This window comes from Phalacrocorax carbo, chromosome 2, assembly GCF_963921805.1.
Source record: "Phalacrocorax carbo chromosome 2, bPhaCar2.1, whole genome shotgun sequence".
In the NCBI taxonomy this organism is placed as follows: Eukaryota; Metazoa; Chordata; class Aves; order Suliformes; family Phalacrocoracidae; genus Phalacrocorax; species Phalacrocorax carbo.
Window position 1 is genome coordinate 50,745,213 of NC_087514.1, and position 72,089 is coordinate 50,817,301.

The 72,089-nt window shown below is 40.1% G+C and overlaps 1 protein-coding gene across 3 annotated transcripts; it reads left to right on the plus strand.

Annotated features, from left to right (window-relative positions):
• The first annotated feature begins 7,582 nt into the window (after nucleotides 1-7,582).
• SS18 (SS18 subunit of BAF chromatin remodeling complex) lies at nucleotides 7,583-53,164 on the plus strand. Of its 3 annotated transcripts, XM_064442832.1 has the most exons (11): nucleotides 7,583-7,947; nucleotides 11,085-11,161; nucleotides 12,474-12,558; nucleotides 25,681-25,834; nucleotides 31,218-31,439; nucleotides 41,231-41,398; nucleotides 42,115-42,219; nucleotides 44,385-44,477; nucleotides 45,190-45,312; nucleotides 49,177-49,310; nucleotides 51,470-53,164. In XM_064442832.1, the coding sequence occupies exons 1-11, from the start codon at nucleotides 7,879-7,881 to the stop codon at nucleotides 51,494-51,496; spliced, it is 1,257 nt and encodes a 418-aa protein (XP_064298902.1). In that variant the 5' UTR covers nucleotides 7,583-7,878; the 3' UTR covers nucleotides 51,497-53,164. The 3 variants fall into 3 exon arrangements, with proteins under 3 accessions (XP_064298902.1, XP_064298904.1, XP_064298903.1); XM_064442833.1 differs by lacking the exon at nucleotides 44,385-44,477 and having other exon boundaries at nucleotides 7,590-7,947; XM_064442834.1 differs by lacking the exons at nucleotides 42,115-42,219; nucleotides 44,385-44,477 and having other exon boundaries at nucleotides 7,588-7,947.
• Nucleotides 53,165-72,089: the final 18,925 nt, after the last annotated feature.

Genomic DNA, 72,089 nt, shown 5'->3' on the forward strand with positions numbered 1-72,089 from the left:
TGGATTGCCTACAGCTCACCCTGCTGCTCTTCCAGCAGATGTTGGGGTGGTTGAAGTCCCCCAGTAGGACGAGAGCCTGCAAGCACAAAGCCTCCTGAAGTTGGAGGAAGAAGGCTTCGTCAGCAAGCTCCCCTTGATCAGGCAGCTTGTAGTAGATTCCAACCACAAGGTTCCCTTTGTTGTCTCTGTCTCTGATTCTTACCCATAAGCTTTTGACCTGCTCATGGTTATTCTTCACGGACAGCTCTTCACACTGTATCGATTTCTTGATGCAGAGAGTAATGCCTCTGCCACTCCTTCCTCACCTGTCCCTTCTGAACAGCCTGTAGCCATCGATAGCCACATTCCTGTCATGGAATTTGTGCCACCAAGTTTCAGTAATGGCAACTAGGTCATAGCTTTCTAGCAGCATGGTAGTTTCCAGCTCCTCCTGTTTGTTGCCCATGCTGTGTGTGTTAGTGTAGAGGCATTTCATCCGGGCTGTGGGCCGTGTCTCCTTAGCAGAACATCCCTTGATTCCCTTGAGGTGTTTCACAGGAGTTTCCGTGTTGGCTCCTACTACCTCAGGAGCCCCCAGCTCATCTCTGCAAGACTTTGACTGTGCTGCAGTGTGCCCAGCATGCCTCTGGGCAACAGGCTGAGGGCTCATACCAGCAGCCCATCTCTCTAACCACTGTGTATCATCCCACAGCTTGTCACAGGCAAGCCTGATATGTTTCCCCTCCCCCTTCACCTCTAGTTTAAAGCCCTGTCAATGAGCCCTGCAAGCTCCTGAGCAAAGTCCCTCTTTCCCCTTTGAGAAAGGTGGCTGCCATTAGATGCCAGCAATCCCAGTGCCGTGTAGGCCACCCCATTGTCAAAAAACCCAAAGTTGTGTCAGGGACACCAGCCGTGGAGCGAGCCATGTGTTGATAGATTGGGTTCACCTGTTCCTTTCAGCATCACTACCCACAATGAGAATGAGGGAGGAAAAAATAACCTGTGTCCCAGATTCCCTCCCTAACTGTCCCAAGGCCCTGAAGTCTCTTTTAATCACCTTTGGGCTACATACTGCAACTTCATCACCACCCATGTGGAAGAGCAGTAACGGGTAGTAGTCCAAGGGCTGTACCAGGCTAGGAAGTTCCCTAGTGATATCCCTATCCTGGGCTCCTGGGAGGCAGCAGACTCCCCTGTGAGGAGGGTCAGCCCGGCATATTGGACCCTCTGTTCCCCTCAGAAGGGAGTGTCCTACGATTATGACCCATCTTTTTTTTCCTTGTGGAGGTGGTGGTAGTATGGGGGGTAGGTTTTTCTAATCTTGGCAACTTTGTTATTCCTCTATGATGTAAAAAGCAATATATAGAGTCTATCAACAAAGAAAGCAGGTAGAAGAGAAAAAAGAACCCAAATGTAATTTATGTGAGACAGTGGCAGGAATGGAGCATGGAGCTCTGCCTTGGGATGGATGAGGAGGAGCTGCTGGAACAGCAACTGGGAGCTGCTGGGGCAGAACAACATGGGCGAAGTTGTTCTGGGTGTCTGCTACAGACCCCCAATCAGGAAGAAGTAGAAGAGGCCTTCTTTAGACTGTTAGAAGAAACTTCATGTTTGCAGGCCCTGATCCTCACAAGGGACTTTAACCATCCTGGTATCTGCTGGAAGGGCAGCAGAGCAGGGCACAGGCAATGCAAAAGGTTTGGGGAGTGCATTGATTGACAAACCCCTAACAAGTGCAACTGAAGAGCCAACAAGAAGGGGTGCTCTGCTGGACCTCATGCTTACAAAAAGGAAGGACAGGATGGGGATGTGAAAGTCTGGGACAGCCTTGGCTGCAGGGACTATGAGAAGGTGGAGTTCAGGATCTCAAGAGGAAGGAACAAAGCAAAAAGCAGGACCACAGCCCTAGATTTCAGGGGACCAGAATGTGGCCCATTCAGGGAGCTGCTGGAAAGAGTCCCACGGGATGTGGCTCTGGAAAGAAAAGGGATCCAAGAGCAATGGTCGATTTTCAAAGATCAGCTCCTCCAAACTCAAGAATGGTCCATCCCAACCTGAAGAAAATTGAGCAAGGAGGCCTGCAGGGTTGAACAAGGAGCTCCTGATGAAAGCCAAAATAATAAGGAAGCATCCCAGAGGTGGAAGCAGGGACGGGTGACCTGGAGCAATACAGAGACACTGTCTGAGCATGCAGGGAGGGGACAGCAGTGGATTTTTTTCATCTCATCCTTACCAAGGTTTTATACAGTTATCTCCCATAACATTCTCATAGGCAAACTGAAGCACAGATTAAATAAGTGTATGGTGAGGTGAACTGAAAACTAGCTGAACTGCCAGGCTCACAGGGTTGTGGTCAGTGGCACGGAGTCCAGCCAGGGACCAGTCAGTACTGATATATATCAGGGATCAATATAGGGGCCAATACTGTTTCAGATTTCGATTCAGATCATCAAGATCGTTGTTACCTTTTCTTCAGTGCTGCTTGGCAGTGCCTTCTCAACGTTTATCTTTTCTGCTTTGCTTTTGACATTCAAAAAATGAGGAAGTTAGTGAACTACAGTGCTTTCCTTCTGTGTCCTAAAATAAAATATTAACCTCTAAGAATTCTTGAAGAATTTTCAGCTCTAAGGAGGCTTAGATTAGATGTTCTGCCATTCTTTATTTATAGCATATGTTCCTAGTAGCTGGAGATTCCCTTTTGAAGAATAAAATCAGGACACAGCAAGATTTTCTCACCACAGCCGTTGCACTTACTCCCATTAGTGCAAACTGCTGAACTTGCTGTGAGTTTCTTTAGTCCAAATATTTATATTTGCAGATGAAAATGGCAGATACTAGAATAAAAACTTAGCATCCCAATGGTTTTTTCCTGAGTTTGTTATTGCCCCTCTGGAACATGGCAGAGCCACCAATGTCCTTGTAGCGTGCAGTGCTGTTTGGGTACTTCACTTTGTATCAGAACATATAAGTTTGCAATTCAGGTGCTACTTCTCATTAATATTCTCTACAATAGCCGCTGCAGAATATAAATGACAGAATTGAAAAAAACAGGCAAGAAGCAGGCAGAATAAATTGAGGACAAATTTATCCTGTTACTGTGATCTCTTCTAGGAAGCAAAAAGCACCATTTAGCTTACCAACAGTGTGATATTGTTGTGTATTTTGACAACAAATTACTGTTTATTAAATAAACAGAATCTGAACATTTTCAAGACCCAACCATTTACACAGGCAGACCTTTGGTGCACGCTCCATTTTGCAACAAGATGAATTAATGTGGAGACATGGCATGTAGGAAATCCCACCAAAGTTACAAGATCCCACCAAGTTCAGCTGGTGGAGAAATACTAAACTGAAACCAGCATTTCTTCCTTTTGCCGTCTTCCTTTTTCATCTACCGAAAGACACCTCTTCCTTGGGATCTGCTCTGTTACCCGATTGTATTGCTGATTTTACAAAACACATGCATAAACTCCCCCGTGTTTTTTTTTAATTGCAATATGAAAAAGTAGTCTACCCTGAAAAAGAGGGTCAAATTCACCCTGTCATCCTATTAGGAGTAGATCCTGAGCTATCATACTTACTGTAGTAAATAAAGTGAGTTTTTTTGACAATTTGAAGTGAATGCACAAAATGAGGTGCTGTCACCAACACGTTAAATGCTTTATCTGAGAAACACATAGCCTAACTCTCAGGAATCATTCTTAACTTTGATACCGAGACCTTCAGTCAAGCATGTTTAAGCAGAAGGTGCTACCATAAAATTCTTTGCTGTCCTCTTTCCTGTATATGCCAAGTTTGAAATTATCATTTTAAAGGTAAATTTTAAAATGGTGATGAATCAGCACTCTGTATTTTCCAACTCATGGATGGGAATGTCTGCAGGTTCCTTCTCTTACATATCTCTCCTATTCCAGAGAATTTATGGAATCTTAGATAATAAAAATGGCAGAAAATACAGACAGAAACTGAAGATAGCTTATCAGTTTTTCTCAGAATTGTTGGAAGACTGGATCACTGCAAATATTGTAGGTTTCTACAAATCTAAATGAATTCCTCTACAATGAGGAATTTTGACACAGTCCTGAGAAGACTAAAATCAGTCTACTGTTACCAATCCATTTCAAACAGGTAGCTTTCTCTAGGAACTAAATGTTAATGCTTTCCAAACCCTGGTCTCAGGAACCAGGGGAGTTTTAGATTGGATATTAGGGAAAATTTCTTTACTGAAGGAGTGGTCAGGCATTGGAACAGGCTGCCCAGAGAGGTGGTGGAGTCACCATCCCTGGAGGTGTTCAAAAAACATGTAGACGTGGCACTTCAGGGCATGGATTAGGAGGCCTGGGGGTGCTGGGTTGACGGTTGGACTTGATGATCTTAGAGGTCTTTTCCAACCTTAATGATTCTATGATTTTACAAACTATATCTTTACCTATTACTTGTTACTGAGAAATATGAATTGGAAACATGGGGGGAAAAAAACTCAGAAAAGAGCCCATCCTTCTCTATCTGCATTCTTTTATCATCTCCAAAAAATATGACATACTGAAATGCACATCAACAAAAAAAGCACTACACTGACAAAAGTTGGAAGAGAGGTGGAAGATCTGACTGGAACATATTTGCATTTGAAACTCTTGGTGATGATCTAGATTTATGCATCTAAATTACAATTAAATAATGTTAAGGTTGTGAGTAACTCACAAGAGCAAAGAAATGTACAATTAAAGAGAAAATATACCATATGTCCTTTGATATGTAGGCATATTGCAGTGCATTAAGAAAGTCATAAAAGAGACACCCTGTTGTGGTTATGTGTTCTGAGACATGTGGCATATTTCCATTGTAGCTATCTATTTCCCTGCTTGTATGCATCTGTGCCATTACTTAAAAGTTGATTTTGAGTGTGAATTTCCCTTTCCATGGTAAAAAAAATGGAGCTGCAGACTCTTTGTTCATTGTTTCTGTAGTTCTGTTGCTATTTATGAACGTGGAAGTCCAAAATCTTAAACATATGAATGAAAAATCATCACAGAGGGGAGTAAATTTATTTAATCATCAGACAACATTATGCAAAATAGATGGTTTTAATTATTATGAATGAATGAGCTTATGCCTGTATCTTCTTCTAAAAACACCCGAATTCCAAACATTTTTCTCCCATATTTTGCACGAAAATAGGAACAGGCATAGGTACTGAAAAGTTTCTCATATATAATTTGGACCACTTTTGGGAAATACAGCGGGCAATTACTCCTTTCATTTTAAGACTCCTCACCTGTGGCATCCCACAAGCTTATTTTTCTCCTCTACTCAAAACCAACCTGAAAATGTGGGAGTATATGATGGAATATTCAGATCTTAAAAGCGGTATTTATGTGGCTGACATCTAACCCACACTGTCTCAAACACTGTGATCACCAAGACACCCCAATGCAAAATATTTTATAAACGTTGGTTGGGTAACCAGAGGATGAGAGCAAGGTAAGTTATACTTGTGGGAAGAGAAAAACATTTTATGGAATACAGAGTGTTCGGAGTATTTCCTGAGAGCATGTTTTGCCCTCCAGTTGCTGAAGATGCCTGCTTTCAGCTACCTCACCAGTCCTCCAGAGCCAAGCATGTACTTCTGCTAAAGAACTTAAGTCCTTGTGATTCTATCTGCAACTGGCTAGGAGATGGTACCTTCTGATTACGTGTTGATTTGGCCAAGGCTGTTTTGCATTCTTCATTCCTAGGATTCTTTGTTGTCATTTGTAATAACTAGAAATAGGATCAATCTGATAGAGACAGAGCTATTACAACAGCTACCCTGAGCTCACTCCAAGAACATACACTAATGAATCACCATGAAGCGTAGCAACTTCAGAAAAAAGTTTTCAACACTTTTTTTCACTTTTGGTTTCCTACAAGTATGACTGATGATGATGACACAGAAGAAAAAACCCCTACTAGTACAAAAAACGAACCCAGGTACCATGGTAGTGAGTGAAATAAATAGAAACACAAAGAGCCTGATGGATATGCTGGCATCACTCGTCCTCCTTTGCATGACCTACAGTGCGAGAACTGGGCCAGAGACATTTTCTGGAGAGGACAGCAAGCCAGATTAGCATTGCATCAACTCAGGGTCCTGTATAATCTGAAGAGACAGGGCAGGAGCAGCACCATTCTGGTAACAGAGAGCATCAGGCCCAGGTGGCAGGCCCTTGGAGAGGGGGATGCTGTAGGAATGCAAGAACAGCTCAGAGCTGGCAGCCTAGGAACCGGTTGTCAAGAGAAAAAAGCAGGGGGTGATGGGCAGTCACAGTCAAACCTAGGACAGCAGAGCCAGGAAGAGCAATCTCCATGGGGCTGGGGAAAGGAGCCAGCCTAGAAACAGTCTGAGGAGCAAGCATGCCAGTTGGGAAGCAGCTGTACATCCACAGGGTGGCCATGGATGCCACTGACAAATGTGTGCAGTAACCAAAGGGGTTAGGGCCTGAGGGAAGAGCCGGGGACTCAGCCAGTAACAGCTGAGAAACAGAGGAAGCAACATACTGAGTAAGGAACGAGATTCACGTTTTGTGGTGTGGCGTCATGTCACCGGGTAGCGTCCTGTCAGCCTCAGCAGTGTGTGCTTCCAACAACTGCAAGAGCATAAACCAGTTTTCAAAAGGCCACGGCTTGGGAAGCAGGCCGTTCTCACAGCCTGCAGCGCGGCACTGAAAAAGGCTGAGCAGGGGACGTACCCAGGGAAACACAGATTTCAAATGCTTTATTTGCGTATTTTCGACTTTACTGTACCATTACCCTTTGAAACTCTCACCCTTGTAAAGAACCATCTTAAGACTTTGCAAACTTGTACACGAGCATCCGTGGCGAAACCGAGATTCCCTCCAGTGGCCGCAGTGAAAAAAAAAACCAAGCCTAATTTTAGCACTTTCAGTCTCTATAATGCATCTGAAGTCACAGCGATGAGTGCTTCTCCTTGCTCCGTTTCCTTCTCATGACAGGGAGGCTGCGGCCGGCGGGGAAAGCTGCCCCACACCGAGGAGCTGGGGGCCGCACAGCTGCTCCCCTCCAACTTTATCTTCATGGTTTGTTTTCCCCTCCCCTCACACACACACACACACGCGCGCACACACACACACACACACACACACACCTGTCAGCGTTGGCGGCGGCGCCCCAAACTGCAAAAACGTCGCGGCGGCGGCGGCAGCAGCTCCCCCGGCGGCTAGCGCCGGGCCCACACCCTCCAACTCCCCTCACGGGCGGGCACGACGGAGCCTGGCAGGAGCCGCTCCCACCGCCTCCTCGTGGGAGCGCAGCACCGGCCCCCGCCGCCTCACGGCGCTTCCCGCCCTGCCCCGCCCCGCGCGGCCGCGAGCGCGAGCTGCCCGGGTGCAACCATTTGTCGTGGCATGTAGAGGGGGGAGGAGAGCGCGCCGCTCGGCACAGCCGGAGCACGTCCCTCGTAACGTGCGCACCGCTTGCTCCCATCCCCCCCCCTCCGCCGGCCGTACCACTGCGCTGCCCGTCCGGCGCTGAGGCGCGTTGGGCAGGAACGTACCAACGCCGCGGAGGAAAAGGGGTGGCCGAGAAGGTCGCGTGACAAGAGGGTGGTAATGTTCAAAGCGCGCAGCGCCGACTCTCGGTACCGGTGTTTTGGCTGAGCGGTGCGAGGGTCCGCGGCTCATCGGCACTGCCGCTCATAGCGGGAAAGGAGGAGGAGCGGAGCCGGTTTTCGTTAACCCTTCCCCGGCGGGCCGGGGATGGGCCGTCCCTCTGGGCAGCCGCCCCCGCCCCCCGCGCGCCGCGTTCTTCCCGGATCGCTGCCGCCTCCCGCCGTTGCGGGTTCCGCGGGGTGCCGGAGCGGGAGGGCGGACAGGCGGCCCCTCCTGCTAACGGCACGACATGTCGGTGGCGTTCGCTGCCCCGAGGCAGCGAGGGAAAGGCGAGATCACCCCGGCCGCCATCCAGAAGGTGAGGGGGAGGGAGAGGAGGGGCCGCCCCGGCCCCGGTCTGGGGGCTGCCGCCGCTTCCTGCGAAGGGAGGGGGTTGGCGGCGCCCCGCAACGCCGAGGCCCCGGCCCTGGTGGGGGGAGCAGCCGGGCCGCGGTCTGGGCACGGCCCCGGCGGGGTCGGTGGGTGAGGCCTTGCCTCGCTGCGCTACGGCACTTGGAGGGTCCCGGGTCCGGGGGAGGCGGCGGGGCGCGGCGCGGAGGCCCTGCGGGGGTGGCCGGTGGCCTTGGGTCCCCCTGGCTGGTCCCGGAGCCGCGGGCGGGCATTTTCTCCCCTAAGGGCTCGGCCTGTCGCGGTGGGAAAGCGGAGGAGTCGAGTAGCTCCTTCGTGTGAGGGGTGGGTGTCTGTAAGCCGGGCTTACTGTCGGGGGGGTGTTCCTAAAGCCTGCCTAACTTTGGGCTCTGCCTCCGTGGGGTGAGCGGCGGCTGCAGCTCCCGGACTCGGTCGGCCTCGCGGTAAGGCTCTCCCCCCCCCCCCCCCCCCCCCCCCCTAAACTTCAAGTGCTATTAAAGAACAACATTACGGTCGGAGCCAATGACAGCGACTCCGGACGACTCCATTTAAGCTTTTGTGGGAGGGAGCAAGTTAACTCGTTAAAGCGATGAAGGAAAAGCTTATATGGGGTTTGTAATAACTGACGATGTTTTGTATCGGCAGAAGCGAATGAGTGTGTTCGAGTTTGCTGGTAGCTTGGTGGTACTTAGAAACTTTACTGAAGACTCGCTGTGTTATCAGCATAAATAGCCACGAATCAAACAGATTTCAGATTACTACAAGCTCCTTGAGTAGGAGCCTTTTGGATAGATACAGCTAACCCGTGATTTAGTAAAGAATGAGGGCGTCAACAAGGCAGGTGTTGCAGGGATCAGGATGTCCAAGAAGATCCCAGAGTTACAGTGGAGACGTCCAGGGTATGGCAGCAGAAGTCAGTGCTTGAGAAAGCATAGATGAAAAATACATACCCACTGGGTGGAAAGCTGTCTAAGGGTAGTCAGCAGATACTTCAGGTCACTGGGGCGTATGTGGAGAATGCAGACAACTAAGGTTTTCTTGTGCTGTAGTCAAACCATTAATTTGATGGTGGGGTGCTGGCAAAACCCTAGTATAGTTAAAGCTGAAGAATCTTCGTGATGTACATAAGCTGTCAGAAGCCCTGGAGGTGTCTTCATACAGCTGGAAACTAAATGGGTTTTTTTGATGATAGGTGTTTATAACTTTCAGAGAACTATTTCAGTTTTCTATCAGCAACTGCTCGATCAAACTTGTATAAAACAGTGCCTGCAGCCCCTTCTAGGATACAGTTATATTCCTTCTTGGTTGCTTTACTCTTGGCCTTAGCATTCCTGTCTTCCTCCCCACCCCCAGACATCCAGCTTTCATGGCGATAGTGAAGAATGCAATGATCTAACTGGCAGTCTCAAGGTCTACTTATCTGCTAAGCCTTAATTATCTGCTGTCTTCCTCTGGAAGGTGGGAGATGCTCTGAGGAGAGCCTGGATTCAAGGCTTCCTTTGCAAGTGCTTTGTTAGACTTTGGTATCAAAGGTATTAGCTCATTTTTCCTTGGTTTTTTTCCAGTGAAAATGGCCACTGTGTTTCTTATAAAACTTGATGTTAGTACACATGAAATGTGTCTGTGCAGCAGTGTGTTTGTGATCCTCTTCAGAGTGTGCCGCTGTAGTTTCTGAGGCTCAGACGGTAACTCGAAATACTGCAGTTCTGGCTGTGTTTAATGCTTAATGACAGTGTTTCCAGATCCAGCAGTTTCAGGCAAAATAATTGCTTGGCGGTTATTCTAATCAGTTCTGGTGAATTCCTGGTTTAAGTTTAGGAAGACTCAGCTAGTTGGCTCACTCTTGCATGGATACAAGTCCTGAGTGGACTGCATGAGGTTTCTGACTCCATACCCTTTTCATATTAGAGAGGGATTAGTCAGAAGAAGAAAAGTGTCAGTACTTACTTCTACTTTTTAATTTTTTCTGTAGAGAAAATTATAATTTTCTATAGAGGAAATTGTATTTCTATAGAATTTGTTTAAGTTGGATTCCTAGAGAAATAAAGGTGATGTAATAACACTGTGTGTGCTTTCCTTGTAGAAGTATGAGCTAGTCTCAACCATGTCTGGAAGAAGGAAAGAATCTTGCAGATGGTTAAGATACTATTAGTTTTGTGAAATTCAGCAGCTGGGTAGAGTGAAGGGATCTAAACTAGCTGTCCACTGAGAGGAAGCAAAGGGAGAAATCAATGCAAAATTTTCCATTTAGTTTACTTGAATTGGGTAACTTGGCTGGTAGCTCAGATTATCCATAGTTCTGCTGACTCTTTTCTGATCAGAGTGTGGGAGAGGGGTTAAAAAGACATGCGTGTGGGGATGTGCAGCTCTAGGAAACCAGGCTTTCTTTTCCTGTTCATGGAGCTTAGAACACCGTGAGTTCATGAGCTTTTTGTAGAAAGCCATGAAAGCTGCAATTTCGCATGGACTACTTCTCTTTTTTCTTTTTTTCAGAAAATTAATTCACATATGTTCATATTCCTGGACACTTCTGAAGTATAATAGATCTATTGTGCCCATTATACACAATACTTACAAAATGCAGTTTAATTAGAGATTCTTAATGTAAATATGGCCTAGCTTTCCAGTGTGTTTCCTTGAAATAAACCTCTCTGGTAAGCTCGCTTTCTATCAATAACAATTTCAATGCTTTTTTTATTAACAAATTTATCAGCAGTTGCAGGCTTTAGAATGAGGAGGGAAACTTGGGGCACAAATTTTTAAGTAAATTTCTTGGTTGAGATCAAACAAAGAAATGGAAAACTTTGAAGAACTTGGTGCAGAACAAGCATGGGTATTTGAATGGGAAGCTTTACAAAGGTAGCTATAGTAGCGGTATGAAACCTGTAAACTGAAAGCTGTAAAACTAGTTGGAGGGGGGATAAATGGGAGTAAAGAGTGTTCTACAAATAATTGGTGGAAGTAGAACTTTCTGAAATACTACTTTTTTTGTTACTGTTTTTAAAAACTCAAAGACTCAAACTTATCTTCAGTTTCTTTCCACAAAGAACGTGAAACTTACTCCAGACTTCTTCTTTATCGTTACAGATGTTGGATGAAAATAACCATCTTATTCAGTGTATAATGGACTATCAGAACAAAGGAAAGACGTCTGAATGCTCTCAGTAAGACATTAATCCAAATCTACTGTGGATTGGGTGAATTTCCATCTAGATAACTGTTCTTGATTTGTTTAGCTCACCTTGTAGGAGAACTGTGCTGTGAAGAACAGAAATGTATTGCTATAGATATTACACTTAGAATTTATGAGGCTTTTTATTTGCCATATGACTATCACTTCTCTCACTAAAATGTTGCAACTTGCCTCCTGCAAGTTGATATCGTGATGATGTTGCTCATAAAAATGAGGACTGTATAACCAACATCTTTTTCCTCTGCATCATAATTACGCTTTGGGAAAGAGGTAGTTTTCTTCTCAAACTTCTCAAAATTATGTAGGAACGGACCTTTCTTCATCCTGATGTCATGTTTGAAAGCTTACTGCTTACTACCTGCCCAAGAACAAACAGGCTTGTCTTAAAAGTTTGGCTTGCCAGAATATCGCATGTGGACTTGCTGTCTAGTGGGATGTCCAGAGTGATCTGAGAGAACTGTGGAAGAAGTGAATTATTAAGGAGTAGTATTTCCCCATTACTCTTTTCTGGCATGGGACGATCATGGCACCCTTGTAATGGGACAAACATGGAGTCATGTGATAGACAGCACATCATAGTATGGCTTGAGTCCCTTATGAAGACAACCGGTAGTTTGGGAGTAGAAGGGGGGTCATAAATAGTAGATACTTTTGCTTTAAAGAAATTCTTTTATTGTAGCACAGTTACTGATTAAGCTGTTTGCAAGCCTGTATTATGTGTTCATAACCTGTTCCTGCTTTCAAGGTTGTTTTTGTGACTGTGGGCTAGATGTTGAGACTCTGGTTCTGTAGCAGAAAAATTATTCCACAGCAAACTTCCAAAGCTCAGGGTCATGATGAAATGTTTGCACTGTTCTTGGTCACAATTCACATCAATCTCTGATATCTTGTATCTGGAGACGTAATAGAAGGAACTCTCTTTCCCTAGTGTTTTTGACAGATATTACACCAAAGAGCCACACAGACACTGCGTCTGTCTCCTGGTGACTTAGTTTGGGGCAGGAAGTGAAATAGGTGAGAACAGTGTCACCCAGCTTTAGATTTTTTCATAGCAAGACAGAAGTTGTAGGGTAGATACAGGCACAGATTTGGAGATATTGAGAAAGAAGGGTAATAGGTAAGTGTGAGTGCAAAGGCTTAGGATTCCTAATAATGGTGCTCTTGTAAGTCTCCTGAATCTTGTTTTACATGGGAACTTTCTTTACATGTGTAGAATTAAAATAAATTCTGATGTTATTGTATTTGTGACTTAAGATCTGTTTTGTCTTTGCTTATTTTGATAGATACCAGCAGATGCTGCATACAAACTTGGTTTACCTAGCCACTATAGCTGACTCCAACCAGAACATGCAGTCTCTACTACCAGCAGTAAGTACAAAATAGTGTAAAAGTAGGGAATAGATTTCATTTGGGTTCCTGGAGGGGAAAAAGCCAAAACCAAACAGAAGTGTTTGAGGTAATGACCAATAGCCTTTGATTTACTGTACAGTGAATACATGATGCAGTGTTTCTTCATACTGTATTTGGAGTAATCTTACTGCTTAGGTCTTGCTCAAAATTTGACTTGTTTAACTGCAGGCTGTTAATCTGTGTACTGCGTGTTTAATTCAGAATATCTGGCCTGCCTCAGATAGTCTTAAAGGTTTTGGTTTGGTGTCGGTCGTCCTGTCACCCCCCCACCAAGTACTCTAGTGGTGTGGCTCTGTCAGCTCCTCTCGCAGTACTCTGTTTTTCCTCTTCTGTTATCTAACAGTGGTGGTGGGATTTTTTAATTATTTTTTGCTGGAATATCATCCATTCTTTTGCCTCAGTGGAACGAGGTTGGGTAAATCTTTGTCTGTTTTAATGTACTCTGGGTAAGTCTATTAAATTCTTTGCCTCTCTCCTGTATCAGAAAGCAGCGTTTTTTAAGGTGGATAATGATAATATATAAGAAATAAGGTTGCACAGGCTTAACTTGAAACACTGCATCACTTTACAAATGAAGCGTTTCTTAGCTAATACTTGCAATCTTTTTTTTTTAATCTGGAGTTTTCTCAATCTATTCCTGAACTCCTTATTTTGTAAGATCCCTTGAATTTTTACCCATTTCCATTGTTAATGGAGAAGTAAGGAAAGATACAACAAACATTAAAATAGATTGCTATCTGTTTGCTTTTTGTGTTAATCGGAAAGCTTGGGGAGTTCATTTTGAGTAACACAAGGAAGCTCTTTGGGTTTTGGTAATAAGACTTCTCTTGAATTAATACAGTCTTGATTCATTTCTGTAATATGAAGTAAAAAGAATGTCTATAAAACAGCCTTTCCTAGATACTAGTTTTCACCAACTGAAATTGAATTACTTTTTCTTTGGTCTCAGGAGAGGTGTTCTCCAATCATTGCTACTAGCGAAGCATCCTTTCAAGTTGGTACCTAGAGGACTATAGAAACAGTGCTTCATTATGTCCAACCTGTTGTGCCTGTAAAGGCTTCTCTTTTTATAAATCCATGCTTGTAGCTGAGGGGGAGGGAAGGAAACCTTTAAGAGGGCTGTGTGTATTACTCAACTAATATGTTTTTGGAGGCTTAATTCATATCCTGGTTCTGATGACAACTGGAAATGAATTTGACCTTATCCTAGTCTCTGCTGAACAGCCCAATTCTTAAAGTTGTATGTGATGACATTCTCTTCTTAAAAGAAAAAGAAGATAGGGCCGGGAAAGACTTTTGCAGATCAGGACTGAAGTGCACTGCTGATCTTGAATGTAAGGAATATTCCACAGTAGTGAAATTCACGGGGGGGGTGGGGTGGTGGGGAAGGGAGTCCCCTTTGGATGACTGAGGGAGGAATAAAAAGGTAGTTTCTTGGTTTTCATTTTGTTTTAGTTTGAAAGACAATTTACATGTTTAGTCTTCCCTAAGTGTAGATGCTCTGACCTACCAAGTCAAATCTTTGAAGATCTGCCTGAAATGTGGTAACATAATCAGATAAAATTACTTTTTGTTGGGGTTCCTAGAAAAATATTCTGTCTTCCCAACAAATTTTAGCCAGAAGAATTTGGGAAAATGTGACTGGCTGCTTTTTTTTTTTTTTCAGTGTGAGAGAAACTGCTTCAGACTTGTTTCCTTTATTGGCTTTCCATTTAAGAACTGGTGAGGCTCAAGTTGACTTGGAAGTATTATGTTTCTGTTCACCATACTTCTGTGTCAGCTGTTGAGCAGTCTCACTAAATTCAGGTGTTATGGGTGGCAACAGTTAAATATGGAGCACGATACTGTCTGTGTAAACATCTACTATTTTTAACAGTAAAACACATCAGCTTTATGATGCTACCATTGCAGTAGTTTCCCACATAACTTAGAGAGCTTGAGTCTGGATATCTTCTGAAGTGGGATTGTAGCTGATCTATTAATATCTGGAACACTGGTCCCCTAGTAAACTGTACTTTCTTTTTTGTTTAAATTTAAATCTTGTTTTTGTTTCAATCTGGTAAATACACTCTGAGTAAATTTCACAACTATTACTTTTTATGCCTTATGTGATAAAATGAAGTTGAAAAGAGAATACTGCTGTTAAGATAGCATTCACACTGAATAAAATAGCTAAATGATCAGGTTTATTGAAGTTTTTAATATAAGCTAAAATGACTTGAACCTGATGATAACTTTGTTGTATCCTCTCACAATACTCCTTAGACTTAATATTTCATATTGTTGGGAAAGATGCTTGTAGTCAGCTGCTGTGCCTCTGTCCACATATTTTAGAATGGGCTATTCTAATGAAATGACTATATATCCTTTCTGAAAGTGTGGTATTGCCTGTAGAGGACAAGATAAATCTTATACTAAATGGAAGTATCACAAATCGACTATGCAGTGCAGAGAAAAGCTTCTATAAAGGGGGCCTGGAAGTGAGGAAAAGGTGAAACAGGTGAAGCAAGCATTGCAGGGTGTGGGTGAAGGGAACTAGAAAGACTTTGAAGTGCAAGTGTTATAACAAAGCTGCTGCTGTCTTTATGCATGATGAGATTGAGAGTTTCAAATTATGATTTCTGGGGTAAGAGACCTTCCTTTGCATCAGAAGACAAAAGAAGTGCAAGGTTAATATCCTTTACTCAACCAGTCTTGCCTCAGCCAAGTGAACAGCAGGATTACTAAGGACAGGGCTGTTTCAAGTATCTTCCCAGCTGGATGAGAATGGTGTCTAAGTCCATGTGTGAGGCTGATGCAGCTTTTTGCTGCCTCCCTCCAAGTTATGGCAGGTATTCTCTCCTGGGCAGCAGTTGAAAGTCTGTTTACCACCACTGTATGTGATAACCTGGCTTCCCAAAAAGGGCTTGTATGTTGAGGAATACAATGCTGCTGCATTCTTTTGATTTTCATTCATGCTATTTTTGAGGGAGGCAACAGCAAAGTATTGGTCTCCTTGAACTAAAGATGCAATTAAATTTTGTTACTGGAACTTCCAAGAGAATCTCCAAAAAAAAAAGTTGTGAAATATTGTGTGCATAAGTTTCCAAACGCATTAAATCTCAAACTGCAGAACGGGCATCTTATCCTCCCTGACTTCTCTTTTTTGTTTTCTTGAGAGACAGTGTTTTAGTGCCATTAAAAAGTCATTGCCAACTATTGAATGGAACAAAAAGCTTTTCCATTTGGACATTTTCCCTCCTTTATATGTCTTCATTTTGCAAAATATTTATAAGAAAACAACACATGACCATCACTTTACTGGGAAAAGTAGAGGGCAACTTTTGTCCTGCACTCCAGCCTTTTAATTTTGGCATCAGTTTTATAACAGGCAAATACTGAAGTCTGCAGGAATTATTTGATTGGGAACATTCGTTTTGGTTTTTAAAACACATTAAAAGTGGGGTTTCTTTCAGAGTTTTTATTACATAATGCAACTTTCCTTCTGTCACCATGCAGAACACTTTATTTCAGTGTGTATTTCAAGAAGGTGATGAAAATAAATGCTTATGATTTATTATTCACTACTAAATCATACCAGTTTTCTTTTATATTGAAGTGCCAGTTTCTTCCAGTAGCAAGCTAAACTCTGTATGTGAAGTGACTTCCAAGAAAACTCGTTGTGTCTGAGTTGTAGAAAAATGTGCACATCACATTAAGTTGTTTTTCTTAATTAAAAAAAATAAAGTTTATTAATAAGTTTATTAATAAAATTTTTTTCTTGCTTGAGATACTTGTCTCAAAACTAATGCTTTTTGTAGTACTTCTGAAATCCCTTAATATATATATGCTGTTCCCAAACTTTTCCCACAGATTAGCGCAGAGTCCATGCCATTTTAGTTACAAAACACTCTGTATAAAATGGTGATTGCTTTTTATAAACACTCAACATCAACAAATACTGAAATGCTGGTTACTTCCAAAGAAACTGCTTCAAGAGGTAGAACCATTAAACAGCATTACTAGCACCTGACTAAAACTTTTCTTTGAGTTCCCTTATAGGAAGATGGGTGGTTTTTTGTTTTCTAGGTTTGTTTGGGTTTTTTTGTTTGGTTGTTTGTTTTCTTCTTTTTCTACAGCTGTGGAGTTCGGGTGGCTAAATAGGAGTCTTCAGTGAAAGAACAGTTTTACTCAGTGGAAAGTCTCATATGATCTTATATACACTGTAGTATTTTTTCAAAGGTGTAGTGTTCAATCTGTGCTTTTAATGTATTTGTATGATTAGTTTGTAGAAACAATTCTGGGTCTTAGGAACAGAAAAGTGCACTCTGCTTTTTTTAGTAGCCTCCATTTTGAACATATAAGTTGTCTAAAACATATGTTAATTGAATTATCGTGATACTGTTTTTCCTGAAAAAAAACCAAGATGGCATCCAGAAAAGAAAAATATGGCTCAGTTTTAATAGCTTAAAATAAAGTTTGTAAATAAAACTCCTGTTACTGAAGATGAGAGGAATCCTAACTTAATAAAACTCCAGTTATGTACCAAATGCCTGGGAAAGTCTGATTGATATCTGTGGTAGGATAGCGGAAAGTCTGTTCATGGTATCCGCTTTCCTGCTGGTGACAGTGGGCATCAGCCTTTAAACCTCTGGCTTAATTCTGTGTACGTTGAATTAAATGAGTTTTAGTGCAGATACACAAAGCTGTATGGTGTGTTACTCTGCTTTAGCCTTTTAGAACACAAGTCCATGCCAAATGGAAGGAAAGATGTTGCATTCATACCTACCATATTATGTGAGTACACTCCAAGGAACTTTCCTGCTGCTCCTCAAACAAGAGGCAAGTAGGGCCACTGTGGTTGGGATGTGTAAAAGAAATGAAGCCTTACATTCCTGTACTGTTATTAGAAACTATCAAGCCAGTGCAAATTTGTAATTGATAAGAGCTAATCTATTTGTGCTTACATCCTCCCTGAAGAACACAATTTCTTAAAATATTCCTTCCTCTAACTCTTTGTGCTCTACTTTTGCATTTGCTATGTTGATTCTGCATAGCAAAAATACTTCCTGTGTTTTGTGAGCAAGCAAACATGGGGTAACTCCTCTTTGGTAGTAGTCTCTAGCTGCCAGTTAGCTAAGTTTTGTCACTAAAGAATATGAAATATGGGACATTCAGGTTCATGTTGTAGTACCACATTACTCTCAGAATTGAGTGTTACCACCGTGTTAGTGATCTCAGAGATTCAGCACTTTAAACAAAATGGTAAATAAGACTTTTCCTGAAGTTGTATGGTATTAGGGGTCTGTTAGAGGTGCGATTTAATTCTTTATTGCCACCAGTAGCCTACGTCTTGGGTATGACTGCAATAACCAGTGATAACAACAATGCATTATGATCTAGCTGCATAACTGCTTACAGAGTAAGCATCTAGCTTGTATCTAAGCAAGTATCTATGTAAGTAGATGTAAGTATCTAGCATGTCTGTATCACTTCATTGTCCTTGCTCGAAGGCTAGCACATGACTGTCTGTATGCGTTTTATTTCTTTGAGGCTTTGCATGTTTTTCCACATTTCACAGCTTTGCGTGCTGGTTGACTTCTGACCTCCTGGTGAATGCTCTGATTGCCTACGTCTTCGTTGTATGTAAAAATATGGTTATGGGATATTAACCAAAAGAGAACTAGTTTTCCAAATAGCTACTCAGAATTTCTTTTTTTTTTTTGGGTGGGGAATGAAAGAACGCATCCATTGCTTATACTGGGAAACTGAAAAACTACTCAATATGGGAAGGAAATCTTGAAAAATTATCAGTAGTTCAAGCCTTTTAGAAGACTCAAAGGTAAAACAACCAAATTTGCTATGATTTAAGTTTTCTGGGTTGTTTCTCCCTAAGGCTACTTGTTGAATCTCTGTAACACCACTAGGCCTTGTGTTGAGACACATCTTTTGGGGTTAATAGTGTCATCCTGTGTTAGCAAAATCGAGTTGGGTATCCTGCAGTTTAAAAAGAATTTTCAGAAGGCAAGTCCTCAGTTTATCGATGTATGCCATGGTTTTATAATAAAAATTGCTTTTCCAGGTTGTTTGTTTTGCTCCAGAGAGGCTTTTAAATGTTGGAAAGAAGTTTGGCTGCTGTTTGACAAGATTTCCTTTGAATAGCAATGTTTATGCTGACATAACCAGAGCTGGACTCTCATCAGCTGCGGTTCTGCTCTGTGATGTTTTGAAGTTGTTGTATGATGAACCAATCTGGAGAATCAGTCCAGATTAATTAGGTGGAAAGGGGGATGTTTTTATTCTGAATCAGTTCAGATGAACCACAGAGCTGTGTAAACGGTTCTGCTGGCACAACTGAAATGGTAGCATTGGTAAATGGAGAGCAGCTGGAGGGAGCTTCTTAAGCCAGCAATTCCACTAAAAAAAAATAATCAGAATATGGGTATTTAAGGTGTTAGTGTGTTAGGAGTGAATTCATGGACCACTCGTGTACTCCACTTCAAATAAGAGGATCACTCTAACTTCTGTAAACAACTTTGCATGTGTTGCTAATCAGGTGTCTCCACATGGGGAGCTAGAGCACTGTACACAAAAAGCTACTTATATTGCCTGCTAACTTCTGTGGCTGATTTAGAAATTGGGAAAAATAGCAGCAAGTTTGAATTAATATACTCTAAAGTGTAATTCTTTTTGTACTTGAAGATGTGATTTGCCTCCCTGTAGTACAGTGTCTACACAATAAATACCCATGTCAACCCTAGGTAGTTTGCCAAGAGCTGTACCAGGCAGTCTGGTAACATAGATGCCGAGTCCTTTAGACTGTATGGTTTTGCTGTTTCCCCAGTGAAATGCTCTGAGGGTTCTAAAGGATTCTTTCTGCTTTAATTGGGTTTACATAAGGCCTTCTAGCTGGAATAGAGGTGGAATTTTTCTCTTAGGTTACTAAATGCAAGCAAAACTTGTAAATATTGGACCAGACATTAAACCATCTTAAAAGCCAAAGAGACAGGAGGTAAAACAGCTGTGGAACAGAAAGCTCCTGCTTTTGAGGATGGATATTGGGGGAATTACAGACTACCTCTGAAGATGTCTAGCTTCAGTGTTCCCTAAGTTAATGTCCACAGTTGACTTATTTCTAGCCACTTAAAACCATCTGAATTCGTACCAGATTATTTAACTTTTGATTTAAATCATTTGTAGTTATATCAAGAGTTAAGAATTTGGTGTGATTATTTTTTAAGTATCAGAGCATCTATTGCTCTGTGGACATTAAGTGTTTTAGGGTTAAATTTTCTGGTTGTTAAATTGATGCTAAAGAATATTTGTACAGTGAAATGTTTTTATACATTGATAGATGCAATTTGAAACAACCAAAGATTCCAATTTCTTCTTTAAACAAAGTGTTTAAGTATTACACTATGCACCACTTTAACATTTTGTTCTAGTATTAAGTCAGAGTTTCTTTGATTTTTTAAAGGTACTGATGTAAATTGAAATTTAGAAACTGTCATTCTAAATTTAGAATTTCTTACTGCTAGTGTCACAACTGGTACGCCAACAGTGAGAGCACAAATGATATTTGTAGTTAACTTCACTATTTAGACATGATTGTAAATGCTTTTCCCATAGAAATCCTCCCTGCCCCCAAATATTGCACTTGCTGAGAATTGATATAGGTTCTTTATTTTTTTCATTTAAGACACCCTCAGTACTAGAATACCCCGTATGTTGTAGGAGAGTTGTAACACAATTAAAGAAATGTTGCCTCTTTCAAATCTCAGAAATGTACTCCTTTATGATCTTATTTCCCAGTCTGACACCTTAGTAAGTACTCTGCAGGTGCCATCACCACCTATCAACAGAGCACCGTTCTCTGAGACTGGGACAGGTGCCGTGATATTAGCGATGTGATATTAGCAAGGCAGGGTACCTCCTGGGGTGGGGTATTTTGCTTTGCAGAAAATGGTGTTTAAGAACTGAAAACAAAAACGATTGATTAAATCCTGAGTTAGAGCTTCTCTTAGAAAGATCAGAAGGCTTTTAGGTTTGTGTTCTGTGTAGCTTTTAACTCTTACTCTGAATTCCAAGAAAATTGTTTGGTAGTGTACTTTAAATATCTGTTGCTGTTTGTATTGATTATGTCTTTTACATTGTATTGATGACTGAGTTGGTATTCCATCTCAGTTTTTATAACAATAAATGTTCCATAAACAAATCTTTCAACCTACTATTGATGGTAAGAAAAATCTGATAAGTAGGACAGAGGAGATGATAGATGAAAGTTCCAGGTGTGCAATTCCACCGTGGCAGCTTTTATTGTTTGCCGTCTTGCATTTGATCCAATTCATTATTTAAAAGAAAATCCTCTAAAAAAACACAGTTTGGCTATTCTAAGTGTCTGGTTTCCAATAACTTTTGGGTTTAGTAGGATTTTGTTTGCTGGAAATTGTTGGTTAAAATCTCATGGGGTTTTTTTTCATGTCTCTTAGTTTGGTGACAACTGCAGGTCAGTTTCAGTCTTTTTTCAGTTCAGATTTCCAGAGTTGGACAAAATAGCTTATAATTTTTTTTTCATGCTCTGATAATTTTTAAATGCTCATAGTGGCTACAAATTGTAATCTGTGTGCTTAGGGAAGTGAGCCAAAATGTAGTGTTTAGCAAATAAAGCTATGTCTGACATCTTACTTCTAATTCTTGAATTTACTTTTTACAGATAGAAAAATATTTAACATTTTCTACTTTGTAATTGGATTAAAATCAGCAGTGATTTTAATTTCCATTCCTTTCTGTCACTCATCCAGCAGAAAGAGGGAAGTAGCCTTTCCTTTGGTCTGTTAATCTAAATATAGTTGAATGTCATTTCACCCTTCGTATCTAGACTGAATGGGTAGGGTTCATGTTGGGTAACTTCCTTTTCACAAGGGGTTGGGGGGTTTCTTTTTCTTACTTCTTTTATTAATATTTGGCTTTTGAATACTGTGTGGTCATTTTGTATTTTAAAAGGTCTTTATCATGTGTAGAGCATATTAATGGGGATAGTCGATTTCCTTAACTTCTGTAAAGAACAAAAAAGGTTAAATGACCCAGGTTTTTCAGGTTTTTGGGTGTGGGTTATATTTTTTTTGTTTGGGTTTTTTTTTGTGGCGTGGTTTATATGGTTTTTTTTTTTCTTTAATGAAAGATGAATTAAGATTTTTTGACTTTCAAAAGCCTGGATCAACTCTGATAAAAATAGGAAAGTTGCCATTTTAAAACAATTTTTTCTTGTTTTCTTCTGGATGTGGCCAGCAGAAAAATACTCTGGAGGAATGTCACTGGGGAATAATTATATCTGCAGGAGACATTTCTTTTTAATTACTATCAGGTAGTGATTGGTTTGCAACACTGATGTAAAGGCTTATAGTGCACTTTTAAAATATCCTATATAATATAGCTGTTTGATTGCATATATATATGTGTCATTATCTCTGAACCTTATTTAAACTTTGTTCTAGTGTCTCATGTTGATGAATTCCTCAGGTTTATGTGATTTATGTGGTCTCTTGTATGTTTAATGTTATTCCTCAATTTATTGACCATTTTCCTGGGGTTTTCTTTGTTGTTAAAGCATAAATGGGATGATCTGCTTTTTGTATGTATCATACATTAAATTGTATTTTTGTCATATCCTCTTATGTTAATTTCCTTTCAATGTAAGAAAAAAAATCAAAATGTCCTTTTTGACTTGTTTTAGGTGAAAGACATTCAAAGTCTTTAATCACTGATTGCTTGTCTTTGGAATCCTTCTGATTTTACAATATCTTTTTGTGATTGCTTTCCTCAAATTGAACATGTATCATGATCACAAATACCATGACATTTTTTTCTTGCGTATTGTACCTCACTTTTGATAGATCAAGTACTGCAGGTAATCAGAAAGTGAACACAGGTATATTGAATAGTTTTTATGGATTATTTTTAACACACACCCCCCCAAACTGTCTGGGTAGTGGTCAGGTGGGTTTTATTCTGAATTAGTTGGAATACAAGTTTCCTCTTTCTGAAGAGTGGTTCAAAATTCAGTGGAATTGCCATTTACTTACCCATGTTGAATTTCAGCTGGCACTGTTCTGCTTATTCTTTCTTTCACAGTTTTCAGTAATTAATGTTGTAATATCTTCAGATATTGATATTTACTAACAAATATTTTCAGAGGACCACTATATGTTCCTTTATTCCTTGAACTTCATGTAAGGTTATTGCTTATATCTTGCCTTTGGGCAGTTTCTGATCAGTGAAAGTATGTACCCCTGAACACCACGTTTTTCCAAACGGGTTTGTCAAAAAACTTGTGTTAAGAAGTTTTTGTTATATATGCAGCTAAGTAGTTTAATTTACATATTTGAAAATTCATAATAGATTAGAAAGATATGACTTCCCTATATTGACACTTTACTAACACATCTTTGTTTTTATCATCCTTGGAGTTTTATAACACTCTAATTATTTTCATCAGCTTACTTGTAGCTGGGGAACCAAGGCTCATAGACATGCTTCCTGGAATTGGTCCCACTACTTTTTAATGAAAAGACAGTCAGTGTTTGCCTACCTTCTAGTCATCTTATGGGGTAGTTTATTTTAATGAAAGATTGAATTTTTTAGCAGCTTAGACCTTTTTCTTGCATTATTTTCAAGAATCTGAAATGGGTTCACACAGGTCTTTGGGCTGTTTCCATATCCAGAAGCTCCTTTTGCTAAATTATTTTCTGGTAGTGACTTTTTGGGTGTTTTTAATTACTCCCTCAGTTCTCTCAGTTCCCTGTAGTTTGTGAAATCTCTTGCAGGTTTTTGTATCTAATGGGATTTTTAAAAAATCCTTAATACCTTTTCCCCCCGTCCTTTAATGTTTGCAGCCTCAACACTGTGTTTTTTGATCACTGCAGTGTTTGTCTTAATGTTAAACAATAGGTGTTTTGAAAAATTCCAGAATAAATTTCAGAGTTGGAAAAGATATTGTTTTGTCTCAACCTTTGGTGTTTTTTTTGTCCATCTATCCACACATAAGGGCATGCCCGCGTTTGTGGAGTAACACCTGCAGGATATCTAAAATCTAGGTATGATCTAATAATTTTTAGTACTTTATGGTATTTTTTGTTATAAGCATATTGTGTGAACACTGGATTTACTAATGATTTATACTTGGAATCTAAGAAGTTCACTTAAATTCTGAAAATATTTCAACTTGGGTGTTTTTTGGCTTTGTTCTCTTCTCTGAAATGGGCTGTTGTTACACTCTCAGCCCTAGCTGCTCATGTGGAGGTATAAGTGTGTTGGTTTTGCTGGTGTTCCAAAAAATACTTTCTAAATAAAAATTAAAAATATTATCTTTGTTTTCTTTTTTGTTTGTTTCTCTGTATATCCGTTTTAGATAATTTGTTAGGTGCAGAAGTACGATGATAGTGAGCTTTTGAAGATGAAGGGAAGGCAGACTTAGCTGATGCAGCCTTACTTTGGTTGCTCGCTAGTGGAGGAAGACCAGGCAAAATGGAGCAGCATTTCACTCACACCGTTCAGAAAGTAGAGCTGCCTTTCACCCTTACCTTTTCTACCTTCTGCCACTTCTGCTACAGAATGAGTAATAAACTTGCTTATAAAAGATCATTCTCTTTATCATGGAGGAATGAATGGAATTCTATAAGAGAAGTCATCGATTTGCTTGCGTTTTCTTCCATCTCCTTCCTTCCTTCCTTGTGCTGAAAAAGCCTTTCACTGATTTCTGGAGGAATTATTTTTTAAAAATATTGCAGGGAAAAGAATACCTGCTCGAGGTATTTGAAGAAACATTGAGAAAATAAATTAATACCATTCCCCCTCTCCCCCTGGGAAATGAATGCATATGTGTGTCTGTATTACCCAGATGTTCCCATCTTGAAGGCCAAAAGGGGTCCTGCCGTACACTCATTTGGAAAGTGTTACTCTTTTCCACTGTATTACATCTTGTCTTTATGAAGGTTCTGATGATTATGTGTAGGTATAAGGGGTGCTGGGCCAGTTGAGTACTTAGGGGTCACTCCCTTGGCTCTTTTTACAAAGAGAAATGTTGCAAAATACACAGACATTTGTCTCATGGGAAGGGTTTTGCATCAATAGTTATGGCCTTTTAGGGAGGGTCCTCAAAAGCCAGAGACCCAGGCGTTCGCCCTTGCAGAGATGATTTTTATTCCCCTGAAAGCATTTGGCTAAGGTGTGTGAGGAGGATCGTATAGTCTTGCAGGTGTTTTTAATAGGAAAACGAAGCTGTCTACTAGCAGTTTCTGCGGCTCCTTACATTGCCGTGAGTAGAACCTAGTAGTAAATTCCCCCTTGTATTTACTGTTTTTCTTGCTCTCCCTCTTTGAACTCTCAAGGTTATTCAGTTATTTTCCTCATAATTTCATTAGGAAATTTGCCAAAAACATCCTTTCTAGGCAGCTGTCTCTGGACCTTTGGAGGCCAGCACTAATGTGCTTCCAGTCTGTAGGGGGTGTTTGGCACGAAATTATGAACTAGGCCTTCAGCGCTTTGGGGGAGAGAGGGGAAGAGATCGCAAACCTTTTACCACACCCAGGTGCAAATTTTTCCTAGTCTATGAGCATTCAGAGGCTTTCATCTCTTGTTGTACCTGTTTTGTCCTGGTGCAAGGTCTGTTAACAGCAACAAATTGTTGATGTGAGAGAATTACAATGGAAGAGTTATCTTTCTGTTTGCCAAATGTTGCTCTGAAGGCAAGCTTTTGTGTGTGTGTGAGGGAGCGACTCCGGCAATCTTAAACTGTTCAGATATAATTTTTTAATGAGGCATTGATTTGTAGGTGTTTTTTTTTTTTTATTTTAAAGCGGTGCTTGAAGGTACCGTAGTGTGGCCTGCATGTAATAATTTGTGTAAAATTGATTGAAATATTAAAATGTTTTGCCGAAATTGGTATTGGGAGGAGTTAAACATATCAGAAAGAGCAAGAAATTCGTTTCAATGCTTTCTTTCATACCCTGCTTAACAATATAGACAACTGCTGTACCATATGTACATATAATATATTTGTCAGACTAACTGCTTCTCGTGTTTGACTAAACTGTCTCCTTTCAGCCACCCACACAGAATATGCCTATGGGTCCGGGAGGGATGAGTCAGAGCGGCCCTCCCCCACCTCCGCGCTCGCACAGCATGTCTTCAGATGGTATGGTAGGTGGGGGCCCTCCTGCGCCACACATGCAGAACCAGATGAACGGCCAGATGCCTGGTAAGTTTTTCTCCTCTAAGACATTAACACCAGCGTTGCCTGGCAACTGAAACGACATGGGGGCTCGAGGGATACTAGATTGTTGATGACAAAACTGCTTTGAATGCCCCCGAGTACAAGCTCTCTTAGAGTTTGTTAGCTACAGAGCTACGTGACCTGTATTCAGTGTTTATCAGGCTGCCCTTGGGCTTTGATGTAGCTGACACACAGCATTCCTCTGATGAACAGAACTGGCTAAATTTAGTCTGTTTGAAACCGTGCAGTACAGCTGGCTTTAGAAGGCTTATTGGGGAAAGGTATTGGCCTGTGGCTGAGTGAACACAAATCCTTCCATAAAAAGATAATGTTGAAATCATTGTAGCTAAATATTTAGATAATAATAAAATAGATACATCTTAAAGAGAGCATTTTGAATGTGGGTAAATGTTTAAAAAAAAAAATTGCTTTTTTACAGAAAGTCATCCAGCCTCTACTAATCCTCTGTGTTCTTTATTATTGAAGATGTGTTGAATCGTAAGGGATTTGTAAAGAAATGGCCTCCAGATCATTGTTCGAGGTGTAAATTTTAAGTCAGTTTTTATGCCATCCTGTTTTGTAATGAAAAGAAAAGTGCTTGGGAAGTCAGAAACAAAGCAGTGAAACAAGATGATAAAATTCCGCATTGTACCTACCAGTACTGGCTTTGGGGTAACTATTCCCTTTAGCAGTCAGATCAGAATGGAGTGGGCCCTGGTAAAGCTTGCTTCTTTATATAGAGGCTGTTTTCCGGAACTTTTACTCATAAAGTCATACTGCCTATTTCATGTGAATTGGCTTTTAGCTTAAAATTGCATTCCCAGGATTGCTTTTGATCAGGACCCCTTCATTTTTTTGTATGGAGGAACTTTTCCTACAAAAGCTCTTCAAGGTATTGATTCTTCCAAGAAAGGAAACTGCTGTCAAAGGATCTTTGAAAATTCATCTCTCAGTGGTCACAAGGATGCGCTTCACGACAGCGAACAGAGTAAATAAGTCTAAAACTTAAAAGGAAGTAAAAAATTATGATTGTTATAGTCGCTAATTTCTGTGCAAATATTGATAAAATGGACCTGATAGTGACAGCTTTTCTGAGTAGCTGAATAGACTCCAGAGGCTGTGTGTAAGAAGTGTAATAAAAGATCTAGAGAAGTTAGTTTCATCATGCATGTTGGTCATGGTCTGCATTTGGAAGTGGAAAGAGCAATATATGCTGCTCCCTAAGTAGGGCAGAGATATTCTGGTTGTGGAGTCCTCTATCCATCTAAGATCCATCAGCTCCCAGGGAGAATAGCATTGCCTCTCACAAATCAGTCTCTTTGACCCTCTAGTGTAATCATATTATTGTTATTATAATGATCTTTTCCAAGGAGAAGGATTACTAAGTCACAATGTGAGCATAATGACTTCATTGCAGAGCCACAGGGGAGAAAAGTCACTCCTTAAACATACATATTTTGTAATTAGATAGAATACGAAAAGAGCTCTTATGAAAATATGTGAAAGGTAAATAGGTTTGTTTTGGTATTCACCTAGACAGATACTTAAATAAGTTTCCAACTAAGCTTTAATTTAGCCTTTCTTCCAACATATTCCCTTTTTTGAATGTCTGTTCCATGCCTTCTCTGTTTAAGGTTGTCTCTGAGGATGTGAAGATAAACAGCTTAGGATGAGGGCATCTCTAATATTGGAATGGCATGCTAGAATTATTTCATATTTAGGCCTTGGAGAAGGGGAAACAGGATCATCTTGTTAAGTGGATAGCTGAATGATTATTTTCTTTTTTAAGTGTTTACTAGTTTGCCTGTATGTGAGCCTTTGTGTATTTCATGGACATGTATTTGTAATCATTTCTGCAGTGTATGCCTTTGCTTTCTGTTTGTAGGGTGCTTACTCTAAAGTTACTTTGTAATAGAAGCCAGATACAAAACCTTAAATACCTGAAGAGATGGTCTGTACCAAAGGAATAAAGTCACTAAGGTGCAAACCAAGAGACTTCAGGGTCAACAATCACAAGTTGACCAGCCTGGAAGAAATAAAATGCAGGCACTTAAAAATACCAGCTAAGGATTTCCAGAGGGCCTTATCTGAGTCGGGGCTTGCAGAGGGCTGAGAATGGGTGGAAGGGTTGATGGAAGTGTTAAAAGAACTGCCTAGCGATGGTCAGGGCATGAGCTGATTTAAAGTTGTGCCGTAGACTTGTCCCATTACTTAAAGGGCAAAGGATGATTTTTCTCATACTTGTGTTCTGGTTAATAAAGGACCTGAAGTGCTGCTGAGGCCCTTAATTGCCTCCCCTGACAAATGAGCGTCTGTAGCCTCTTACCAGGGAAGACAGTCATGACAAACCTTTTTCAGCTTATGGTAGAATTGAGTGTTGTCTGTACCTGTGACAGATTGTGGCTTTTACCTGAAAAAATTACTGTCTGAAGAGTTTTATTGACTGAGAGTTTGTGTGATGCAAAGTAAGTGGTCTGGATTTGGAAGGAGATGAGGAACTGGGTTGTGCTGGTGGCAGGTTACCTTTCCCATTTCTTGAGCTTGTTTAGCATGCGTAGAAAGTTGAAAGGTAAGACTAGCGGTAGGGTTCTCTGACCCTTGTCCTGGCAGTGGTAGGTCACCTTCCTGAATAACAGGTGCTTGTGTGTTACCAACAAGTTCTGTCGAAGTCTTTCCTTCCTGCAGATGTAGTCTCAAATGCACTTAAACTAGCTTACAGCTTCTCAGAGCTAAGATACTGTCCATAAGCGGTTAAGAGGAGAAAGGACTTCTGTTTATAGTCAAGACAGATACTTATTCCACTAACTTTATTATACTAATTACATTCTGCGTTATAGCATTTAAAGCAGTTATTTTAATGGCAGATGTGCACTTCATGTCTCATTCATATTTCATTTATATTGCCTTCTTCCTATTTAATTTATTTGTATGAAGAAAAAAAATCTACTGTTGTGTCATTCTGAGCAGAAGAACCTCGTGAAGTATTTTGGCAAAGTATAAAAAAAATCTGTTTTAGAAAGTGTACTTTTCATTTGCAAGCTTTTTTGATACTATGGTCTTAGCTTTTCCTCTGTCCATGTCTTCTAGCTTCTGACTAACAAACTACCTGATTTTGACCCCAGAACATATGCATGCCTGATATTTCATGTGCCAGCTTTTTCTTACAAGTGCTTTCCAGTCTTGGTGCTACCCAAGATACGAAGTGTAAATCATCCTTTCAGGGAAGGCGTTTTACTCTTTTCAACTTCTCTCGCAATAATCTTTGCCTTCCCCATTTTGCTTCTTACATTACGAGTTTTTAAAAAATTATTCCACTGTGTGCTTGGCTAGCTCTCTGAAATCTATTATTGACAATTTCTTCCTTTAAACAAAAAGGAACAAAACCGCTCCCAGACTCTGACTTTCTGGCACTAACCATGTGTATTTCTTCCTTTTCTTAAAAGACTACTTTCTTAATTTCTTTCTTAGCAGTCCTGTAATAGTTGCTGGGCACGACAGCCTGGAGCTTCTTCTTCACCTTAGCTTTGCTTTAACACATTGATGATTGATCTCATTGTTAGATATTATCTCACCTTTTCAGAATTAAACTGTCTCCATGTTCTCACTGTTACAGAGTTAGGCAGTGTTGAATTGAAGAGGGGACAGTATAGGCACCTATAGTTCTCTGTCATTGTCATAAACCTATCCACTGAGTTATTTTTTCTGTATTTGTGGTGGATCAGCCTTTGTACAATTCAGCAATATCTGCTCACCCTGTTTTTCAGGAACAGCGAACAGTACATGTGATACTTTTTTAGCTCTTTCACTTTCCTTGATAAAATAAGCTTATGTGTTCATTTCAGTGAGGTGTCTTGAAAAGGGCAAGAGGGTGAACATATTAAACTTATTCTCTGTTTCTTCATGTTGGCTTTCAGTAGCTGTGTTCCTTGATCATTGTTATCTTTTTCTTCTGCATCTTTTTGTTTGCAGGTCAGTTGGTAAGGCCTCTGTGACGTTGTGTGCAACTCTCTATGCCCTCATTTTAGCCTACATTCTGTCCTAGATTAGCGCAGTTACTTCTTTAGCCAAGGCAGGACTCAAGGTGTTTATATCCAAAGGCAGCTACTTTTTTTTTTTTTCTTTCTTTTCTTTTCTTCCTTCTCCATGGGGAGATATGTAACCAAATCACTGTCTTCATTCAACTCTACTGGTGTAGTTTCTTTTAGGTTCCTCTTCTAAGTTTTCTGTATTTCTTAGGGTTTTGGAGCTGCACAAAAAATGTGTGTCATGTTTGGCACCAGTGGCATCTTCCTGATGAACTCAGTGTATATCAACACTTGCCCTGTTTACAGTTCACCAACTCTGTCACATGCTCTGATTGTACCTATCTTCATATACTCTTCATGTGGTGCTTGTCATACACAAAATCCTTGCATTTCATTTACTTTTTTCACTTATCATATTTATATCCAGTCACACCTCTTACTGATTTTGCTCCTAGCGGCTGCTCACTTATCCCAGCTGAAGTAATGAGTAAACTGATCAGATGGTATTGTAATGCTTGGACTTTTAAAAATGCTCATGGAGAGTAGGTTTAATTCAAAGAACAATCCAATTCCAGACTGTGATGTCAAGAAGAGGGGAAATAAAGGGTGAGGAGGTATAGCTGGCCTCATGGGTATATGAATATGTTGCTCTTCCTTTGAATCTTTGCAAGCATGAGAGGTGAGCTGATGATTTGATGGCTGTCCTTCCAGTCATAATCTCTCAGCCTAGTAATCCATAGATACAGTTGCAGAGTATTTGCTATAGGTTATATGTTCAAACAATGTTAAATATGCCTTCAGCCATTTTTATTCTATGTGTGTTTGTACCATGTCAATGTTAATACTGCCTGACTTTTTTTTTTAAATATTAACTGTTACTTTCAGAAGAGTGTCTGGTATGGTTTGTTTGAATAAACAAAAATGTTACAGCTATTGTAGCAATTACACATGTACCTGTGATACAGCTACCAAGCTGGCTGTTAAACTGATACTGTGCAATTCAGGTTGAAATTCAGGGTGTGTTGTGTGAGTAGTAAAAAGGCTAGTTTTGCATATGATGTGGATATAAGATGAGCTGTATGATATTTTACACCTTTGCTTTAGAAGCTTCAGCTGCTCAACAAAAGCAAGTGTATTGCATAGTAGAGCTGAACTTTGACTGTTGTTAGCTTTTTTTTTTTTCTAATTTAAGTTGGGACATCATGAGCAAACTCTGTTTTAGCTTTCTTTTAATGTAATTGTATTTAATAACTTTTATTTAGTTTTATGGTTTGGTATGACTACACTTGCTTGTTTTGTGATACTACATGTAGAACCTTTTTTCTCTGTTGTTCTTTCTGAAGGACCTAACCATATGCCTATGCAAGGACCTGGACCTAACCAGCTCAATATGACAAACAGTTCCATGAACATGCCTTCAAGTAGCCATGGGTCAATGGGTGGCTATAATCACTCAGTGCCATCCTCACAGAGTATGCCGGTGCAGAATCAGATGACTATGAGCCAGGGACAGCCGATGGGCAACTATGGTCCCAGACCAAACATGAACATGCAACCAAACCAAGGTAAGCGAGGTACTTATCAGCTTCTGTAAAAAGGAAACATCTAAGGAAACATCTCAGGTACAGGCTTGTTTTTAAAGGGTTTTTTTTTTGTAGATTTTCTTCTCTAAATGTATTTGTACCCATGTTTGGAGGTCTCTACATCTCCTTTCTCCCACGTATCAGTGACTTTTTATTTATTTGCAGACATTGAACTGTTTTCAGGTGTTGTGTGAGAATCTGGGAATGGATCTGCTTTCATCAGTTGGAACTACTGTTTGTCTTTCTCAGATTTTACACTTGTATCTAGATGTTGTTATTGCTTGAGTTGATAAAATATATCTCTACTCTTCAGTCTCTTGGGTAAATTGAAAAATTAAGTCAGGTAGCCCTCAGATTTTTGTACCTAATTAATCTTTGTTCTCTGCTGCATGCTGTTTTAGCATGGAATGTCTGTTAATCTTAAAGAAATAAAATTCAGTTCCAGGAACAAATCCGTTACTCCCTACTGTTTTCAGGAGATGTCCTTGTGTATGTAGTAAAATTCAAAACTAATTTTGTATCTAGGATATTTGCATAGCATAAACAGATGATGTATCCAGTTGACAGTATGGTCCTTGTTGAAGTGCAAGGGCATTGCAGAATTAAAATATTGCATTAGAGTCACAACAGACCAAATTATTAATTTGTATGTATACTGCATATTCTTAAAAAGATGCTTTACAAGTCAGCAAGCAGTATTTTCAGTTTACCTATTAAGTCTGTTACTATGCTGGATCTGGACATACCACCTGCTAGAAGCCATACTGCAGAATTTAAAAAAAAAAAAAAACAAACAAAAAAAAACATTTCTGCCATGTTTAAAGCAAGTATGGTGTCGTGTCCCGTGTGTCCCCCCCCGGTATGTATGAGCTCTTATGGATATATTAGCTGAAGGATATGACTTGTGTTGAGGTTTTTATCTCTTTTTTGATGCTGTAGGAGAATGTGTTTTTTCTCTTTTTCTAAGGCTGCCTTCCTGGTCATTGTAGAAAAATAATCCTCCAGTGGCATAGGTTGTTCTTATGGCAGTATACTCTTGTTGGACACCAAAGCTCCACTTTGTTAGGTAGAGGTGTACAAACAGACCAGGTCATACTGATCGGTTTGATTATTAGAGCACAGAAAGGTACAAAACAGACAAGAGACTAAGTTAATGAGAGATCAAAAATGAGTCAAGATGAAACAGCTGTTTCTGCAGTTTTCTTACCAGTAGTGAAAGTGGGAAGGCTGAGTCCTTTATTGTCCACATTGTTAATGGCATTTTTCTTAAAATCTAACAGCAGGGGAAGCAAAAGACAGGCACATAGCAGAGGAAACCATCAGAAGTGGGAATATTTTTGATGGTCTCTCTGAACTGGCAAGTTATCTGTGTATTCTGGGCAATACACAAGGGACTAATTTTGTAGGTGTTGTAAGATGCTTTAGAAAAGTCCTGTGAAATTTCTTAGTTGCAGAGAGTTAGCGATAAATATGTAGCAGTATGTGTAAAGGAGCCATCTGCTAAGTTGCTCTACAGAAAACAACTTACTTTGTATGGCTGACTTACAATTTAGGACTAGTGATTATTCCATCTCAAAATAGTGTTCTTTACTTTTCCTCATTCCCCTGCTGTATTTTCAGTACTCTGTCAAACCTGAAAATTGCTCATTAGAAATTAGGCAGAAAGATACTTAAAAGGTTTCTGCTCTGAACAAATAATAGTACTGAAGTGGCTTTGGGGAATAAGGAATAAAACAATATCTACCAGATTATATGTTCAAGAACAAGAGTAAAATCTGTAGTTAGAACAACAACTGGTACCATTGCCAGCACTTAGGGCTACAGTAAGCTTTCACAGTGGGTAATTCAAATTTTGCCACATTTTGACCCTTTAGGCTGAGACTTTTTCCATTCCAAATGTCTACTTCAATGCTGATATTTTTTTGGCAAAAGTTTCACAGAAGTGGAGAGCCATTTCTGACAGTGGGGTGAAAAATTACAATCTTTAAAATACTTCAGTGTCTCACAAAACCATTAGTAATTAGAGCACTTCATATGTAAATCATAGAATCAGAACCATTAAGGTTGGAAAAGACCTCTAGGATCATCAAGTCCAACCGTCAACCCAACACCACCATGCCTCCTAAACCTGCCCTGAAGTGCCACATCTACATGTCTTTTCAATACCTCCAGGAATGGTGACTCCACCACCTCTCTGGGCAGCCTCTTCCAATGCCTGAACACTCCCTCAGTAAAGAAATTTTTCCTAATATCCAGTCTAAACCTCCCCTGATCCAGCTCAAAGCAGTTCCCTCTCATTTGATCGCTAGTGACCTGGGAGAAGAGACCAACACCCACCTCATTACAACCTCTTTTCAGGTAGTTGTAGGGAGCGATAAGGTCTCCCCTCAGCCTCCTCTTCTCCAGGCTGAAACAACCCCAGCTCCTTCAGCTGCTCCTCATAAGACTTGTTCTCCAGACCCTGCCCCAGCTTCACTGCCCTTCTCTGGACACGCTCCAGCACCTCGATGTCCTCCTTGTAGTGAGGGGCCCAAAACTGAACACGGTAGCCGAGGTGCGGCCTCACCAGCACCGAGTACAGGGGCACGATCACTTCCCTGCTCCTGCTGGCCACACTGTTCCTTATACAAGCCACGAAGCTGTTGGCCTTCTTGGCCACCTAGGCACACTGCTGGCCCATGTTCAGCCAGCTGTAAATCAACACCCCCAGGTCCTTTTCTGCTAGATGGCTTTCCAGCCACTCCTCCCCAAGCCTGTAGCGTTGCATGGGGTTGTTGTGACGCAAGTGCAGGACGTGACACTTGGCCTTGTTAAACCTCATACAGTTGACCCTGGCCCATCGATCCAGCCTGTCCAGATCCCTCTGCAGAGCCTTCTTACCCTCAAGCAGATCAATGCTCCTGGCCAACTTGGTGTCATCTGCAAATGTACTGAGGGTGCACTCAGTTCAATCATCCAGATAAAGATCTTAAACAAGACTGGCCCAAATACTGAGCCCCGGGGAACCCCACTTGTGACCGGCCACCGTTTCAATTTATCTCCATGCACCACAACTCTCTGGGCTCAGCTGTCCAGCCAGGTTTTTACCCAGTGAAGTGTATACCCGTCCAGCCCATGGTGTAGGAATGCAGGGACCCCTTGCTTTAGAGCAAGGCTTTGAAACTTGTCTGTTGTGCCAGCAAGGTCCTATTTGGTGTTTCAGTGAAAATATTGTCCCAAATTAGTCTAATTTTAAATGTCTGTAAGGGGAAGTGATCTTCAAGTCCGAAGACGTGCATGTTTGTTATGTATTGGTAGCTGAGGTTTTTGACCTAAGAATATGTCCAGTGAGGGTATTTAATATGTTCCCTCCATTTTCTTCTTAGTTGTTGCATTTGTATTGAGATTTGGTGATAATTTAGAGGAAATATTTTTGTATCTTCACTCCCTTGTGACTCGAAGACAGCAGCGGGGAGAATGGCAGGGAAATCTGTGAGACTATGAGAGATTTAGATAGGTAGCCAAAGTCCAGTCTGGCTGGGCAGAAGGTCTCGGCCAAGCACAGACACTGTAGGCTTCTCATAGTGAGCCTCTAGGACATCCATTGAGATGTGATTTATCAAAAATGGAACGAACAGATTGTGACTTGAAGATCTCTTAATTGGTAGCGTGTGCTGCCATTCAGAAGCAGAAATAAACCAAGATTTTCTGCACCTCGTTATTGTCAGGAGGCATTTGTGAACCCCTAAACACGCATTGTTTCTTGTAAAGGGGTCATCCATATGGAGAATGAGAGATCTTACTAAATCTGTCAGTTAATAACAGTGCTAGCTAAATATTCTGCAAGATAAGGTCTTAGCATCTCAGGTTGGCTGTTAAAAATTAGTAGATGTTTTTGACCTTAATCTTTCCCTGCATGGGTTCCTCATCTGTAGAGGAATGAATCTGATGGTAAGATTATAATCCCATCTGATTTCACAGGAGTGTTGTGAAAGTATATTCATTATGAAGATCTGGACATTTTAGTTACAATTGACATAAGTAAATCTATGACTAAATAATTTTGTCTTCAGAGTTCGACTAGGCATGGCATCTCACATGAACCATTGGGAAGAAACAATATATTGAAATAGCTTTTCAGTGAATAGTATCTTCTGTGTCCTGAATAAGGCCAGTACTTTTAGAAAATAGGCGTGCTATCATATAATAGGTGGAGACACCGTAACACACAGAAAGGTTGGATTTAACTTTTCGGTGGTTTTACCATAACTTTTTATGTGCGTTTTCTAGCAAAACGTCTTGCTGTATACACATGTTCTGAGGCAGATGGTGTTAATAGGAAAAAATGAAGAAGTGCTAATTAAGAAATAAAATGCATAGCAACAGAACCCATTGTTGGATTTATGTTCTGTCTCCACTTTGTACTCATTATTGATTTGTACTAGTTTATAAAATGCTGGCCAGAGGAATATCTTAAAGGTAAAGCAAAATTTTCACAGTATTGCTTTTATATAGTCAGTCCAGTTAGAAGAAGAATTTTAGTCATTTTGGACTTACGAAGCAGAATGTTTTAAGTGGAAGATTCGGTAGATGACTCTCGGTTAAAAAGCTACTGTAGCAGCCTGGGACATCTTCAAGGACTATTGGCTGCCTGTTTGGAAAAGTTAGGAAGCAGCAGGAGCTGAGTGAATGTGGAAGAAACTCCTTTTGTTACGTGTGCGTTTCTTCTTTTCTATGGGAAGCTACTTCTGTTGAGTGAAATATTTCAAGTCCTGGCAATTTTTGATTTTTCAGGGGGCAGGTGTAAGCATGATTTTCTGGAACCTGAAATTTCAGTGGAAATTCCTTTTACTTATATTGAAGGGATTTTTCACAGTCAGAGAATAATAATAAACAGTAGAATTCAAATACTTTAAAAGTAAGGACCAAGAAATCATAGCTTGACCATCTCAGGCACTTTGTTTCTCAGTTCCTTTTGCTAGGATTCTGTTCCCTGGCCCGGAGCACTTGAAGCAAAGTTGCCAAACTCCCCAGTCTGTGTTTAATGAGCATTATACGTTGCTTGGGCTGAGGGAGGGGAACTAGTTTACTTTTTAACAGGTGACCTTTATGTGAGAATATAATGTTGACTCGATCATTTGCAGAAGACCAATTGTCAAATCTGGTGCTGAGATTTTTTTTTTAATGCCACTTTCATTTATAGAACCTTACAAAAATTCCATTAGAGTTTCAGAGCTCTCTCAATTACAAGCAAGTACGAAGAGATCACAGAGGCAGCAGAGATGAGGCAGGTGCAGAATTCCTGTTCTTTAGTTGTCTACATAAAGGAGCATAAAGAGAGGAACATCCAATGTTATCTGAAATATAAACATATTCAGGGTATGACAGATCAGGATAAAATGATTTCTGAGGTTGAGGACCTTCTGTGAATGTCTTGCCATCTGTTCATTCCCATGTAAGCAGAGGCTGTTAATTTCAATACCTCAGCTGCTTACAGTAGCCCTGATGTCATGGACAAAGCAGGGCACTCTCAATTTTTTGGACATCTAATCTATTAAAGAAAAATAAAATTGCCTCCGCGTTCTGTAGTGCCGTCATGCTATAGGTGGATTTGTAGGATGTCTAGCTGTAGAATACACTGCAGTTCTGCTATGTTGAAAAAACAAAGATATAAACAGGTGCCACAGTGCTTGTTCTTCCCTAGTGTAAAACATGAAAGGCAGCTTTGGTAACTAAGGAATTTTTTTTGTATGACCTATTTTTACATTTGGTGGTTGTTTTTTTTTTTTCTTCCTTAAAGGACATCTGAAATTATGGTTCAGTTTGAGATGAGACCTTTGTGGAATAAGTGAGTGTGGAGAAGTTTCTACTACCTTTAATTTGCAGACTAAACATTACATTAGGAGCAGCAAAAGATTTTGTATCCTCAAAATCTTTTGAGTTAGTGTTTAAACCACCCTTCATGTTAAAACACCTTGAAGATTTTGGTTCCTTTGACCAAGTAGATCTGAACTGTAGCTTTAGTCAAGAATCTTGAGAAAATGGAAAGTTAAATTTACCCTACGGTAGAGTTCCTAAGCTGGCTCTTCCAAGCGTTATCACTGTCACATACGTTTAAAAACAAGCATTTTTTTTGTAAACGTGAAGAAAAACAACAAAAAATTTGCTGAGGGCTGCTCAGCAAATATTTTGTTATTTATGTAACAGCGGATACAATGACAAGGTTTACCATGGTAAATCTGGCATGGTATACTTTGCTGCTACTCTAGATGTGGATGTCTGACTGCTTCATTGATAAAAGTACACGCTGTGAAACACCTAAAGAACAGACCTCTTAGCAGCAAAACCAACATATTTTTGAAGACTGAAGAAACAATAGCTTGTAGTGTTGCTTTTTGGTTATACCCAGCTGCTCCCATAGCTCTTCAATCGGAACAGCAGAGCCACCAATTCAGTTGTGAGTGTGGTTCCTCACGGCTCTGCTTCTTCAGAAGTTTCAACTATGTCAGCAGTTATTGTCCTCCCGTAGCATTTGAGTTTCAGCAGAAGAGATGAAGCATTTTTAAACCGCCAAGTTTTCCTGCAGCTCTTTCATCCTCAGTGCACTTCTGGTCTCAAATTTCTTAGGGACCCACTTGTAGTTCGCTGTTCCTCTCTATTAATCTTGCATGTCTGAACACTAGGTTGTCAGTTTCCTGAAGTAGTTTCTTGTCAGGAGACTGCCACCGGGTCACTGCATTTATAAGAAGATCAAGTACCCGCCCATTTTTACTTAAATCCACATACCTTTTCTTCCCTATACATTAGTTGTCCTTATGAGACGCTGCCTGGAGCAAGAACAGGTTTTTTTAATTCAGTAGATGTAGATGACATTGAAATGAGTAATTGAGGAAAATTATGTGTATTCTTGATAATGTGGACTATTTGTTAATAAATTGACCAATGAACAGTTCAGTTTTCACCTATTTATTGTCTGGCTTGCTTTATACGTTCACTTACTCCATAAGACTGATTCGGGTCTACACTGTGCATTTTTCAAATGTCTCTTTAGTGACTACCAAAATTGCCTGTGCTCCTCACAGGACCTACAGTATTACTTCTTAGCATCTTCTTCAGACTTTCATCCCAAGGATGCTTCCAGGATATTAACATGTGAAGGCTGCCTTCTGAATCTACAGAAACATATGTAGGGCTTTTGCACAACCAAAGTTAGTTTCTTGGAAAGACAATAGTCTGTTTGTGTGCTTGCATATTTACAGAGGTAGTTCTGCACAGTGTTTTCTTGGACTCATTTTGGACTCTGTACAAATCAGAGGTATTGCCCTCTCTTAAATAAATAGTTCTAGAAATTCACCAAAAAAATAGGGAGTTTCTATGGAGTTTATGAAAGAAGTGAGTATTCTCTTGCAGCGCGCAGTTTTGTGAACTTCTGTGTGTGAGGTCTTATCTCCAAGTCTGGAAGAGATCACGACTTCCACTGTGTGTAGTTTGTTGTGACTTGATTGAGATTCAAGAGCTGTGTTTTAAGTGGGCTGTAAAAATATGTGCTACAAATGTTAGAACTAATGATCTTCAGTTTTTTGACTTAAGTTTTGTGAAGGCATTTTCTAGGTTAGTTTTATGTCATATTAAGTATTATACGATGAATAAATGTAGCTTTATCGGAGTCTTGATTTTTCAAAAGAAAGAACAAGTTTAAAGTTCCCTTACCCCTCAAAACTACCACATAAAATGGTTCTGTTGTGTGAGACGATAGAGACCATGGTTGTTCTTTTTAGGTATCTTCATAAGAAAGAGATGTGAACCAAACTGGAAGGAAGCCAGGCACTCTGTTATTAACACAATACACAGTCTGATACAGGGTAGTGAATTCTCATTGTGGCTCTACAAAGCGTTAATGAAGTTCTAATTTAAAAAGCAAACAGAAAACCTCTACATTGCACCATGGGGACCCAACACATTTTATCACATTGTATTGTGACTAATATTAATATTGTTAATTAACAAGCTTTCTTGAGATCTAGGAATAATATGGCAACAAGTTTTTATTTTTTTTTCAAGGCTGCCTAATGTTTCTCAGTACCTCCAAACAGAGGAGCAGTGAAATGGAATGATCTAAATTACCTACTTGTTCAGAAGATATAAAAATGAAGAATATTTTTGCTAAGTGAAAAATAATTACAGTATCTCAATTTAAACCATTTTTTTTTTTACTTTAAAATGGGGACACAGACACTGCCATGCCGAAGGATAGGAACATAACTGGATCATTTTAAGAGTGGCCAATGTTTATCTTCAGAGGAAAATGAAGCTTAACAGAACTAAGGCCACTTCTCACTGAGAGATTCCACACAGGGGTTTAATGGGATTTAACTAACGCACTTTGAATTCCTACCATTAATTAATTTGGCTTAACTTTTTCCCATAACTCCACATACAGAATCTAAGTGACTATGTATTCCTTTCCTTAGAAATCCATTTTCAGTATTGACTTTATCTAGATAATTTTCCAGTACTGAGGTTTCTATGTAGGATTTCTTGTTTGTGCTCCAGCACCTAGTAATTTAAAAATATTAAATGTAATGGCAAAATCTAGCATATAGAAAACTAGATGATACCTTCCTTTTTCTCCTGGGAAGGGGCTAAGGAGTGGCTATGCTAATTTGGTGTTTTGATTTGTTTTGGTTTTAAGTGAGACTAGATACTTGTTGTCTTTGTAGAATATAAAATAAAGAAAAAAAGGTAAAAAAAGCATTGGGTTTCACCATTATAAAGTGTGCGATATGTGTTAAGTGGTTTGAATTAATGCATTATAAAAATATGTTGTTTAAGAAGTTTAGCTCCTTGTCACAACTCTTTCTTCTTCATATTTTTAATACTGGGATAAGTCTTTTCTGAAGTGGTACTACAGAGGAAGTGTGGAAGCTGTTCTATGTTAAAAGTTGTATCGACCTAACCTGGAATCCCATATAATGACATGGTGTAATCATCGTTTTCATTGCTGTATGGTGTCAGTAGGGTGCTCCTTAACTGTCTGTTTTCATTACTGAAGTTTGCATTTCTCCAAGTTCAGCCTTAATGAGATTTTCTCAGTTGATAAAACGTGGACAGTACTTGATCTCTCCTGGTCTCTTCCTGTGGCTCATAGAAACATGGGGCAGCTTGGTATGAATGAATATTTTTGTTACAGGCTGCTTGGGACTGTTCAGTGGTGGGCAGAGCATGTATTCCCATGGGCCTTTTTTCATACTGCCTGTTGTGTGACTGCCTGACTCACTGGTACACGTGGTTCATCTTTACAGGCTAAATAAGATTGTTTGGTTTGTGATAACAGCGAAATGGCTCGTTGATGGACTATAACAACAACTACATGTGTATTAAAACTATGCCCCGAGGAGTTCACAATGTTAAATAATTTTTCTACAACATACCAAGATTTCACCATCAAATTTTCAGCTGCACTTTCTTTGCAGGTGCTTTTTGAAACAAACAAACAATGGTAAAAAAGTGTTTCAGTTAGATTTGTGCATGACTAAACTAATGTCAGTGTAGTTTGAAGAAAAATTATCTAGCAAGCAGCCTTATTTAGGCCGAGTTCTATTTTGTAACTCGGTTAATGAATTGATCGCCTGCATTTGCATTGCTCCAGAAACAATGAGTTCTTATGACAGCACCAGAAATACAGAGCCTTTTTTGGTCCATCTTTAAAGGCTGAATTTTCCATGTTCTTTTTGATAGATTTAATAACAGATCATGTGTTACAGGGGACTTTTTTGCTACTCTTCCTTCTACAGGTCCAATGATGCACCAGCAGCCTCCCTCCCAGCAATACAACATGCCACAAGCAGGTGGGCAGCATTACCAGGGGCAGCAGCCACCTATGGGAATGATGGGTCAAGTTAACCAAGGAAACCACATGATGGGTCAGAGACAGATTCCTCCATACAGGCCACCACAGCAAGGTAGGACTTCACTTCAGTGTTTTTATGTCGGTTTTAAATAACCATCTTTAAAACTATGTAAAATCACTTCCTTGCTTACACCAAATTTTGATCAAATCATTGGGTATCACAGACTTTGTTTGCAGACTCTTTTTGCTACCCTCTTAAGAGTGGTTCTTGCAGCAACAGATTACTGGTATCACCATGAAACATGAAGAAAAGTATTTCTTTTGTTTTGAGTTCTTTCTGACAAAATGTACCTAAAAATACGCATCTCCTATGCTGATGCAGAATTCTGTTTCAATATTTAAATGATAGGTGTAGAAAAGGAACAGAGTACCTGCTTGGTTCCGAATTCATTCAGTTACAGAAAAGGAACACTGTTCCACAGTCTTGCTTCTTTTTTTTCCCCAGTCCTTTCAGAAAAGGAATAACTTGTATTTAACACCTTAGTCTGTTACACGCATGTTCCTAAAATGAGCTCAGAACTTAACTTTGATATATATTTGCTCAATCTAGTGCAACCAAACAACTGTGTGTGTTTGTATATATATATAGATAGATATATTTCTTTTTTTTTTTTTTTAAGTAAACCAGTTTATATATGTTGTGTGAAATGCAACAATATGGGTGGGGAGTACATTTGAGAAATATTTCTCATACTGAAGTCAGAAATTAGCAGGCTTTATAACAGAGAAAACAAGTTATTTACGTATTGACTGGTTGTGGTTTTTCAGGCCCACCACAGCAGTACTCAGGCCAGGAAGACTATTATGGGGACCAATACAGTCATGGTGGACAAGGTCCTCCAGAAGGCATGAACCAGCAATATTACCCTGATGGTAATCTCTCATAAATATTAACTTTCCCATTTTCTATACCTGCCCAATATTAATGTAGTCGTATACCCAAAATTAGGGAATGGGGCAAGAATAGTAATTGGATATTACACATTACATTTACAAAACCTTCCAAATTCAGAATTGTTACTACAGTTTAAGTTACTATGAATAGTTCATTTTACAACTTACTCGAAGTATGTAATTTGTAATACTCCCGTTTGAAACTCTTAACAGCAGTTTTAGTATTTCAAAATGAAAATTCTGTAATTGGTTTATCTAAAAGTACGGAGGGTTCCTTAGCATATCTAATATAATTGAGATTAATTAAAACAGTCTAACTTCATTATAAATAAGAAAGGGGGCGATATCCTTTCATTAAAGATTTTAATTGGAGTGCAAAAACTTGTTAAAGAGATGTGGCTTTTCGGTAAAGATTCTATTTTTTAACTTAGTGTTTAGTTTTAATATGTCGCACAAATGTGTTATTGCTGCTATGGATGGTATGGGCCTTGAGCTTAATTTTTACAAAGAAATAAAATGGTCCCTGCCCTGAGGAGCTTGTAATTGTGAATCCTCTTTAGAAGTCCCCCCAGTACATTCAAGGCAAGGCCATAACTTTGAATTGCATAAATCTGTCCTCATACCTCTTGAAATTTAGAGTGCTGAAGGCTATTGGATTGTGTTATAAGTTAGAAAAGTTGCGATTAACCTGTTTTTAGGCTGAGCAGAGACTGGGAGAACAAAGATGCTCACTCATGACCACTGCGATAATCGTGTGTGCAACTTAATGGTATCTTACGAAGTTCAAGGAACGTGGTAGACATTAACATTTTGAAAACGTATACAAAGCAAAGCTGTGTAATTGCCAAAGCAACTACTCATTGCAAATAAAAGGATACAAGTTAGTTGTTTGAATTTCTATTAAATTGATTTTTAAGATACGTCAAGCCATGTCTACATAAGGTCACGTGTTACTTTTGGAGAGATATGTGCAGAGTTATTTTACAAGTTGCATTAACTTGTAATTATTAAGCTTTCAGTTTGGAACTTCTGTGTTATGCATGTGAACTTCAGATGGTTACAGGCAATTTACTGTAATAAGGGCAATTGGATGTTACCATTGACAGCTCTGTGGCAGCACAGATAACTTCTCTAAGACCTATTCCTGCTAAAGATTCATTCTTTATCACTACCTCATTATTACTTTAATACAGAATGTAAAGAGAATATAAGGCTTATGATAATGGCTATGTATTTGTATTAGATTCAGTCAATGATGTTTGATGCAGTTGCAGAATTACAAAGACCACTTAGTTGTAGAGCTGTTTCTCCTAATTTTTATACCAACATTTTATTCCCAATATATATAACTTGTATAATTTCATTTCAAATGTAAGCAAAATTTTGGCTTGTTTTCTTGACCAAGTTAGCAGTAAGATATATTTTGGTCATCTGTAAGACAAAATATATTCGTTGTAAAAACAACAACAGGTGGGGTGCTTACTGCATGTATTGGTTTCTTAATCAGAGAACCTGTAGAGGAGGAGTCATTTGTAATGATCCTGCTCAGGACTGGAATGTAAGAGCAAAAGTTTTCTTAAGACTTGTAGGAATTCTGCTTGTAGGGAAAACTTAGAGAATGTTATTTTCTGTCACTTAAAAGCAAAATGTAATGTGGACTGTGGTTCATAACTTCATTGAGCTTTATTTGTTATATTTCACACTGCTTTTAGCATATGCTTTTGAATTGGAGATCAGCAGAACAGGTGTTAGACAAAGTATGATAATTGGTTTCTTTGTTCATTTTAATTTAATTCAGGTTATTTACATGTGAAAGGCCTAAATGCTTTCATTTTTTTTTTTGAGTGAAAGATAAAGTACTTCCCCCCTCCCGCCCCACCAGAAAGGATTATCAGAAGGTTAAGACCATCCCTTGCTGTGATGTTGCTAAAACTACTGCATTAAGCCTTTTTTTTTTCTGTCACATGTTAATTCAATATGAAAGGAAATCATATTAATAAATCTTTGGCTAATACAATTGAAAATTCTTTTTCATGTATATCCAGTTGAAATTTTTTTTCATTCTTCTGAGAAATGAAGTATTTTTAGGGTTTTCACTCAGAGGCCATTAACGTTTCTTCCTGTCTCTTGTCGAATTGATGTAGGTCATAATGATTACGGTTATCAGCAACCGTCGTATCCTGAACAAGGCTACGATAGGCCTTATGAGGATTCCTCACAACATTACTACGAAGGAGGTATCTATATACCTTCACACACATACGCACATACATTCCCTCTCCTCCCCCACCCGCAACGGGAACAAAAATTCTTGCACAACACGACTTATACCCATGCAAAGCTCTTGTAGAATACTAGTTGCTGGCTGTCTTGAAATTGCAGGGAACTTGAAGCATTCAGAATAATTTCTTGCAAACACCTAAAATATATAACCACAATTTGCCATTTCTAACAACAGTAAAATGACTAAAACACTCTAGAATTTTTTTTTTTACCTCAATGGAAATTTTTATTTAAACATAAATTTGTTGGTTCAGTTGTATATCTTTTTGTGTGTGTATATATTGTATAATTATAGTGCTGTGAGGAAACAGCTTGCTGATCTTGTGTAGCTAGTCTGTGCTCTTGTAGCTGTCCTTAATTTTGTCTTTTTTAATTTTATTTAGCATAGTCATGATCTTATGACTGTGATGTTCCAGTAAATGTAATGCTCGTTTGGCAGAGATGCTGAAAATGCTGCAGTTCAACTTTGCAAAATTGGCTTTAACTGCAGTTTGTTTGGCCGAATTCCTTCCGTTTGGTTTGAGTTTTCTTTGTTTTGTTCAGTTTTTTAAATCAATATTGCATTTTCATTTTGTTCTTGTGTTGTTGGCTGTGCATCTTAGAAGGAAAAAATTAATAAAGTAGGTATCTTTATAAGTTTTTTGCTTTCTTGCAATCGTCTTACAGGAAACTCGCAATATGGTCAGCAGCAAGATGCATATCAAGGACCACCACAACAGCAGGGTTATCCACCACAACAGCAGCAATATCCAGGCCAACAAGGCTATCCAGGACAACAGCAGGGTTATGGTAAGAATCTGAAGACACAGACAGCTATCACAGAGAGACTAAGAGAGATCCTCATATGTTATTCCATCCCTGTTTTACTGAGTTGAAAGGCCTGGCTTGTGCAAAAAAGCCGTATGCCTGCCATTTCACTGGGCCAGAACAAGAAAGTGTAGAAGACAGCGTATTTTGGGAAGTAGATCTGTTGGCAATCCAGGACAGTGTGGTAGCACAGGAAGCCAAAGGTGACTAGACAGCGTTATAACAGCTGCCTGTAATTTAGAAAGACCTGGAAAGTATCTGCTGTTTTCTGTCCTCTGTAGGTGAACACAGTCAGGAGGGCACAAAGATAGCAAAGAACCATTTATACCCTTTCATCCTTGGATTTGCCATTTAGAACAAAATCTTTTAAAACTAGTTTAAAATTCCATCCAACATACATTAATCATTCTTTTAAAATTCTGGTACTGAACAGTAAGGAAACAAATATAAGTATTGCCACTGCAGCTTTCAAGAGAGTTTGTCTTACAGATTTGCACTAGTGGTGCAAACCTTCTGATGTATGGCAGGAATGAGAAATCCTCTGCCACAAGTGAGATAATGTAGTCCTTGGATTCAAGGAAAACCTCCCACACCGGAAACTTAAAGTAGTAGTATGTAATTTTTGTGGGTTACTTCTGAAAACTTGAGGTCAGAAGAGCATACTGAAAATCCTGCTCTTTTAAGTTTTACTAGCTTGCATATTGTAAAGCTGTACATATTTATCTGGGAAGAATCTCTGAAATCTAACTCCATATATCTTAACTTTTAGCTTTGTTGCAGGTTTAAGTGCTAAAACTCAGCATTGTGGGTATGTGAGGAGGTGCATGGCTGACTTGTTTGTCCTGTAGGTAAATGCCAGATTTGCATTAAATCCAGTTATGTCGAGAAAGAATTCAGTTTTAAGAGGATCTACTGAGATTTAGCAAGGTTTCTCCTTTTCGAGGTTATGGATGAATTGATAGTTTTAAAATAATATTCATGTGCTTATATTCTTCTAAGTGTAACATAGGAATAGAATGAAGATCAGAGTGAAGGTCTATCTAGCTCACTATTCTAAATTTTGTAAGTAAAGAAATAAAATCTGACTCTGAAAATTTAGGTTAAGAAATACTGGAGGAAAGGGATGAAGAAATCTGTTGGAGTGACTTACCCACCATAATTTATAAACCCAAATAGCATACATCTCAATTTCTGTTTTTTAGCAGAAATAGATATTGAGGTTCCACTTTTATTTTCTAAAATCTATCACTGAATAGTTAGAATTACCATTAATAAATAAAACCAAGTTTCATTTGTCAGATGAACACAGCACTTTTTAGGATGCAGTTTTCTTGCTCAATTTAATATGTAATTGCTTTCTAATTTGCAAAAATAAATCGGCATCCCAGACATTATTATCAATCTTTAAGGTTTTGTTCCACTGTAGAAAGCTGAAACTGCATACTTGAAGGGGATTTGAGGCCTGAGGAGAATGGTAATAGCTTATGGAGCTTTTCTTCTTCAGGTCATCATTTTGACTGTCTCATAGGTCCAGAATTACTGAAAGAGTTACCATCTCATGTCATAATAATATCCAGTGCCTGTAGCTAACACTAGCCCTCAATTGCATTATTGCTTAAAGACATCTATTTCTTCTCGGTGAGGGGACACACAACAAAAAAAAGTGTTGTTTTTTTCTTAAAAAGAAAGCACTTCTGAAGAGTTATAAATCTTCCTGTAAATCTATCTACCTGGACTTTAGTAAAGCGTTTGATACTGTCTCCCCCCGCATCCTCCTAGAGAAGATGGATGCTTATGGCTTAGACCTGTGTACTCTTCACTGGGTAAAAACCTGGCTGGATGACCAGACCCAGAGAGTTATGATGAACGGAGCTAAATCCACTTCATGTCAGTGACAAGCGGGGTTCCCCAGGGCTCAGTATTTGGGCCAGTCTTGTTTAAGATCTTTGTCAATGATCTGGGTGAGGGGATTGAGTGCACCCTCAGTTCATTTGCAGATGACACCAAATTGGGTGGGAGCATTGATCTGCTGGAGGGTAAGAAGGCTCTGCAGAGGGATCTGGACAGGCTGGATCGATGGGCCAGGGTCAACTGTATGAGGTTTAACAAGGCCAAGTGTCACGTCCTGCACTTGGGTCACAACAGCCCCATGCAACGCTACAGGCTTGGGGAGGAGTGGCTGGAAAGCCATCTAGCAGAAAAGGACCTGGGGGTGTTGATTTACAGCTGGCTGAACATGGGCCAGCAGTGTGCCTAGGTGGCCAAGAAGGCCAACAGCTTCGTGGCTTGTATAAGGAACAGTGTGGCCAGCAGGAGCAGGGAAGTGATCGTGCCCCTGTACTCGGTGCTGGTGAGGCCGCACCTCGGCTACCGTGTTCAGTTTTGGGCCCCTCACTACAAGGAGGACATCGAGGTGCTGGAGCGTGTCCAGAGAAGGGCAGTGAAGCTGGGGCAGGGTCTGGAGAACAAGTCTTATGAGGAGCAGCTGAAGGAGCTGGGGTTGTTTCAGCCCGGAGAAGAGGAGGCTGAGGGGAGACCTTATCGCTCCCTACAACTACCTGAAAAGAGGTTGTAATGAGGTGGGTGTTGGTCTTTTCTCAGGTAACAAGTTTTAGGACAAGAGGAAATGGCCTGAGGTTGTGTCACTAGGGACAGAATGAGAGGAAACAGCTTCAGGCTGCATCTGGGGGAGTTTAGATTGGATATTAAGAAAATGTCTTTTTCACACATTGGAAGAGGCTGCCCAGAGAGGTGGTGGAGTCACCATCCCTGGAGGTATTTAAAAGACATGCAGACGTGGCACTTCAGGGCATGGTTTAGGAGGCCTGGTGGTGTTGGATTGACCGTTGGACTTGATGATCCTAGAGGTCTTTTCCAACCTTAACGATTCTATGATTCCTAAGTGCCAATTTTTACGGGGTGGTGTTGAAAAAGCTAATGTAGATCAACTGCAAAAGATCCATATGGAGTGTCACTGAAAAACACAGTACACCATCTCTCCCAAGGTAGGAGGGGATGAGGTTAATTTTGTGTGGAACGTGTCTGCACTGCCTGATGTCAGTTAGGTACAGCTTGCAAAGGTAAATAGGCTGAGTCCCTGTGAATAGTAACAAAGATTTTGTGTTGACAATGAACTTCCTCTTACAGTCAAAAAAGGCTGGAACCAAAGGTTTTTTTATATGTTTGCTTTTTCCTATCCTTTTCCTGAAAAGTTAAGAAGACCAGAGGAGTATGGAGTAGAGGGTGCTTTTTTCCACCCTACAATAGTATTTACTGGTTGTCACATTTTATGCATGTAACTTGCTTGCCTGACATCCCATTTATGATTGCCTGCTGTGGTGTATGCTTGCTGTGGAACTGACTTTCTGGCAGTGCAGCGTTGCTAGTCTCTTCAAATGGTCCAAATGCTGAACACAGCTGATCATCTGCCTGCTCCTGGCATTATAAAGTTCTGGAACTGGAGCAGCATACAACAGGAGAAGAGTGTGCTTCCCTACATTTTAGAAAGTGGTGGTGGTCATGATTTGTCATTTCTTGCCTTGTTCTTCGCTGTCCTATGACCTCATGTGTGGAACTACATGCACTGGTAATAATTAATATATAAATAAAGGTAAATGTTTCTGTGGTTGGAGCACAGGCCCTGTCAACTAAGGTGCTTTCCAGGGTCCTCCAGAGAGGAAGACACTGTTCCCTGATATGTTTTTAGGTAGGAATAGACCTAATTGCACAGTAGTGATACTTAACCCTGATCAGTTGTAAAATTCAATGTTTTTACTGGTCTCTTCTTCCTAACACTTCAAGCGATCCTTTTTCTTTTTTTTTAATTTACATTTTAATGATCTCCAGGCCCCTCCCAGAGTGGTCCAGGACCTCAGTATCCCAATTATCCACAAGGACAAGGCCAGCAGTATGGGGGATACAGACCCACACAGCCTGGGCCACCACAGCCACCACAGCAGAGGCCTTATGGATATGACCAGGTATTCTTTCATTTGATGAGAAAGTTGTGATTCTTACACACTCATTTGATAGTCTTCGTTTCTTGCGGACATTTAAACTAGTGAATTTGAGGACATGGTCTCTCAGGTGTATATATACAGTTCTCACAGATTTTATTTCCAGGTGAGTTGCCCAGATTAATTTGTCTGGAGGTGTGATTAGTGATTCTCTTCTAAGTTTATGAATTTTAATGCGATTTGGCAAAGTGAGGCACTCCAGACAGTAGTTTTGGACCTTAAAACTTAAGGTGATCTGTTTCATGGCCTCATGGGGGATGACTAGAATGAAAGGCGAGGTTCCTAAATCTTATGGAGGATCATTCTTAATTACTGCTTTGCGATAAAAGCGGTTGAATTGATTTTCCACAAACACAAATAAAGTAATTGTCTTCTCCAGTTGCAGAATCACCTCAATTGTGCAACTGAAGTCCCTGCACTATAGAGCTGTGTGGGGAGACATGAAGCCTATTTTTGCACAGATTTTCTCTGAGCTGTATAAAGGAACCCTGAACATGGGCAAGAAGTTACCTGAAAAATCAACTGCTTCTTCCTGTCACTTCAAAGATAAGTTTAAAACAAACAAGAACCACCAAACTGTAGGCTGGAGTTGTAGTGGACGACTCCTGTAAGAAAACCATCTTCTGATTAAAGGATGAAGCAGAGGTTTTATTCCTGTAGGAAGTATTAAACTGTAACAATCTAATCTTTGCCATATGAATCATTCAGAAATGTCATTAAAATGTACACTGTTACTTTCCTGACATAAATAAAGCGGAGAGTAACTAAGTACACCTTATGATCAAGTTGAGGTTCTAGTGTTTAAATGAAATCCTGATATGTCAGTAGAAGATCAGTTGAACTTTCAAGAAGAACTTTACCTCGGAAGTGAGAATAGCCACAATTGGCTGCATTTTTAAAGAAGAGTTGGCTTCCTTTCTACAGAAATTAGAAAAGACAAGGAAGAAGGAACAAACTCTTTCAGTGTGTTAGAGATGCAATTACTTCTGATTATTTAACAGATAAAGAAAATGCTCATGCACTGAACTAATAGCTTCCTCCTGCAAATAATAAGCTACAGGAGAATGTTTTGCTTGTGGCAAATGTAGGGTCAAGGAAACTTAATCTCAATTTGCCAAGTGTCTTCCAGCTTTCTTTGCAGTGTAAGTGGATAACCCTCTCTGTAGATAGGCTCTGCTCCTCCAGTTTGTGTAATCTAAGTTCCACTGGGAAACTCAATTACAGAAGACCTCCCCACTCTTTCATACTAGCCATTCCCACAGGAATTGTGCTGCTTAAATTCTCATCTGGCAGCTGTTCTAAAACCAGTCTTCCCAACTGATTGTCATATTACAATGGTAAAAAACTGACATTGCAACATAAAACTGGAATTTCAAATACTGCCTTATCGTGACGGTACTTAACATGAAATGGTGATGGGACCGCAGTTTGGAGCATGTTCACTTCATAGCACACTACTTGTTTCTGCAAGCCTTGAACTCTGGTGAAGGATCATGGTAAGCATGTAATGTTGATCCTTTCACCTCCGCCCTCCTCTGCAGTATGTGACATTTTGTCAAAAGAAATAGAGAATATCAATAAAGGTAATAATTTTAGGTACCAGATTATTGATTCCCATAGGATATGTTGACGAGTTTTCTATGTTCACCGGGCTGTGCCTTGGTTTTTGAGATACATGTATCAGTCCTTTTTTGTGATGCTTGATACATGAATATTTTCAGGTATCTCTGAAAGCAGGTTGGTTTCCTAAATTACTTTGAATGTAGGTGTCTTTGTTTTTGAAGTAGTTTTCAAAGTTTAGGTGGGAAGTAATTCCCGTCTTTTATTTTTGACGGTGTTGTGCAAATTTCACAGCAGTGTAGTGAATTTAAAGATGTACACTTCTGATCAAATTAGGTTCCTGGATTTAAATCTGTATCATCAGTCTTAATTTTACTTTAAAACACAAAGAATTTTTAGTGAGATGAAAGTCTGTACCACTTACTCATATTGGTTTATCATTTATTATTATTTGCTTCCACCTTTTAACATCGTAGTTTATTTGGATGGTCTTCTGATTTCAGCTTTTAATACAGAAAAATATGCCTTGTGGTTTGATTATGTATTTTGCATTTCTTTCTTAGGGTCAGTATGGAAATTATCAACAGTGAAAAAGTACTCACATTCCGGTAGGCAATATCTGTTAGCAGCCTTATTGTCTCCTCAGCACTGTGGACATCTTCCTGAGATGAGAACCTACCATTCCATCTAGCTTTTGGAAAAATCTTGTGGCTGTTTTATGGTATACAGTCTTTATGGGTTAATTGTTAAAGACTGTAGATTCTCAGAAACTGATTTCACATCTCTACTCTAGATGGCAATATTGGACAGAAAATACGTGACATAACAATTTGCAGTGAGTTGGGAACTATATGTCAAATAGACTGTTACAGACTGAAAGGTGCGAACAGCTTTGTATGTTTATGAAGGTTATGGGAATTTAATATTTTTTCCACAGATTTCTTTTGTAGGGGGAAAGGGGAAATGCACACTTTTTACAGCAGCAATATTTTGTATATTATGTTTTTCATGTGGTGAATATGCAAGACAGTACACTACTCGCTGGGCAGGATAAGAAATCTACTGTTAAAAATGGGTTGGGGCATGATAAGTGCTTGATTGTATAAGTCTCGAAATGGTGTACAATAAAGATAACAGTGAAAAAAGATGGAGAGCATCATACATCACTGATAGGTTCATGTACGAAGAATAAGAATCCCAGTTATCTAAATGGGAACATAATTAAGGACAGTATAATATAGTCTTGTGCAAAGATTAATTTTTTAAGCTTTCCAATTTTTCTGAGTGAAGCATTTTTGTAAAAATTGTTTCTAACAGTTTGACAATTTTCTGTAACATTTTTTGGGTAACAAGATAAACGTTTGGGTTTCATTTCTCAAGTGTTTTGTCACAGCTTTGCATAAGCAAGCTGTAATCCCTTTTAATAATTGCAATAACAAAGAAAATGACAAGTGTTAATTTTACTTGGCTTGAATATGCAAAGAACTTGAAAAAGAATATGGAGGACAGGACTGTATTGTATCAGTGTATTTTAACCTTTAGTTGAATAATTTGTATGTATCAAAATAGCCTAGAAGACTTTGTAAAACCTATCTAAACTTTCCTAACTGGGAGTTAATATCTTTAGAAAGGGGGCATTTTTTGTGTGTGTCCATTTTTCTTATTGGTTAACATGAGACCAAGGGATGTTTTCTAACATCGAACATAAAACCTGTTGGTGAGGTAAATGCCAGATTTTGTTTTGAACTGCATTAATGCTTATAGTGTTGCATGTGAGATAGAGGCAGCACCTTGATCAATAGCGTAGTACACAAAAAGTTGGTTTTGAGACTGTCCTGCAACTGTACATCAGATAAATAGATGGATATTCTGTTGTGCAGGAATACATGCATTCAAGAATTCCTGGCAACTTTTCTAAAGGATAAAACTTAAAATCAGCCCAGGAGTAAAATTATATTTTTTTTCAGGTGACGATCATGTTGGGGGGGCGAGCAGAACAACTGGTGTTCAAAATACGTATGACATTATACATGGAAGACAAGATTTTCAATTTGTTCATAATTTTTAAAGGGAAAACAATTTCCTTAAAGTCGACAGAAAACACACATCAAGGTTTGAACAGATATGGCATGAGGAGCATTATTATGAATGAAATGCTTGTAGGGTCTGTGCCAATTTTCCACCACTGTGTACTTCATTGCTATTTAAAACTGTACTCCATCAATTCTAACGGAAGAATAAATTATTTGTGATTTTAATTTTCTCATTTGTTTCTTTAAATTAGATCCCTGTCACTCTGATGTCTCATCTGGAGACTCTGCTGTGAGTTTTTATTTTATAGAAGTTTGGCCAGAATAACCAAACTGTATTTGCATTCTAGGACTTTATCAAAATTCTCTTGCCATAGCCAAGTTAATTAGAATTAACTGTTCAGTAATCAGCATGTTGTGTAGGTTGTTTGTTACAAAATTCTTCCTCTGAAAATGAAGGTCCATGAGGCTATAATCAAGATGACTGAATTAGATAAATGAGTCGAGGAGGCAAAAATGTGTTGAACCCAACCTGGTGTAGATATGTTATCTCATTTGAAATAAGCTCAACTGACATTAAGAAATAATTTGTCTTGCCAGCCCATCTTCTGTTGTCTTATTCTCCTTTTTAATGGAAACTAAAATTGCAATTTTAATAAGCAGAATTTCCTCCAGGGTTTCCCTCCTAGAGACTACTGCATTTGCAAGGTTTAATTGTTTTATAACGGTCCTGTTTCGTAAAACTTTTTAATTGGTGGTGACAAAAATTACCTTATTCCTCTGATACTATGCCAGAAGAACAACTTGAGAGGAGATAGCTCCATGCAAAAGTATTTCTGCTGAAATTATGTATTAAAAAAGAAACCAGTTTTCCCTAAACAAAAAAAAAAAAGCAGCAGGAATGCACGACAGGACCAGGATGAAATAGCAAGATACAAGGTTCATTTTAGTACGTATTCTTTATTAAATAAAATCCAACCCATAGGAAACTAGTAAAAAAGGTGTTATGTTTGGCATTTTACATGTAGAATGTAAAGAGGAAGACCTAAGAGGGGGGATTGACACAGCAAATCAAGTACATGAGCAGAAACGATACAAACGTTCAGAGTAAAGAGGAGGAATTAGTGAATTAAGTGGCTTTTGGTTATCATAGTGCTGTATTTTTGACATCGTATTTTGCTCCTCCTTTTCGGGCAGTTTTATCTCCCTTTCTGATCTGTGAACGACACACAGAAGGGAGAAGCTGGATCACTGCTTCAAACAAAACTGACTTTACAAGGTGGTAATAATGTAAGTAAGCAAACATGCCACTTTATAGAGCAGGATAAATCTATCTTTTTACAAATAGTCCTGCTTTTGTTTTCATATTTAAAATTACTTCTAAATGTTTAAAGTAATTGATTTTTTTGAGAAAATACTCCTGATGAAAGAGGGGCAAGGACTTCAGTGCAAAAATATCATTGTACTTCTACAGTTCCTACCACAGAGGATGCTGAAACACTTTATGTGATTTTAAAAAAAATAATCAGATTTTAGATTCCAAAAAAAGGAGAGAATACTTAAATTTACAAAATGAAGAGGAATTATTACATCAGCAAGTCCAGGTGGAATTCAGCCAGAAGGCCTGAAGAAGTTTAAAAAGAAAGTAGCTGATTTTCCTACATGAGCAACAGTTGCTGTATCATAAAATAGAAGCATAAGGATGAAATCCTATGAAATGAACCCAAACAAACCTTCTGAAGTGAATTAATAACTGGATAAAGTAGTAAGTTAAATGAAAAAAAAAAATTTCAATGATGTATTAAATATGTTTGTTAAAAAAAAAAAAAACAAACCAAAATGTGCCCCTTCATCTGCTGGAATTGCTTTAAACAGTGATAGCACAGTCTGATGGAATTGATCTTTATTTGTATGTTCACAAAGCCTGAAGTTCTCTGAGAAGCTGCTACCATAAAAATAAAGCATGCAGTAAGGTGGACTGTCAAGCGCTGGAAATTAGATAAGATGGGGGGAGAATAGGCATAAGTGCTAAATATAAAAAAATATGGATATTGATAACGAAGTATGCCAGAGCTCTATTGGGACCACTGATAAACACTTACCAAATAAAACGGAGAAAAGAGTACATGTTCTGGTTGCAAAATGAGGTGGAAATGGTGCTACTTCGATTATGCAGGACTTAAAACTTTGTGGAAATGCAGTGGACCATAGCAGAACTTAAGAAAGAGCTGATGTTTACGAATACAACAAAGTCGGTACTGGGTGGGATAATACCAGTTTACTCATACGCAGTTAATCAGCCATCAGGAGAAATTCTGTGGCTCGTGCAGTAAAATGTAGGTTCAGTGGGTATCGGAAGTCAGTGCCACCAAAATGTTCAAAAAGAGGTGGTTTGGAATGCTTAACCAAGTACCCTAATACTGTAATCAGAGTTTTACCAACCCGCTGAATTACTGTGTTCATCCTTGTCTCTCCCTTGTCCAAAAAAGGTAGGTCAGGTAAAAGACAGGTGGGTGATGAGTGGTCAAGAGCGAATGAAAGATGTTTGGGATTCTTTATTTCAGAAGGTACTATGTATAAACCAGAGGTACACAACAGATAGTGTCATTTTTGCAAGGATACAGAAACATGAGGAAAATTAAAGGCAACAGCTGTAAAAATGATAACAGAAAATGCTTTTTCGACATGCACAACTGCAAACTCGGTCCTCAAGATATTATTGAAGCCAGGGGCTTGGTAGGATTAAAAAATGAATTGGGTATATAGGAGAGAACATGCACAGTTGCATCAGGTCAGGTGAAACAGTTTATTTTGAAAGAATGTAAAACCTCATGCTTCACAGCTGTAAGCAACAAGCAATATGCTAGAGTTCGGAAGATATTTCTGTTGGTGCGTTGACAGTAAATATTGGGACTGCATTTAGATTTCTTTTTACCATAACTTTTGGTACCTTACTCTGCAAAAACCTGGCAGTAGGCATTATCAGCAGACTACTGGTTCAGGTTGCAGAATTAAACTGAAATGTAAATCTGAACCGGGGTGGCAATGTTCTGTTCAGAAAATTATTGTTTTTCCACTATGGTGAAATACATCACCAAAATGATGTGAATAGTGAAATACTTACGTTTCAAGCCTGCAAGATGCTGGATGCTTTTGCTCAATTCTCATAAGCCTCCAGGACACAGATTTTTCAAGAAAAATTCTTGACTAATCTAGGGGAATGTATGATCTCCTGTTCCTGAGATCTGATGATTTTACAAGCGGAGTTTTTCAGCTTTCTGTAGGTAATGTTTTCTGATTTTCCCTTACTATTCCTCACTAGGTCTTAAGAAATGAATCATGTGAGTGGCTTCACATATTTACACCTCAGGTTTCTGGGGGAAAGAGCTGTGGGGCTGGAAAGGAAGCTGCTGGAAGAGCCAGAGCTGTTAGTCTGTGAACTCTTCAGAGTGCTGCGTTACATTCACTCGCCTTGACACGTCTTAAACAAATGGCGTAGGTGAACTGTTGCATTTTTGGTTCATAATTTTCATTTAATCTAAAAGTTAATTTTACACAGCATAAATTCTAATCACCTGCTGCAGTTGGTGTTGCCAGAAGTGTGCTGGCATCTTGACACGGGTCCATTACAGATACTTTTGTAGAAAAAGCCATTTGCTAGGGCAGGCTTGGTAGGAATACACATTTTGTTTCTATGAAATTAAGATACATCAGTTGTACCTCCTGACTTTTTTTAGTAAACTTCGAATCAAATGAATTTTTAGTCTGCAGTATTAAGTTGCCTTCTACATTTTTCCGCTCATAGCTTTTCTCAGCCCAGAGCCTTTAGAGTTCCTTTCCACAGGGCTACAATATAAAAAAGTGTCACAGTTCTTAGAGTTTCTATTTAAATAGTGATTATGGCCTTACTTGTTAAGGTAGTTTCTTGCCAAGTTGATATGGTGTCAATCTCAAAGGTTAATGATCTGTGTATCTCTCTATTTTTTTTCCCCAGCAATGATACAGATCATTTCAGAGCTAGCTCTTATTTGAGCACCTAAATAACTACATCTGTCTGTTTGCTCCCAAGGCTGTTTCCAGCTTGGATAAAATGTTTTCCTTCTACCATGAAATACCTTATTTAGAAACGTACTGTTTCGGAAAAAGGGTTCTGCCCATAAACACCAGAGTTTTTTAATTTCTTAAGCCCAGAGAGCCTCCCCATCTGAGTATGACAAAGTATTTGCTAGCTTGATGCCGGTTTCAGATTTATCACCTGCGTCAGTATCCATGTAGGCTCAGGAGAAGTAAGAACATAGAAAAACTGAGGCAAGCATGAAGGTTTCTGTTGTATCCCCCAAAGTTTTTGGCTGGTGGCATGTGGTTGATTTTAGGACCATAAATAGATGCTTGGTGGGTACTAGGATATCTGTAACCGCCACAAGTACCTTGCGTGCATGGTAACATGTCTAATGGAGCCTGGTGTTCATTGGTGCTTGTTACGACTGTTGCTATGCTCTTCCTATAAAGACAGCACATACTTTATTACCTTAGAAGCATAGTTCTGTATGGCCTGTATTATTTGCCCTTCAATTTCACATTGCTTTGTGTTTTCCTGCTCTTTGGCAGGAAACAAGGAAGGCAGAATACCAGGAATCTTATGTGAGGCCCACTCTGCTGAGGAAGGAACAAGGAACGTGGAGATAAATTAATTTGACTGCTTCAGTAGTTCTTTTGCCTGTTTAGAAATTGAGAGGTCAAAATGTGGTAGACCTGAGGTCTGTGGGCCAAGCACGATAGAGGTGACCTGCTGGCTAAGTTTTCTTGATAGTCTGCCCTGTTACCATTATTGAAGTGACCACTGACAGCTGGTCACCGTTTGAATGAGCACTTGGCAGTATGTCTGCACAACCGATTTGTATCAGTTATATTGAAGTGAGCTAGTGGGCCAAAGCACCTTCTGTTGAGCTGCCTACATTTCCACTGAGAGTTGTTGCAGGAGGATGCTGCAGGGTGTCATGCTGGCTGAGTGTATTTGTGTCTTTGCAACACTTTGACTCAGTAACTTGTAGGCTACCCCATGTTATGTCATCAGTAGTGCAGTCAGTTTGTATATTTAGAGGAATATTAAGAAACTCTCCTTTGTTGCTGTTTCTCTCATCATATGACCTTGTTGATCATCTGTTCTGTTTTTGTAAGCCATGACAGCTCACCTTTTGACCATGCCCATCTTCTAGAAGGGTGGCAGGCAAGACTCACCTTGAAGCCTGACAAAGATGCGAAGGTAGAATTGCTGCTGGAGACACTGGCAGATGTCTGTGAGAAAACACGTAGCAATCAGTTATGGAACTGCCCACACGGGTAAGATCATCTGTAGTTCCTCCTTTAGTATGTGTTTGAGACCACCTTCTCTATTGCTATGAGGAGGCTGAGCCCAAGAGGCAGCTAAGACTTAGTGGATTTACATCATACTTACTTGGAAGCAGGGGAACTGCACCCTGAGTTTCTAAAAAAGCACACCACCTTCCAAGCACCAGTACATTTGAGAGAGAGGGTGCCCAAGAGCCTTGCTTCTGTTGCTTAGTGGCTAATGACTTTAGAGTGGGAAAGTCTACTACAAGGAAGATGGACAACAAAATCTGCATGGCAAAATCTATAAGGCCATGTGGAACCTCGCCCAGCATTTGAGTCCTCAGTTTCTAGCACTGTGAGCACCTGTGCCTACATCAACAAGAAGAGTTTACTACTCCTTTTATGTGAGGCTTCATGGATTTCCACAGGTGCACTGACTGGCATCACTGGTCCAGGCCAGAACACCCCTACCATCTGTACATGTAGATCTTGAGATCGGGAGAGACTGGTACTCCCTTTTCTCTAGATAAATTAATATCCAAGGAGACTAGGTCTGTAAGTGCATGCTGGGCAGTGTTGCCAGCAGCCTGTGGCACAGCGTCATGACAGCCTACGCAGACAAGCATGTGTGGTGTAAAGAGCCCATTTACCCACCAAACTGTACACACTGATGAATCTGAGAGCCATGTAGCCTTTGAAAGCGAAGAAAGTAATGTTTGAGTAAAGGGAGGGTGTAGAAAGCTAGGAGGAGGAAGAGATGGTGAGACTTAGAGACATCCACAAACATAAGGGCTTCCCTTACATAACCCAGGAGACTTGCAAGGACAAGGGAGGGTCTGTAGCACCACCAGTTCCAACGTAGTGGGGAGAGGGGAGAACTTGGTGCTTTACAATGACTTCGATGGCTGATGGCGTTCTCAGAAGGCAAAGAACAAATCATAAAGTAACACATGTTGGAATGGACCTAAGAAAGTCTCTAGTCCAACCTCCTGCCCAAAGCTGGTTCAATTATGAAATCAGGTCAGGTTGCTTAGGTCTTCATCCATTCAGATCTTGAAAACCTCCAAGAATGGACACTGCACAACCTCTCTGGGCACCACATTCCCCTGCCTGACTTACCTCTGTGTGAAAAAGTTTCTTTCAGCAAGTCTGAACCGCTTTTGCTTCAGCTCATGCCTGTTGTCTCTTGTCCTCCAACCATGCACTACCATGAAGTACCTGGCTTGGTCTTCTTGCTAACCTCCCTTTAGGTGCTTGGACGCTGCTATTAGGTCCCCTCCAAAACCATCTCATCGCAGTTGAACAAGCCCTGTTCCTACAACATCTTCTGGAAGGGCAGGTGCTCCATCCTGGTGGCCCTCCACTGAATCTGCTCCACTTCATCTGTTTCTTTGCTGGTGCTGGGACAAGGCTGGACACAGTATTAGAGGTTCACACAGCTCCCAATGCACAGTCAGTCCCTAGCAGTCAAAGATGTCATGCCCAGAAACAGAAAGTGTCAGGAACCAAAGATTATATTGGAGGAGGTGTTAATTGGTAAGATCAGAGGAGGAACGAGAATGAAGATAGTGAAATAATATGGTTAAAACTCCAAGTGTCTGTATATAAATGCAGTAAATACAGGAATACACAGATTATGATAAAAATTATGACTGCATTGGCATATCAGAAACATGGTTTTATTTATTTATTTACTGGGCTTGAACATTAACATATACAGAACTTTTTTCAGGAAGGACAACAAATTGAAGAGAAAAGATACTTTGTCAGTGAATAAGGCAGTATGTCTTCTCTGAGGTATGGAAGATTGACCAGTTGACAATCTGTAGCAATAATAAATGGAAAGAGAGCAAACACTGTCATTGTGGTGAAAGTTTATTATAGATTTTAAATTAGATCTGCCTGAATTGTAACTGTGTGAAAACCTCTTGGGAAGGGGATGCAGAAGGATACAGGCAGTTTCCTAAGAGAGTTTTTATACAGAAGGCATGGAGAAAGCAGCCAAATGGAAAAGGTCTTCTGTGTTCATTCTCACTAGTGAAGAGGAATCACCTCTCAATATAGGGCTTAAAGGCAGCTTGAGTAAGAGATCATGAGGTGGTAAGAGTTTACTCTTAGAAAAGGAAGGGAAGAGAGAAGCAAATAATATTTTGAAGAGCAGAACAACTGTTGCCCATTTTTGCATCGGAGAATTCAACCATAACTTATTCTTGATACTACTATACAAAATGAAGAGAGAATGAAGAGGAAACATGTCATGGGGAAAAAGTCTAAAGAAAAGGAGAGCTGGCAAGTCCTTAGAGAAATTATACTATGGTAGGAGTACAAATAATCTTAATGTGGAGGATCAAGAGCTCATCAGTGCCTTCAAACAAAAGAGGAAGTGCACAAAAAGCTCTCTTTGTTAGGACTAAGCTTAAAAGAATAGTAGAACACATTGAAATAAAATCAAAGCCAGCCATGCAATGAAATATAACTATTCACAGATATTGACAGAAAAGGAAGAGGTGGTCCATTACTTCACAGAGAACAAAAGCCGTAGACAGTGTTGCTGAGGAGTATTCAAGCTTAGGACATTATTCCTCGACCTAGGTAGGAATAATCAGTTACACAAATAACCTGATGAGGAACAGTTCATTAGGTACATCTAGCTTCACTACAGTTAACAGCAAATTATTAGATCGCTACCCCTATTTTAGGATCAAGGAACTAGTAAAATAACAGCAATAATAATGATAGAGTCTAGATTTGTTATCTTAGTGCCCGTATCAGACCAATTTATGGCAGGAGAAAAGACAGTGGGCACATTAGAGGTAGGCTCTTGGTAGGGATAATTATCCCCAGATGACTACTGGCAAGAGGTGGGTATGGAGAGATGATGGTGGGTGGATCTCAGAGGGGAATAACATGTATTGACCGTATTTATCAAACACAGTGAGCTGACCACAAGATCCATAATAGTATATTGGTTCATTATAGTACAAAACATATATTAGCTCTAACATAGATTACACCTTTACTTTTAATCCCCATCACCGCTGAGGGAGCCATGAACTTCCAGCAAAGGATCTGACAGGGAGGGAGTAAATAAATGGTCTTGCAGGGAACCTGCCAGCTGCCACATCCCATGGAGATGGATGCTGGGAAACCAGTAGGTGAAACTCTCATTTTGAAAATTCGTTGCTGCTGTTATTCAGTTGTACTGTTGCTTTTTTGTAACTTAGGAAAATATCCTTTAATTTTAAACTTTGCTTACACAAATTCATGATGTTATGATTCAGAGGGCCCTATACTCCTGAATGATTTTCAAACTTATTAAGCATCAGTGCAAGTTTCCCAGCTGGTGCTGAGAAATTGTGCCTTTCAGGAAGGTGAGAATCCAAGTTCTCTACTGAATACGCTGTCCTTCAACCCATAAAAGACGGTGGTGCTTTTTCTATTTTTGATACTGAAAACCTAATGATGCTCAGGATTCCTTCCAGCATCTTCAGCTGAGCTGGAGATGTCCTGGCTGGAGCTGCAGACAGTGCCTGTGCTAGGGAAGGAGGCTGTATCACCATCACAAAAGGAGTTCCCATTCCCCAGAGACCCTTGCTTGAGCAGGGGGGAAGAGGTGTTCTTCCTCTTTCTCTGGAGGAAGAAGCAGGTCAGCTGAGCATATGGGTGCCAAGTGCAGGGAGAACTGCGCTACCTAGGGTGGGGAGCGCCGGGGTGGCACAGCGGAGTCCCTGCACGACACAGAGCTCAGCAGGAACTGTTTGTCAGTTATTTAATTGACCTGCACCTACCGCTTTAGACCATGCTAGCTGGTGTGTACGCAAAAGCAAGTACTTCTGAGGTGTGCTGAAAAAATATTTTTACACCATCTGTGGGTATTTCCTAACTGGTAAGCACAGAGACTAGGGAGCAGTGGTGGTGGGTATACTGGGGGATGACAACCGTATTACGCATATTTTGGCACTTCCTGGAACATCTGAGAACACAGGAACAAAACAACCATTTCTTTGTTATCTGCAGTCCCCTTACATTTTTAAGAAAAACACTTCAGACTCTTCTTAAAGGTGTATGAGCAGAACCCTAGACTGCAGCTCTCTTCAGCAGCCGTAGCTCTACTAAGCCATCCAGACCTAGTACTTTATTTTCAACATCCCACTCTCTAGCAAGTTGTTGAAGCTCCATAGCAAAGTTGAGTACTTCAAATCATGCCAGTTAGAGCTCAGTCCTCATTCCCACATAAACACAACCATTTTGCAAACATGATCTGATATTAATTACCCCCCTGGCACCAAAAGTCAGGATTTCCTGATGCAGCCCGCTAATGTAAAATGCATTAGTGGAAATGCTGGCTCCAAGGGGTTAGGTTCTCTAAATAAACATAGCAAAGTTTTTCTTTATTCGCAACTCCCAGGCTATTCTGAAAGACTGATTTCTCCAACAAGGGAAAAAAAAAAGACTAAAATCATCCTTGGGTTTTTAATAGGTTATAAATGCCTTTTTCTATTCAGTTGCAGGAACTGAATGTCAAGTTGTAGATCAATGAAATCTGACTATTTCTTCCCTTAGAATGAAGTTTGTCTGAGCTCCTTTCTGCTGTCATGTGCTTTGTATTGTCTCTCTGACGGCAGATGGCTGAGGATCAACAGGGCAGGATTGCACTTCTGACTTCTGAGTGAAGGTGACAACACTAAAATTTGTGGGTAAGAAAGGAAAATTTGTAAGAGCTAGGGAAGATTACGATGTCAAAAAAAATATCTTGATTTCTAAGGCACTAACTTAGAATTATTTTTCTTCCACTAAAAATGGGAAGGAGGACTCAAACAAAGCCAGCTTGCAATGAATGAGAAATGTTCAGCTCTGTTAACAAAATCTGGCTGTAAGGCCAGTGATTTCCATCTGAGAAATTGCCCGTGTCCTCATTGGCAATACCAGCTTAAGGCGTTGCCACCTTCTGCCAGTACCGCAGTGCATTCCTGTCGCATTTATGCCAAGACTTGGACATGATCAGGAATTTGATCTGGCTTGAGCAGAAAAATAAGGAAACATTTTTTTTAAAAAAAAACAGAAACCAGCATGATAAATCCCCCAAGGCATTCCCAGCTCAGTCCCAAGCCCTGTTGTCCTGGGACGCCTGGCAGGCACAGTGGATGGTGAGAATAAGAGACAGCAGCAGCGGGAGCTAACCCAGACACGATTGCCCAAAGCTACCTATTGCTGAGCTGCTGCTGCACCGGGTGCCAGCAGCAAACAGCTGGGGATGTAACCTTGTGGTCTGTGCTAGCAGTGTTTGCAGGGCAAGAGCTGCCTGCCCTGCCTGTGCAGGGCCTGACACATTGGGGTCGCTTGGGGAGGCTCTCTGTGTGGGGCAGGACTGGAGTGCATCAGGGAGGTGTGAACTCCCATCTCTTGCTTGCCACACCACTGGATTCATGAGGTCCTCTGAAGTCCCATGCTGTAAAATTTCCACATGGGCTAATAAAAGGTAGCCTTAAAATGCCTGTGTGAGATGCCACAGAAGTCATTGAGCAACAAGTCATAAGCCAACTTGGACTCCCCTGCCTCACTGATGGCTCCCTGTCTTACTTATCCCCAGAGTTTCACAGTGGTCTTTGGAAATGAGGCCCAAGGTATCCATCCTTGTTCTGCCTCTTGTACTGTTGCATTTCATTTCCTTTCAGTACTTAAAGGGGTACTATAGGAGGGATGGGGGCAACCTCTTTAGCAAGGCCTGTTGTGACAGGACAAGGGGCAATGGTTTTAACCTAAAGGAGGGTAAATTTAGACTGGATATAAGGAAAACATTTTTTACAGTGAGAGTGGTGAGACACTGGCACAGGTTGCCCAGAGAGGTGGTAGATGCCCCATCCCTGGAAACATTCAAGGCCAGGCTGGACGAGGCTCTGAGCAACCTGATCTAGTTGGGGATGTCCCTGCTCACTGCACAGGGTTGGACTAGATGGCCTCTAAAGGTCCCTTCCAACCCAAAGCGTTCTATGATTCTATGATTTCCCTACAATTCCATCCTTAGGGGTCATGGAAAGGGAGTGTGTTAAAGCCCTAGTCTAGCCTTTTTTATACGGTATAATGAGGCTGAAATGGTAGTAAGGTTTTCAATCCATAAATGGCAAGTACTACATAACTAGATTGTCAAAATAATGTGTACTCAGTTCTCTTTCCATTTCAGAGCAGCTAAAAATACATGCACAGGTATGATAAGTTGAGATGCAAATACAAGCATCTCATCCCCACGTGATTCGAAACACAAAGGCCTATTTAATATTACTCCACTACAAATAAACAAATTTGTATCTGAAAAATTGTCCAACAAGTATAATAAAATCTGTTCAGCTCCTGATCCTGACACATTTATAAGAAGGGCTGAAACCTGCAATAGGTTGAAAGAAAATTCAATTACAGTTTCAACAGAATACTCATCCAGATCAAATTTTGTTTGAATCATCTAATGAGGCACACTTAATCGCTGGAAAACTGCAGCGTTTTTTACAGCAGTTTTCAAATGTTAATTGCATCTTTTTATTTCAACAGTTTGTGAATGCCATGTCTGGTTACAAATTTAACTTTCTTGATTCCAGCTAAAATGAAAACCCTTTCTGTCTTGGTATTCTAGCCTTGCATATTTTATTCTTTAGTTGAATCACATCCTATAAAATGTTTTACTTTTGTCTTCCACATTTGTGGAGGAAAGAGTGAAATGGCAGCTTCAGTCTACTCCAAGATGTTTTCTTAATCTGAAAAAAAACGTTTGCCGTACAAGTTTTCTACCAGGGTCAAGATCTAGGGGAGGGGGTAGAGGATTGTAAAATTTCGAAACTAAATACCTCTTTTCTACCCAGAGTTTTCAGAATTCATTCTTTGTCACACAGGTCTGAAAGGTTAAAAATAACTGTACCTCCTGAGACTTCTCCCTGGGCTGTGCTCTTCCCTGGGATTCTGTAAGCTTTTTCCACCCAAACTGGGTCAGCCTCCATACCTAATTTTAAAATCTCTGGGATCCAACGCTTTATAAAAATCAATGAGAACTTTCCCATTATATAATCCCAGCAGTCACATATGATATGCTCTGGCCTGATTCTGCTGAAGCTTGATTTTATATATTGAAATGGTGATTATTAGTTTTAAAGAGCTGTGAGCTCCTTGTGGAAAATTACGGGGAAAATTCTTCATACGTGGAGTCTTTCCTCTGTCGCTTTATGCAGACTTTTTCCTTCTCAGGCAGGAAAACTACAATTAAAATGAGATTGTTTCCTGTTCGAACTTAGGAAATTGTCTTTCAAACTAAAGGTTGAGAAAGTACATCTGCTTAGGTTTGCTCTGATTGTGTTTGTGATCTCTTTTACTCTCTGAAAATGTAATTACAAGAGATGGTAATGGAGATCACAACTATCTCTACAAATACTGTTTTTCTAGACGTTTTGATACCAGAGTTGTTCATGCAGCTAGCCTGAGAGGTCTGGGAAGAACTCAAGCAATATTAAATAATATAGGGAGCCATTACTATCAGACCAATAAAAAAACCCCACAAAATGATTTAGGTATTTATGTAAAATACCTCATTGTTTTTCCAGCCTCTACTTACAGAGGCTTTGCTGTGATGCCTACAAAATATTTGACACCTGTTTGACTCCTCGCATGCTAAACCAGCATCCATCATACTCACCTTTTTCTGTACTCAGGCTTTTCTGGTGATATCCAGCTGTTTCTAGACTTAGACTGTGTATTGGAATAAAAATTTCTTTCGTCTGTGTTTATGCAGCACCTAGCACAGTGTCATCCTGATGCATGGCAGGGAATAGAAGCAGCTCCTGCAAAGCAAATTAACAGCGTCTTTGGGATTTAGAAATGACATGAAGAATTTTTCAAGATTTGGTTCCAGAAAGTAAATCACTAAGTCAAATTGTTAACAATAGCTGTGACAGGCCGCTGGGTAGCAATGCATGGTTTGGAATATTATTGTAAACAATTTGACAAATACTTTAGATAATGAACAAAGTAATAAAAAATCAATGTCTGTTCCCAGATAATTTGTGAAAAAGAAAAAGGAGTATATTTATGAAATATATTGTTTCTGCAAATAGTTCACCTCGTGATTTCAGAGGGGAAATAGGTAGGAAAAGAAAATGAGCTCAACAAAACAAACATCGGTTTATATGTCAATATCCTTGTAAATGGCAATGACAGAAGGGAAATACAGCTAATACAATATAGGAACAAAATAATTTCTAAACTGAATATTTTGTTGTGACTCTCCTGAACCTCACCAGCTCCTGAACAGTGACAAATCCGAGGGGTCACACGCTGCCGCCTGGCGCACGCTGGCGCCAGAGCTGTAGGAGAGCCCGGGCTGTGCCGCTCCAGTAGTGCCTCCCAGCTCTCCCACTCTTTCAGTTGCCATCCTGCACCATGTATTTCCTTTTGCTCTGTTTGTCTGCAGCAAATGGCTGTTTGGGACACAAACAGGCACGTTTCTGAATTCCAGGGGAACAGCAACCTGGCTCACAGCAGATTTCCTTATGATTTTTTAAGGACAACATTAATATCATTTATAGTCATCTTAATCACTCCCTTTGACAGAAGCAACCGCAGAAGAGGGAAGCTTCTTCCAAGAGACTGACTCTGCCTTGCTTGTGGCTTCCCCCTTAATTAGGAAGCCAGAGGCATATGTCTGAAACCTACCTAGGATGGAGCTGGGCAGGTTTAGAAGCCCCAGGACATATATAATTTCAAAACTCAGCTACTCCAGACCCTAGCCAAGGTGCAGAAATGTCTGTGTGGCCTGCTGTCACATCCTTTCCTTGGTGGCGTTGAGTTTCACAACAGCTCCCCACCCCACCTCCCAAGGTTTTCATTTCAGTCTGGTGGATCACGCTTCTCCTGCTGGGGTTTGCAGGCAGGGGGGAACAGCTGCTCCAGAGAGGTACAATAATTTATTTTGTTTCTGACTGGAGTCATCGTGATTTTTTAATGGGTTATTTTTAGTCTGATCAGACGTAGGAGAGGAAATGGGTAATGCCATAGCTGAGATCAGGACGGAAAGCAAAGCCAGGGGGGTAAGGAAAACCTGCCCGTGCTCAGATGCCCCTTGCTGTAGGAATGCCCGCAGAAACACCAGCTTATAGCTTGGCAAAGCAAGCCAGTCAAGTGTGCATGTATATGTGGGTGGGTGGTGGGGTGGCGGGGTCCTGGCAGTGCCCATTTGCTCTTGGTGCAGACGCTCCTCCTTGCTTCTGTGGGAAAAAGTTTGAGGTTGGCATTTTCAGCTCGCGTCTCCTCCTGTGAGGAGGGCGGCTGGCATTGCTTTCAAGGTGACAGCAGCCACCGAGCACAGTGTGCCAGCAGCAGTAGCACCTTGTGCCCAGGGAAGTCCCGCCATGCAGTCCGCTCCTGAGGAGCAAAGTGGGGCAGTGGTCTTTGGCTGATGGAATAGCATATGGGGGAGTGGGGACTCAAGCTGCTCGTGGGTCCTGGGAACCTGCCAGGGTGAAAGGAGGCCCTGGTCAGAGCTGGCAGCTGCTTGCTGTGCTGTCCTCCCACCCTGGTGGTTTGTCTGTGGGCTTCAACACTGCTTGCTGCTCCCCTGGGTGGCTAAAGAGCAATCTCAGAGCTCGCCTCTTGAAATCTGTGGGCATCCCTCAGATCTCTGTGTTTTATTTCCAAAAACCAGAATCTCATTAGATTGTAGAGGGAAAGAATCTCTCTGGAAAAAGGATTTTCTCTGCCAAATGCTAGGACCCTAAATAAGAAGGAGACTGCAACTCGCAAACAGGCTGAGTATCACGAATCCCTCAGGAGGTGTCTTCTTTCCCATTAAAGCCCTAAAACTAGGCAACATATATCTGGGAGTTTTATCTTCCTACTTTCCACACTATTATCTTCCATTAGTAGTAGTAATCTTCTAGGGATGTGTTTTCATTTTGTGAGTATCCTACTATGCAGAGAGACAGGAAAGCATGGGATCCGTGTAAGAGCCTGTTTGCAGTGAGGGTAAAACAACACCTGAAGAAGGTAGGTGGCATTGACCTCTCCAACCTCAGCTCTACATTTGTTCACAACTCAGCAAATATTTTTTTCTCTAGGATCTTAGGGGTAGCATTTGCATAGCATAGTAATAAATGCCCACAATATTAAACTCATTTTGGGGTGTCAGATGTTCTTCTGCCATTATGCCCATGAAAAGTCAAGATACCCTACAGCAGGGAGTTAAGCAACAGTGCTTGGCAGCAGACAGTAAGCACCGAACACTGCTACGATCAATGAAGGTCTAGGCGATAAATGGCTTGTATCAGATGTCTGTGGAAAACATCAACTTAAAGAACTTTCTGTCCTCATCACTTTAGAGTGTGTTCATTTAAACTGAACACAGAGCATCGAGGACTCTAAAGTTCATTTAAAGCCTATGCAAGGTTACAGCCTCAAATTCACATTTAAAGCACCAAAGAAAAGGAAATCTGACTTTCAAAAAATGACTCTAAGTCCTAGTTTTAAAGATAGTAATGAAATGCCCATGGAGGGGAACTGTGAAGTGTATCCTCTTTCATTGGTTTCAGACATCCTCCTTGGCTTGGAGAAAAACAAAAGCAGAGTTGGGAAAGCCATTACAGGAGGGATTGATTTCAGTTTGTTGAGGTTACACAAGTCTTGCCCTGACTGCTCTTGTTCTCCAGGAGGCTAAGTGGTTATCTTAAATGTGAGGCAGTCTCTCCAGGTAGAGCAGCCAGTCAGGCAATAGCAGGGATCCAGTAAAGATCTTAAAACCGTAACAAAAAAAAACCCAAAGAAAACCAGTCCTGGTCTGCCCAGAAATAAGTTTTTTTTCTTTTACCTACCTGACCTGATTCGCTGAAACATTATTTGCAATACTGGCATTTTACCTTCAGAGAAGTATGAATTTCCTTCCACAAACTCTACTTCACCATCTGCACTTTGCTTTTCCTTGCACAGTCTGAATTTACTTTTCCTGAGGACGCATAAGCATCCTATTCAAACAAAGATCAAACAGCACAGTGTAGGGGAATCTGGCAAGCTTCATCCTCCTGATGAAGTATTACGTCTCACTGTACCTGATGGCAAACTATGTTTTAATAGCTTTAGATGTTAAATGCCAGTTTAAAAGGTGGCACAGAGATCCAGGCAGCTATAACCTGCTGGAAATCAGTGACTTGCCTAAGTCTCTTTATGCTAAATCTCAGGCTCCTAGCCAGAGAAGTTTGGCTTTTCCATATAATTTTCCTGCTTTTAATTCTTTGGACATTTTAAAAATAGTTTTTTAAGTAATCTTTTTGCCAGCAGCTAACATGGAAGCCTAGCCTAAAGTTATTTAAATCCTCAGCAGCCTTTTAGCCGAGCTTCACAGCCTTCCTGAAGGTCCATAACGTCTGGTGCCTGGATGGTACGATGGTTTGATACAGTCTGTCACGCAGTCTGGATGACTTTCCCCTTTGTCTGAGTGCCTGGACCACTCCTTGGGCTGATTCCTTGGGTGTGAGTGACCCACAGCACCCACTCTTTCTGGGCTTCCCACAGCACATCCTGGCATCTGCTCTGCAAAGGAACTTTGCAGCCAAACTGCTTGAGATCCCTTGGGACTGGTGCTAACACCCTGCAGCACGAGCTGGCCCTTCCCAGAGCACCACCTCCTCCACATCCCAGTGTATGCTGAGGCTTGAATGCACAGGTAAACCCGGCAAATGGTCTGAGAACCAAACATTTCTTACAATGGCAGGTACAGAGCATTTGCAGAACCAAACAAAACTCACCTCTTTGCTGGAAGACTTTTGCCATCTTGTTTGGACCTGCCATTAAATTAGACCCCCTCTTGCTAAAGGATGCTTCCCTGCCTCTAATTATAAGAAAAAAAAATCTAAATAGCATTTAAAAAAAAATCGGTGCCTTTATTTTTTTAAACTCTTTTCTCTCCTTCCTTTGTGTTGTTTGTGCATCAACTTTATTTGAAAAACCAACATTTAACACATCTAGAAATTAACACCTCACCTTGCCTGCTCAAATAAGGATTCTGCACATGCTGAAGGCAAGGGAAATCCATGTCATGCAGCAGTTTGGACTTTCTTCTCTACCATAGCCTCATCTCTTCCCTATACTTGCTCATGTATAAAGGTTCTAAAATGAAGATGGAGGTATATTCTTTATGCACCCACTGCGATATTATTTTTCAATACATATTTATGTGAACTGCAAACATCTTCAAATGTAAAGTTGTCATTACAGTGTCAACCATCTTGCTAACTGCTGGAAAACCCCTAACCTAAGCAGTGCTTTTTATAACTCAGCACATTAATTATATTTAGAATCCTTAATTATCTCTTTTCCATAGTCAACTCTAATAAATTCCAAACATTTAAAAATAATTTTAAATAATGCTGCTTTCTTTGCATAATTTCAATCAACTGCACAAATATCTAAATTAGCTGGTGATTATACGACATTTGGTTTACTTTAAAAACTGGTAATTAGTTGTCCAAGGCACCATTTTCTTTTTAGCCTCTGTTGTCCCTCCCCTTCACTGCCCTGGGACCTGCTCCCGGGGTTTATGAATGGTTCCTGTGATGCTCAAAAATGTTCAGTGCAGTAAAATTGCATCCAGTAGAAAACTTTTGGGAAGAATCACATCCCCCGTTCATTACAAAAGTAAGTAATTTTATACGTGTGACCTTTCTGGTATTCCATAATTTTTGTTTGCTTTTAATCTGTTTTTTATCGTGGGTTTTTTGGTAGAAGGGAGACAGAGGATTGAGGGAGGAAGGGGAGCAGAGAATGAGGAATGTACAGGCAAACTTTTCAAAGAGAAGACAAGAGAACATCAGAAAGAAATTTTAACAGTCGAGATTTTCACTTATAATTTCTCCTTTTGCAATACTGGTGCACATAGCATACCATAGCTGCATAAGGTACCCACAGAAGACTCCCCATATGGAAAACAGGTGATGCTATGGAGATACCTTCAGAGGAACAGGATGATAGCATGAAGTGGGGAAAAAAAATCAAGGTAATGTCTTTCTAAAAATCAGAATAAGCTGCTCACTCTAGACAGTTTCACATGTTAGAGAGAACTTCTTCCTGAAGAACTGATGGATTTTTTCTCTAGGAGGCTTTCTGAAGTGATCAGCCCAGGGAAGGGCCACCTTTCTACTTAGATCTCCTGTTTGTGCTTGCTTAATGTACAGATTTAATAGCGTTTCCCAGTGGGGCAGAGATGAGGAGTCACAGGTTGAGTGTGAGTGCTGCTCCTTCCTGTTGTGTGGCCTCAGGCAGGTCATTTAACCTCGCTGGGCAGATGGGGTCTTCATTGCCTGCTCACCTTTGTGAAGTACTTTGTCAACTTTGGATGAAAAAGCAGTGCTTTTATGTGGAGATTGCTCTACGCTGGCTCTGTGGCAAAAAAAAAAAGGCGATAATAAAACAGGGACTGAGTTTGCCCTTGGGGTAGTCAAAAAGAAGATGAACATTTGAAGATAGTTGAAGAAATATTTTCTGGCAGATGATCTCATATGAAAGAAGGAAAGTGGAAGCAAAGGGGAAATACGCCTAACAGGAACAGAAGATAGATTTGTGTCTTGGGGCTTCCTTTTCTGTGCCAGGACTTCTGTGATGCAGGACTCCACCCTCTTACCATCCTTTAAATTGCTCCATACTGGGGATTTCTTACTGTTATTGGAGTGAAGCGAAGACTCTCCCAAGGATACGTCTAAGCAAACTCTCTCAAAAACTGACAGGCCAAAAAGCCTCTATGGCTCCTGTGAGTGGTGAGCCTGGAGCGATGCTGAAGAGAGCCAAGAGCCAGAGAACAGAG

Excerpts from the sequence above, each read along its gene's own strand:
- SS18 (XM_064442832.1), top strand. The coding sequence starts at position 7,879 with ATGTCGGTGGCGTTCGCTGCCCCGAGGCAGCGAGGGAAAGGCGAGATC. Across the intron at positions 11,162-12,473 it reads AAGACGTCTGAATGCTCTCA|ATACCAGCAGATGCTGCATA; the intron begins GTAAGACATTAA and ends TTATTTTGATAG. Across the intron at positions 31,440-41,230 it reads GAACATGCAACCAAACCAAG|GTCCAATGATGCACCAGCAG; the intron begins GTAAGCGAGGTA and ends TTCCTTCTACAG.